The sequence below is a fragment of the Camelus ferus genome, chromosome 6 (genome assembly GCF_009834535.1).
Source record: "Camelus ferus isolate YT-003-E chromosome 6, BCGSAC_Cfer_1.0, whole genome shotgun sequence".
Classification (NCBI taxonomy): domain Eukaryota; kingdom Metazoa; phylum Chordata; class Mammalia; order Artiodactyla; family Camelidae; genus Camelus; species Camelus ferus.
The window spans coordinates 22977402-23043955 of record NC_045701.1 but is presented as its reverse complement, the minus strand read 5'-3'; the positions used below and the strand labels follow the sequence as shown (position 1 = coordinate 23043955).

At 47.8% G+C, this 66554-nt stretch overlaps 3 protein-coding genes and 1 pseudogene across 8 annotated transcripts in view; all 4 read left to right on the top strand.

Moving 5' to 3' along the window:
• DISP2 (dispatched RND transporter family member 2) overlaps positions 1–11068 on the top strand; it is a 14741-nt gene extending 3673 nt beyond the window's left edge. The window contains exons 2-8 of the mRNA XM_032481495.1: positions 1698–2027; positions 2314–2343; positions 2493–2616; positions 2888–3003; positions 3186–3313; positions 3693–3790; positions 5071–11068. Coding sequence (XP_032337386.1) covers positions 1698–2027; positions 2314–2343; positions 2493–2616; positions 2888–3003; positions 3186–3313; positions 3693–3790; positions 5071–8337 — 4093 coding nt within the window. The 3' untranslated portion in view covers positions 8338–11068. The remainder of the gene's footprint in view (positions 1–1697; positions 2028–2313; positions 2344–2492; positions 2617–2887; positions 3004–3185; positions 3314–3692; positions 3791–5070) is intronic.
• A 4544-nt stretch (positions 11069–15612) lies between these two features.
• KNSTRN (kinetochore localized astrin (SPAG5) binding protein) lies at positions 15613–30369 on the top strand. Of its 6 annotated transcripts, XM_032481496.1 has the most exons (9): positions 15613–15821; positions 16014–16108; positions 19571–19697; positions 20497–20544; positions 21396–21501; positions 21714–21807; positions 23008–23063; positions 23818–23892; positions 24738–25429. In XM_032481496.1, the coding sequence occupies exons 1-9, from the start codon at positions 15613–15615 to the stop codon at positions 24867–24869; spliced, it is 942 nt and encodes a 313-aa protein (XP_032337387.1). In that variant the 3' UTR covers positions 24870–25429. The 6 variants fall into 6 exon arrangements, with proteins under 6 accessions (XP_032337387.1, XP_032337388.1, XP_032337392.1 ...); XM_032481497.1 differs by lacking the exon at positions 23818–23892; XM_032481501.1 differs by lacking the exons at positions 23008–23063; positions 23818–23892; positions 24738–25429 and adding an exon at positions 30211–30369.
• A 4916-nt stretch (positions 30370–35285) lies between these two features.
• LOC116664039 lies at positions 35286–36580 on the top strand (annotated as a pseudogene).
• A 7626-nt stretch (positions 36581–44206) lies between these two features.
• Positions 44207–57514, top strand: IVD (isovaleryl-CoA dehydrogenase). The gene is made up of 13 exons (XM_014552263.2): positions 44207–44395; positions 45606–45695; positions 45933–45984; positions 46543–46712; positions 47098–47191; positions 47384–47520; positions 48788–48884; positions 50292–50385; positions 50872–50953; positions 51451–51555; positions 51662–51734; positions 52371–54795; positions 55550–57514. Exons 1-12 carry the CDS (start codon positions 44243–44245, stop codon positions 52502–52504), a joined length of 1281 nt encoding a protein of 426 aa, XP_014407749.2. The 5' UTR covers positions 44207–44242; the 3' UTR covers positions 52505–54795; positions 55550–57514.
• Positions 57515–66554: the final 9040 nt, after the last annotated feature.

The window sequence follows — 66554 nt, the reverse complement described above, 5'->3', positions numbered from 1 at the left end:
ATTATCTTCATACCCTCCCTCAACAGACAAGGATACAAATGCTCCAAGAATTGTGTGTCTTTCCCAAGGCCCTGGAGCTAAAGGATGATGGAGCTAGGAGCCCACCTCCACTGCTCCCCCATTTTAGTCTCAGCATGAGGGTTACCCTCCAGCCCCTGACTGCTCGCCAGCCAGCCTTCCGGGACAAAAAAGTGGAACTTGCCTATTATTTCCAATTCTACTACTTGATCTCTGGGCAGACCCCAGCCTCCATGGGCAATATCCACTTGCCACCATAGCCAGGGCTCTGGCCCACAGTCCCTTCAGCAGTGCAGCAAGCAAGACTGAAAGCCAGAGTTGGCTCGGCATAGAGCTGGCTCTCTCAGGGAAGCTATGCAAGTTCCAGCAGGCCAGGTGAGCCCGGCAGATGGGAGGAAGACTTCCTGGCCAACCCAGAACCCCTCAGGCAATCTATTCTTTGGCCATCTTCTGTCCTATGTCTGGCAATCCTGCCACTGGGGTGATACTCCATCTCCCCCTGCACCCAAGGAGTGGGGCTGGGTCCATGCACACAGAGTGCTGTTCATGAGTAATTTGGAAAGAGGAATCTATTGCTGACTCCTCCCTGGCAAATTCCTCGGGGGTCCCAACTCCCTCTCCCAACTGTGTACACCCTTGCAAAGCAAACCGTCTGCCCCAAGGCCCAGGGTTGGTGGAAGGGCAGTAGTTGCCTCTGCCAAACTTTCCCTGACTCCTCCTCCCCCATCAAGGTTGGACCCTCCTCTGGGCCCCTTCAGCCCTCTGTGACTTTCTCACTCACAGCACTCAACATGCTGAACCTTCCCCATCTCCCACCTACCATGAGTGCCTGGAGGACAAGGACTGGGCCTTATTCGTCCTAGCACCACTCTTAGCAGCCTGTCCAGCACTCAGCATTCATTCAACAAGCATCCCTGGGGCACATTCTGTGTATAAGGCACTGCTCAAGGCACTGAGGACACACAGATGAACAAATGCATCAGGCCCTGGTCTCCCAGAGCTCACATTCCATAGGAGAGACAGGCAGTAAACATGATAATATGTAATATAATGTCCAGTTGTGGCAAATGCTAGGAAGAACTATAAAGCAGGCAGGGGGATAGAGAGCTGGTGGGTGATTATTTAGAGAGAGTAGTCAGGAAGGGCTTCTCTAAGAAGGTAATAGTTGAACTGAGACCAGAATAAAGAGAGGGTGTGAGCCATGCAATTATCTGGGGAGGAGCATCCCAAGTAGAGGGAGGAGAAAGTTCAAAGGCTCCAAGGTGGGAACAAAAGTGCAGCAGATCTGACAAGAGGATGAAGAGACAACTACAGCAGAGAGAGCATAGGATTGCAAGTCAGAACTAGGTTCAAGGCCCAGCTCTCCACGTCTCACTGAACCTCAGTTTTCAAATCTATAGAAGAACAGAAGTACTTCCCCTGGAGAGTTTTTAGAGGAGTAAGTAAGATCATATAACGTGTTTTTGGTGCATGGACAGATGAGTGAATGAGACAATTAACCCCAAGAGGTAGGCTAGGGATGTAGACCCAGAGCCCCCACCCTCCTCACCTCTCCCCAGGACTAGTAACAGAACAACCTGAGCCCCGTCTCCTCGTCGCAGCTTCCTGAGCAATGCTGGGGGGTGGTGTGGACCACCACTGTCCCCCACCCTCATTTTCCCTGTCTCCTCTCTCCCCAGGTCCCAGAGCAAGGCTGTGGCCCCCGAGGCCAGCCCAGAGAAAAGCTGCTCCCTCCACAGCTGCCCCCTTGAGGACCCTTCCATTTCCTCGGGACCCCCACCAGCAACTTCCACCCTCCAGCCTGTGGGCCCGTCCAGCCCCTTGGCCCCCTCCCACTTCACCTATCCCCGGCCACCACAGGAATACCGGGGGGGCAGCTCCCTGCCAGGGCTTGGGGACCGGGCAGCACTGTGTTCCCATGGCTCCAGCCTCAGCCCTTCCCCAGCCCCCTCACAGCGTGATGGGGCCTGGAAGCCGCCGTCTGTGCAGCACCATGTGGTCAGCGTCAGGTAAGGAGGGATCCAGTAGCCTGCCAGCTGCCCTGGAAGGTGGGGCAGGGCTTAAAAGTGGGGCTGACCCCCTGGGCTCCGGACTCCTTTACTAGGAGGCAGCCCAGGATGTCTCCTGCTTCTGCTGGAGGAGGCAGCCTGGATGGAAGAGGAAGGAAGGGTTGGAGCTTGGGAGCAGGAAGGCCTAAAAGGATTAATGCCATCTTCCTCTGTCCCCCACTCTACCCCGACCTCCCACCCTACAAGAGGACTCTGACAAGCAAGTGTCTTTTCTTCTCTTCCACAGACAGGAACGGGCCTTCCAGATTCCAAAGAGGTAAGCCTGGGTCTTCTCTGGATTCCCAGCGGTGACCAGCCTGGTGCCCAGTTTAATGCCACCATCCTTTCTTGGTGGCTTCTAAGCTCACCCACTCCCTGCTACCGCACCCAACACCAGTTCACATGGGATCTCTTCCTCTTTCCCAGCTATTCCCAGCTGATTGCTGAGTGGCCAGTGGCCGTGCTGCTGCTGTGTCTGGCTGTCATCCTCCTCTGCACTCTGGCCGGACTCTTGTGGGGCCAGCTACCCGACTTCTCCAAGCCCTTGATGGTGAGGGGCCAAGGGGAGGGAGAAGGCCCCCTAGCCTTGCCGCTTCAGCTCAGTCTGGGGCAGAAAGGTGGAGTGGCCCAGCTGGGAGTGGAGTGGCAGTGGTGGGCTCTCCAGAGAGACCTGGGGAGCTGGTATAGAGGTGATACTCGTGTCCAACAATCCAGGCAGGTAGGCTGGCCCTCCCTGCTTCAGGGACCTAGAGGGGCAGAGCTGAGAAAGGAGGAGAATTCTCCATCTGCCTCCCTGATCGTTTCTGCCTTCCTCCCTGCAGGGCTTTGAGCCTCGGGACACTGACATCGGGCGCAAGCTAGTGGTCTGGAGAGCGCTGCAGGCCCTCACAGGTCCCAGGAAGCTGCTTTCCCTTTCTCCAGACCATGAGCTGAACAGGTAATGGGGTCCCAACTTTCCACTGTTTGGGAGTGGGGGATGGGGGAAAGGAACAAGGTCTCCAGAGAGAAGCTAAAGGTAGGTCAGAGGGCCTTGCTGGGGCCCCTGCACAGTGATGTCTGGCTTTCTCTGAGCACCCTGCCCCTTGATGGCACCTGGCATAGATTTTCTCTCTACCTCAGCTCAAGCCCCCTCACCACTCGGAGCCCTGCACCCTGGAGCAGTGCCCAGGAGGGCATGGTCCGGCCTCAGAGGATGGTGGAACCCCTGGAGGACAGAGGGCAGGAGAGTTTCTTCTGCGGCCCTCCTGGTAAGCTGCAGCCTGGCCAGTTCCTGGCTTTAATGGTGTTTCCCGCCACTGCCCCCCTCTCCAACTACTAAAACAGGAGGGCCCAGGAGAACAAATGTGGGCAGACAGAATGGGAAGGAGACCAGCTGGTCACATTCAAGCCAAAGAAGTTGGGTTACAGCTGGGAGGACAAGGAAGGTCTCAGGTGTCCTAGCCTGTTAGGGTCAAGCTGGATGGGGGTGGGGCACAGAGGAGAGAGGCAGGCCCAGGATCAGGCCCAAGTTTCAGGCTCCTGAGATTCTGAACTTCATATGGCCCTGGGTAAGCATCTTCCCTTTGGTGGGCCGGGGACCTGGGGCCAAAGGGCTGAGCTCCGGGGGGGGGCGGGGGTGTGTTGCAGAGAAGAGCTATGCACAGCTGGTGTTCATGTCCACCTCAGCGGGCAGCCTGTGGAACCTGCACGCCATTCATTCCATGTGTCGCATGGAACAGGACCAGGTGAGCTGGCTGGGGAGGTGCCAGGGGATGGGGGGGTATCTAGGGGCACAAGGGACCTGATCATAAGGAAACATAGCTGAGCCAGGACTTTCAGGCCAGACTGGGGAAGAGCATTCCCTGCTTAGAAAATTACTGCAACTCTGCTGAGAGGCTCCGGGTTAGGGTGGGGAGAGAAGAGTCAGCTGTTTGCAGAAAAGCCAAGACACAAGTGCTGGAAGACAGACCATGCAGAGCCTGGGGACTTTCAAAAGGTCCTGAAAAGGAGCCTCAGGAGCTGTTGAGGCGGCCCTGGTCCAAGGCCCCCAGCTCCCATCGACCCAAGCAGTGCCAATCCAACCATGCTAGCTGGAGAACCATGTACCATAATATCTGGATAAAGGTTTGCTACTGAAAACAGTGTGAACATCACTGAGTAGCCCAAGCCACTCACCCCACTCAAGGGTATCTGAAGGACAAAAAGACACTGGTTGAGAACATGTGCTCTGAAGTCAGATGCCTGAATTCATGGCCAGCTCTAATATTCCTTAGCTGTGTGACTTCAGGCATGTTTCTTAACCTCTCAGTGCCTCAGTCTTTGTATATATAAAATGGGAATAATAATGGTATGGCCCTCATAGGGATGTTGTGACAATGAAACAAGATAGAATTTGTAAAAATACAGCATAATGACTGGCAATAATAATCACTCAGTAAATGTTACTATTGTCACCATGATCTCAGGCCCAATGCCACATAGCCGGGACAGGGTCTCTGATTCCCAGGCTGGCACTCTCTGTTACTACACGAGATGTTGTGAAGGGTGGGAGAGAAAAACGGGCATGAGTTCTGGAAAGGAAACAGCTCTGTCCTTCAGAAGGTTTAAGCAGACCAGTGGACAGAGGTAGGGGCTAGGGTTTGGCAGTGACCTTTATCCTGGAATGTTTTGGCCTCCACTTTTCTCACCATTTGTTTCCAGTTCCCTGGGCTTTTGGCCCTGTTCCATCTGAGGCTGTCGCTTCCACTCCTACTCCTGGCTCAGGCAGTGCCAAGTTGGGGCATATGACCTGCAGGGGCCCTAAGGGCAAGATCTCTCAGGGCAGCACTCCTGACACTCCTTTGATGTAGTCAAGATGTAGCTGCTGGAACCTGGGCCTGATCAACCAGGTTTTGCTGAGCTGTCAAGATACCTCTCTGTATCTGTCCTGCAGACTGTAAGGAGGTGAGAGGGCCTCAGGCAGCGCTGGGGAAACCTGGGCCCCCACACTGCCCCTGAGCTCTCTCCTGCTGTGTGTGCCCTGCAGATCCGCTCCCATACCCGCTTTGGGGCTCTGTGCCGCCGTACGGCAGCCAACGAGTGCTGCCCCAGCTGGTCCCTGGGCAACTATGTGGCCGTACTCTCTAACCGCTCCTCCTGCCTGGACACTACTCAAGCTGACACAGCCCGCACGCTGGCCCTGCTGCGGGCCTGTGCCCTCTACTACCACCGCGGTGCCCTGGTGCCCTCTTGTCTGGGACCCGGGAAGGACAAGCCCCCACACTGTGCCCAGGTTCCCACCAAGTGCTCCCGGAGCAGTGCTGTCTACCAACTCCTGCACTTTCTGCTGGACAGGGACTTTCTGAGTCCCCAGACTGCTGACTACCAGGTGCCCTCCCTCAAGTACAGCCTGCTCTTCCTGCCCACCCCAAAGGGTGCCTCCATGATGGGCATCTACCTGGATCGCCTGGTTGCTCCCTGGGGGCTCTCTGACAACTACACATCCATCACTGGCATGGACCTGGGCCTTAAGCAGGAGCTGCTGAGGCACTACCTGGCCCAGGATACGGTATACCCCTTGCTAGCCCTGGCTGCCATCTTCCTCAGCATCGCCCTCTACCTGCGCTCCCTCTTCCTCACACTCATGGTGCTGCTCGGGGTGCTGGGCTCCCTGCTGGTTGCCTTTTTTCTTTATCGAGTGGCCTTCCGGATGGCCTACTTCCCCTTTGTCAATCTGGCGGCCCTCGTCCTGCTGAGCAGCGTCTGTGCCAACCACACCCTCATCTTCTTCGACCTGTGGCGCCTCAGCAAGAGCCAGCTGCCCTCCGGGGGGCTGGCGCAGCGCGTGGGCCGCACCATGCACCACTTCGGCTACCTGCTGCTGGTCTCGGGCCTCACCACCGGCGCCGCCTTCTACGCCAGCTACCTGAGCCGCCTCCCGGTCGTGCGCTGCTTCGCCCTCTACATGGGCACGGCTGTGCTGGCGCACCTGGCGCTCACGCTGGCTTGGCTGCCCTCCTCGGCCGTGCTCCACGAGCGCTACCTGGCGCGCGGCTGTGCGTCGGGGGCGCGGGGCCCGTGGGGCGGCAGTGCGCCCCGCCGATTGGCGCTGGCGCTGCACCGGCGGCTCCGCGGCCTGCGGAGGGCGGCCGCCAGCACCTCGAGCCTGCTCTTCCAGCGCCTCCTGCCCTGTGGCGTCATCAAGTTCCGCTACATCTGGATCTGCTGGTTCGCCGCGCTGGCGGCAGGGGGCGCCTACATCGCCGGCGTCAGCCCGCGCCTGCGGCTGCCCACTCTGCCGCCGCCCGGCGGCCAGGTCTTCCGGCCCAGCCACCCCTTCGAGCGCTTCGACGCCGAGTACCGCCAGCAGTTCTTGTTCCAGCAGCTGCCTCAGGGCGAGGGTGGCCACATGCCCGTAGTTTTGGTGTGGGGCATCCTGCCCGTGGACACCGGTGACCCCCTGGACCCTCGCAGCAACAGCTCACTGGTGAGTGACCCGGCCTTCTCGGCCAGCGGTCCTGAGGCCCAGCGCTGGCTGCTGGCACTCTGCCACGGAGCACGGAATCAGAGCTTCTTTGGGGCCCAGCCGGAGGGCTGGTCCACGTTGTGCTTCGTGGAGGCCCTCCAGCACTGGATGGAGAGCCCTAGGTGTGCCCGCATGGGGCCTGGCCTCTGCTGTGGCCACTCAGGCTTCCCCTGGGCCCCCCAGCTTTTCCTACACTGCCTCAAGATGATGGCTCTGGAGCAAGACCCCGAGAGCACCCGTGACCTGGGACTCCGCTTCAACACCCAGGGCAGTCTGGCCGCCTTGGTCCTGCAGTTCCAGACCAACTTCCAGTATAGTCCCGACTACACCCAGGCCCACCACTTCTACACTGAGGTCAGCCACTGGCTGGCAGCAGAGCTGGGCAGGGCACCTCCTGGCCTCCGCCGGGGCTGGTTCACGAGCCATCTGGAGCTGTACAGCCTGCAGCACAGCCTGAGCACCGAGCCTGCTGTGGTGCTGGGCCTGGCTCTGGCGCTGGCCTTTGCCACACTGCTGCTGGGCACCTGGAATGTTCCTCTTAGCCTGTTCTCCGTGGCAGCTGTGGCAGGCACCGTGCTGCTCACTGTGGGGCTCCTGGTTCTGCTCGAGTGGCAGCTCAACACTGCCGAGGCCCTCTTTCTTTCTGCTTCTGTGGGCCTCTCGGTAGACTTCACTGTCAACTACTGCATCTCCTATCACCTGTGCCCACACCCTGACCGCCTGAGCCGCGTGGCCTTCTCACTGCGCCAGACCAGCTGTGCCACGGCAGTGGGGGCTGCAGCTCTGTTCGCAGCCGGTGTGCTCATGCTCCCTGCCACGGTGCTGCTCTATCGCAAGCTGGGCATAGTCCTCATGATGGTCAAGTGTGTCAGCTGCGGCTTTGCCAGCTTCTTCTTTCAATCTCTCTGCTGTTTCTTTGGACCAGAGAAAAACTGTGGGCAGATCCTCTGGCCTTGTGCCCACCTGCCGTGGGACGCTGGAAGTGGGGAACCTGGTCCGGAGAAGGCAGGCCGCCCACGACCAGGGCCAGTGGGAGGGGCACCCGGGTCCTGCTCAGAGCAGTATGAGTTACAGCCCCTGGCACGGCGCCGGAGCCCTAGCTTTGACACCAGTACAGCCACCAGCAAGCTATCCCACCGGCCTTCAGTGCTCTCTGAGGATCTACAGCTGCATGATGGCCCCTGCTGCTCCAGGCCTCCGCTGGCCCCTGCCTCCCCACGGGAGCTGTTCCTGGACCACCAGGCAGTCTTCAGGCAGTGCCCAGCCCTGCAGACCTCCTCACCCTATAAGCAGGTTGGCCCCAGCCCCAAAACCCGGACCAGGCAGGACTCCCAAGGGCAGAAGGCTGAGCCAGTGCAGCCCTTACCAGAAGCCCCAACCCACTCCCCCAAGCCCCAGCCCCAGGTTGTGGAGCCTCCAGATTGTCTCTGCTCCTCAGCCAGCACCCTGGAGGAGCTCAGCGTCTCTGACGAGACCTGCCTAAGCACCTCTGAGCCAAGTGCCCGCGTGCAGGATTCCGTGGGTGCCTCCCCAGAGGATGCAGACGAAACTGAGCCAACAGTACCTGAGCGAGGCCACCTGAATGAGAAGCGGGACACCCTGTGGCTGGCACTGCGGGAGACTGTGTATGATCCATCACTGCCTGCCTCCCACCAGAGCAGCTCGTCCTGGAAGGGCCGTGGGGGGCCAGGGGATGGCAGCCCTGTGGTGCTGCCTAACAGCCAGCCAGATCTGCCAGACGTTTGGCTGCGCAGGCCCAGTACCTACACTTCAGGCTACAGTAGCTGAGGGAGGCTCTGGGAGGCTGGACTGGAGCACAGAGCCTGTCAGGGATGACACTGCAGGGGCAGCACCAGGCTGGAGCCTGCTGGTGTTTCTCCACATCAGCATGAAGAAGGCTCACCCTCCAGCTGTGGATTTCCAGCCTGCCAGATGATCCAGCCTTGGCCTGGGCTGCTGCTTACTCCCCACATCTGGAGGATTCAGTGGGGAAGGTCTTTGGAGTGAAAAGCCAAGCTCTCCTCATGATCTGCTGAGGGCTCATCTGCCCCCACAGTGCCAACCAGGACCCACACTGTGGAAGGGGGAAAACCAGATGTGTACCTCTATGTATTAGGCAAGGCTGACCCAACCCCCATGCCAAGTGGCAAGTTCAGTGAGACTAAGGGACCCAGTCCTTGGGACCCTGCAGGGACACCTCACCAACCAAAAGAGCCCTGGGAAATCTCAGCACCCCCCTGGGCCTCACGCCTTCCAGGGGTTCTTTATCAGGATACTTCTTTCTCTTTGGGGAGCTTCTCTGGGCCAGAATTGGGCTAAGGCCTCTGGCCTGAACTGCCCTGCCCCCCTCACATTCCCCAATCTGACCAGAAATTTGTCAAGGCCAGACAGAAATGGCTGCTGGGAATGAAGCTGGAGGAGGATGGTCAGCCTCAGAGCATCCCTAAATTGCTGGATGGTCCCTCACAGGAAGCTGCTCTGGCACGGAAGAGTCCTCTCCCCTATTAACAAATAGGAATCCTTTATGCCCTGCATTTTTCTTTAACAGAAAACTCTTCCACACCCATTGTTTCCTGGGAATATCACCATTTCAGTATGGGGTAGCCTGCAGTTGGCCCAGTCCTTTTGCCCCCGATTTATAGGTAAAGGTGTTGAGACTAGTAAGGTTAAGTAATTTACACAAAGCCACATAGCTAGTAAATGGCTGAGCAGGTTTCCTGACTCACTCCACCACAGCTGCACTCTCCTCCTGGCTGCCTGCCCCAGGGACATTGGCCTGTGCCTGTCTTGATCTTTCACCTGTGACATTCTCTAGCAACCTGCCTTGCACGTGTTGCTGAGTAAACTCCCCTCCCTCCTCCCTTTGGGCCTCCATCTCCAGAAAGAGCCCCAGTCTGAGCATGCCTGGATTTCCTCCCCAATTCCCCTTTGCTTCCCTCCAGCTCCAGCTGAGATGCCTACTATCCGGGAGGCATTCAGGCTGATCTGATTCCCAGGGTCAGAGTCGGGACATATCCCTTCCAATGGCCACTGTGTGTGGAAAGCCCCTGCCAGGAGAGGCATTGAGGGCAGCAGAGGTTGAGCAGAGTTCAGTAAAGGCAGGAGCTCAGGCCTGCCCTCTTTGGGAGTAAGTCTGAAGCTATTCCCTAGGTCAGGATCCCAGCTTCTAAGGACAGATCTCTCTGGGGGCACTCCACAGACCAAAGGCTGGCTCCCTCTCCCCAAAATAAAGTGTCTCTCTGGAAGGTTTTATCCCACATGAGAGCTCGTGACGCCTGGAGCATCAGCAGTTTCACTGAACACCAACTCTGCAGACAGCACTGCAAGGGGACAGAGCTGCGGAAGGAAAGTTGAACATCTGCCCTTAAGGAGCTCACCGTCTAGCTGAGGAAACAGCTCACACATACATGCAGGCATCAGTGGGTCACTGACGGCACCAGGCCGTGCTCAGGGCCATATGCCTGTCACCATGAGTACTGCTGGAGCTCAGGTACCCAGAACTGGTAACCAGGAAGGCTTCCTAGAGGAGGAATAACTTGAGCTGGGCATCAGAAGTCCAAGTATCTCAGACTGGAAGGGACCTTAACAATCATTTATTTCAGCAGTTTTCAAACTTTGAAGCCCTAGGACCTTTCTTCAAAGAATCCTTATGTGGACACACAGGATATAAAGCAGATAAAAAGCAGCCACTCTGGTGGGCACTGGTGGGGGCAGTACAGAGCCAAGTCAGCCTCACTTTCTACTGCGCCTTTCATGGGGCCCTGGGGACACTTCAGGCTCCTGGCAGCTCCACAGAATGTGGTATGAAAAACACTGATCCAGGTCATTTTATGGTTGAGCATCACAGAGGGGAAGGGGTTTTTCTAGGATCAGTCTGTGGCAGAGCTGGAGGCAAATCGGGGGGTGTTTTTGTTTTGTTTTGTTTTGTTTTGTTTTTCCAATATTGTTGAGACCTACCTCCAACTCCAAGGAGCCCGTGAGAAGTGGGGCAGAAAGCCCAGTGACATGGGAGTTGTGGAAGAGACAGAAGACCACGGGCAGGAGTGACAGTTACGTCAACTCCTTTGCACGATAAGTAAATGAAACCCATCTCACTCCTGATACCAGGAAGGAGAGGCAGTGACTAGCACCTAACCTGGACCATCTCCCTGGAGGTCTGCTGAGACCTCCTTCTCTTCATGTCCGAGTAAAAGTCAGCCTCTCTGTCCTGGCTTCTCTACATCATGGACTGGATCCTTCTGTATTCTCACAGCCAGACTGAGAGAGCGCTAGTCTCAACTGGGACCATCAGCCAGGAGGACAAGGGAGCTCTTCCTCCTGAGCATGAGCAGAAGTCGGGCCTTGACTCAAGACAGTCCAGCATCTTAGTTGCCTCTCAGTGATTCACCATGGCTCTTCTGCCCCATGTTGTGGGAGGGCAGCAGGGCCCTGGACCAAAAGAACCTGCTCCCCCACACTCTCTTTCATTTCTTGCAGGGAGAGACACTGATGTCTGGGACTGAAGCTTCAAAAACTTGGCCCAAACACAACCACTGAAATGTTTGAGAGTATATGAAGGGGTGGGTGGGGTGGGCATCAAGGATCTGGGTACAACCAAGGGCCCTCCTTGGGGATTTCTGGGCTCCATCCGTGCAGGCCATGGCCACACAACCCTTCAGGAAGGCAGATGAGCCAGAGCAGCTGAGGTACCGACTGGATTTGTTCTTTACACAGCCAGGCCCAAAGGACTGGAAGAACCCAGTGGTAATCTAAACCATCACCTCATACCTAGAGTGGCCCAAGCCGACAGCAGGCATCCCACCCACACCAGTGGATCATCTAGCCCTCCTCTCTAGCCCCAAGTTTGGAAAGCAGGATGTGAAGCATTTTCCATTTCCTTTGAGTTTTAGCAGATCTATTTATTATCATTATGGGTGGTTACAGTGAGTGTATGGCCCTCAACACACATATGGGGAGAGGCTTGGACAGATGCTATGAGGCAGGCAGGGGAAACCAGCCAAAACATTCATGCTTGCTCTGGAGCATTCAAGAAATGGCTTCTTAACACTGAGACCCTCCTTTAACACTCTTTTGGGACTTGAGGTCATTTCTCCTATCTGTGCCACAGATTCATGAACTCACACCCAGAGATGAGTGTGTGTGCTGTATGTTTTAAAAATGTAACTTGGTGTAGTTTGTTACTACAGGAAAACTCATCCTTCCATGGCTGTGGCTCTTTGGGGACAAGGTTAGAGACTAATTTGACTGGCAACATCTTAGATTTTACTGGCAGATGGCCTATCCCATACCGTGATATGAGGCAATATCTCAGCTTGAGCCTGATTCTGAAACAGACATCTCACAAGAGATTTATAAGCCAAACATCCTCAGCCCCCTCCAACTCATTCCATCCTCTCCCGGTGCATGACAAGACAGGGAGGCAGGGGAAGGGTATCAGGAAAGAGGACACACTGGGGAGTTTCTGATCTTTTCTTCCATGGTGGGCTTATCTCAGCTTTTGATAATACACGTGGTCAATGACAAGCTCTCTGGCCCCCACGCCATGCATCAAGATCCCCTTTGCTAGGGGGTAGAAACAACAGACATCCCTCACCCTTGTTCACAGGGACGACAGTAACTGAAGGTGTTGGAGGTGTTTACGCTTAAGAGGAGAAATTGTAACTCAAATCACTGGGAAGATGAGAAACAAAAGCCACTGTGTGATATGTAAATGACTGGCTGTCCCAAGCCACCCTGTGCTGAAGAGCCCTGGAAGGACCTTGATAAACTTATCATTATCATCAGGCCTCTGTGTGATTATTCACCTTATACCTCAACATAGGGAAAAGGTCAGCATTTTTATCAAATTCACAAACATCAAACAAGAGTTTCAGGATTGCTAAAGAAAACCACTCAGCTGGGCAGACTGATGTAGATTGGAATTCATGACCACCAGTCTCAACCAGAGCCTCATCCCTGTCTAGCTCGTCTCCATTCTAGTTAATGGTTTCCATTCTTTGCAATGATCATTTCATACTTTCTCTATCTGCCTCAAACATCAGATGCCCTTCACCACCCCATGCCCTCACTTTCAGTAGACGAAAAACTCATTCTTCAAAAAGAAAACTGGAGGCATCAGGTTGAAATTACTTCACCTTCAAGGCATCAAGTCCCCAACTTACCTATCCTGCTCCTGCTGGCTTCTCTCCCCCTCCCTTCTATTACAAAGAAGGAAGCAGTAATGGCCCCATCAATGGCTCCACACACTTTGTATCAGAGGTCTTCAACTAGGGCTTGCATTCCCATAAGGACGTGAACACTTTCTAGAAGGTAGGTGGATATAGATAGTTTTAAGGGAATCAATTTCAAGAGTTTCCTTCATATGTTCACTCTCCACATACTGATCAGCCTAAGAAGGAACCTAAGGTCAGCCAGTTCTCCTTCCCAACTTGCACTTTCCCGGTTGACTCTTCCTTCATTCTGCTTCTACTCTGGCACCTCTCTCTGCAGTATAAAAAAACAAATAAAAGGACACCTCCTTGGCTTGAGGAAGTCCTGGAGAGAGCAAAGCCAAGAACATCAAAATACTATTATAAGTGTATTCCATATGTTCACACATATATTCATATGTGTTCCATATGTTCCACATTATAATTGCATTCCATATGCTAAGTAGAGACTTGGAAAGTATGTATATATATATATATATTTTTTTTTTTTAAATACCCAAATTGAACCTGTAGAGATGAAAACTAAAATTTCTGTGATTAAAAAAAAAGTCATTGGATGGAATCAACAGTTTCAACATTTAAGAACAACAGATTAGTGAACTCAAAGACAAAACAATAGAAATTATCCAAAATGACACACCAAGAGAAAAAAGTTTAGAAATGAATAAAGAGCATATACAACAGTCAGGAAATGTGTCCTTTATACCTATTTAAAATAATGAAATAACTTAGGCATCAACTAAAAATGAAGTGGGTATATTTGAAAAATATATATTTTGTGGGGGTACAGGAACAAGAATTTGAAGATGCTACTCTAGGTACCAGCTTCCTTACCCCTTTCTCTATGACTTTGCTCATTTGGTCATCCCATCTTCCTCCTGAAGCATCCTCTTCTTCCTCTCAGCTGGCTCATTCCATCAGCACATGTATCCACTATTATCTACAGTTACAAAAATCCCTTCCTTGACCCCCACAACCCACCTCCAGTTGCTGCCCAGTTGCCTACTCCATTCACAAACTCTCTTCTGCACCTGCCATCTCTACTACTCCCACATCTCTCGTGTACTCTTCAGCCTGTTCCAACGTGGTTTCATTTCAGTCTCTCCACCAGAATTCCTCACCAATGACTTCTTTGTTGCTAAAATAAATGGATCCTTTTTAGTTCTTATCTTGCTTGCCCTTTCAGTTATTTTCGATAGTTTACCACTCCATTCTTCAGCAGTTTACCATTTCCTCCTTCTCAGTTTCTAGGACACCACCCTTTTATTTTGTTTTCTTCTCACCTCTCTGGCACCTCTTTATCAGGTTTCCTGGCTGGCACCTTCTTATCACTGCACCTTCTAAGTACTGCTTGTCCCTACCATTGGTCTTAAGGCTCTCTGTACACTTCTTCCCGGGGTGATCTCATCCAATAACATAGCTTTAAATACATACATATACCCATGACTCCTAAGAGGAAATCTCCAACCCAGACTTTCCCCTGGGTTCAAAGCTTGCATTTTCACCTGCCTACTTGACAGCGCCACTTCAATGTCTCAAAGACATTTCAGATTTACTGTGTTCAAAACTGAACTCTCAATCTCTTCCCAATACAAAATGATGACTCTAGCCACACAATTATTCAAGCTTGGGAGTCATCCTTAAGCTCTCCCTCCCCGTTATCCCTCCTTCCCCCACATCCAATCTAGAACTGAGTCCTGAGATTCTACTTCCAAAATCTGTCTTAAATATGTCTGCCTCTCTCCAGCTCTACTACCACCACCACCATCATGGTCAAGCCACCATCATCTATCACTTGAATGATTACAGTAGCCTTCCAACTGTCTCTTTAATTCCACTCTTGTTCCCCTTCAATCCATTCTCCATGGATTAGCCAGAATGAGCTTTTTAAAACATAAATTGAATGACACTCTCCTGCTCTAATACTTTAATGACTTCTAATTACTGTTAAGGAAAAAGTCTCTTTACCTTTGGCCTATAAAGACTGTCATTCAACTTCTTATCTCACCAGCGTTATGGGTACCATTCTCCTCTCCTCTTTTAGTCCCTCTAGGAAAAGCCCATTCCTGCCTTGGGACTTTGCATTTCTCCTAGCTCCCCGATTCTTCATCTGATTACCTCCCACTCATCCTTTATTAGTCAAACATCATCTCAGATGTCTTCCCTGACTCTGCACTTTAAACTAGATTTCCCTGCTTTTCTCTCTCACAGCACATTGTACTTTTCCCTCATAGTTTTACTACAGTTAGTAAATATTTTTTCCCCAGCTTAACTGATATATAATTGACGAGTTTGTGTGATTATTTGCTCTTTCCTAGATTGTAAACTCCAGGAGGGCAGAGCCCAGGTCAGTCTTGGTATTTGCTGCTCCCATCTCATCTGCCCACTGAGTAGTGGTCTGGCACAGAGCAGGTGCTCAATAAATATTTACTGGGTGAAATGAATTAGTGCATTTTAAGTGGTGGAGAACTCTGCCCTGTTCGCTAGGAGTAGCTTTGAATCTCAGCTTAAGTTCTGGATTTCAGGTATTTCAGCTCACAGGCACTCTCCAAACTTAAGCTGCCACTCTCCACCCTGTAACGTGTAGTTTTCCGCCCATCCATCCCTGTGCTCCTGGCAATCGGGCATCATGCAATATCCCTCACAAACACAGACCAGATAGAGAAGGATTGTGACATGGACTCTAAACGTGACGGCGTTTGCGTCCCAAGGGCGGAATATGACGCCAGTGGCTCATAGCTCCATCGAGGCTGGCAAAGTGCACCACTCCTCTCCCCCGCCCAGACCTGGGGGGCGCCCACACGGATTGCCAGGAAGCTTAAGCTCGCTCCTCGGCTCGGACCTTCCGTACAGCATGGCAGCCCCCAAAGGCGTCGCCCAAGGCAGTGACTTCCGTACAACATGGCCGCCTACAGAGAGCGCGCCGCACCCGCTCCCGCCCGGCCACCGGAAGTTTCCATTTGAAACCCTGGCGGCAGACGCGGTCGGCGGTACGGCAGTTGCTGCCGAGCATTTTTTGAACCAGAGTGACGAGGCCTGGGGGCCGCAGCGGCAGGCGCCTGGGTTCGGTTCTCCTGCGGGCGTGGGGACTGTGCTGGATGTGGGAGGCCGATGGGGTGGGCTGGGAAGGGAGGATTTTCTCTCCCTCAAGGCCTCCCCCGAGCCGGGGCAGGTCGCGTCGCGCTCTCCTGGGGCCCTTTGCCTGCTCGGGCCCCCTGGCCCAGTCCTGGGTAACGTTCATCTTGTACCTTCCAGAGCCCGACCGTGCCGCCTCGTTACTATGACCAGCGTAGTTAAGACAGTGTACACCCTGCAGCCCCCCTCTGTGCTGAGCAGCGGCCTGCCGCCAGGTGGGTATCCACCCCGCCCCCGCCCCAGGGCACTAGGGACAGGCCGGGGTGGTCAGGCGGGGAGTATGGGGAATCAAACTGGTGGCTGGGAATGGGGGGCGCGGAGAGGGGGGGCATTCCGTCGGCTCTGACAACCTTCCAACTCCCCCTAGAACCGAGCTGTCTAGGCTCATGATGGGAGTTAGGGGACAGGCCATACGGTAGGATTTTAGACCTGCCTTGCACCCCCTACTCCCCCAAACCTAACGGTGCCGGTGCATTCACCAATTAGGTTTAAGTTGCTGATTGTTATACAATATTCCCATTAAGCTAAATATCCCTTTCTAAACATTCACCTGTTTTATTTCCAGACTTGGGCTATCTGGGGGGGACTGGGTTTGCTGTCAGGGAGGAGAGAAGAGTCATTTGAAAAGCAGGATAGTTAGGGAGAAGCACTAGGGCTCACCCCGTGTCTGGTTCACATTTGTAACTGCACAGTGTCTCTTCTATAGTACATTCTCAATAAGCATTTATTGAGTTGAAGTGAGAGAGGGGTCAGGCCTAGCTAGTATGGAGAACCTTAGGAGAAGAGACATGATTAAAAGCAGTGTTTGATTGCTTTGCCATCTTGCTTGGCATTACTTGGCTTGTGGTTGAAGGTCATCTCATAGAGGCTCAGTTGTGGAGCTGCCTAACCTAGAGATGATAGCATAAATAGGCTTCAAACATCGGAACCTGTTGTGGGAGATTTTGAAGCAGCTGTTTAAGATTCCTTCCTGGGTGACTCCATGCAGTTGATTGCTGAGCAGGACTGATTTATGAAGTAAATAGGCTTTTCTCTAAAGGCTTAAAGGATTCTATTTGTCTTACGTTGCTTCAGAACACGTGAATGGCAGTCCTGGCATCAGCAAAGCCTAGGAGTTGCTGGAGGAACTGGAGCCAGGTCTTCCACTGCCTTTCCCCTGGAGAGCAGTGCCCCTTGTTCAGTGGGGAGTGACTGGCTCTCCCCAGCCAAGTTGGAAGTTGGCCATCTCTTTGCTTGCTCTCCCTGTCCTGGCTTTATGATCATGTGTAACCTCAATAGTGTAACGTTTTTCAGCTGCCTCCCAGGTTCTTTTAATTTTGATTTTGGGCATGGGTTAGTTGGTTTTTAGTTTTTTGAATAGATAACATATGCACATGTAAAAAAAAATTCAAAGTTAGGGCATGATATACAATGAAGCTTAAGTCTTCCCCTCCTTAACACTAGCCATCCGGTTTCCTCCTTAGAGTCTCTCATTTTAAGCAGTCTTTGTTAAATCCTGCTAAATTTTTCCTATGATGCAGTCCTTAAGTTTTAACAAATATGGGTTATTGGAACCAATTCCAGTCAATGAAGAGTGTTAATTTTGATCAATTTGCTATTGACATCTTTTTACATGAGATAGATTTCTTAGTGTATAAGTTATTAATACTTGAGAAAGGAGAAGGTAAATTCATTCACCCAAGGTTACTTTTTACTTCTGACAGAGACCTCAGAAAGAATGTTTTTAATACTTGCTTTGTGGGTAAGAGTATGGAAAATAGTGTGTAAATGTCCATTGAGTGTACCTATAAATGAAATAATTTCTAAGCCTAAGAAAGCAGGTTTATTCCAAACTATTGTGCAACTAGAATCATCAAAATAAATCTTTTTTTTAATATTTCTTATTTTATTGAAGTATTATTGATTTACAATGTTTCAGGTGTACAGCAAAGTGATTCAGTTATACATATATATATATTCTTTTTCAGATTCTTTTCCATTATAGGTTATTACAAGATATTGAACGTAGTTCCCTGTGCTATACAGTAGGTTCTTGTTGTTTACCTATATTATATATAGTAGTGTGTATCTGTCAATCCAGAATTCTTAATTTATTCCTGCCCCCCTCTTCCCTTTTGGTAACTATAAGTTTGTTTTTATGTCTGTGAGTCTATTTCTGTTTTGTTAAAAAGTCCATTTGTATCATTTTTTTAAGAGTCCACATATAAGTGATATTATGATACTTGTCTTTCTCTGACTTACTTCACTTAGTATGATAATCTCTAGGTCCATCCATGTTGGTGCAAATGGCACTATTTCATTCTCTTTTATGGCTTAGTAGTTTCCGGTGTGTGTGTGTGCGTGCGCGCGCGCGTGCGTACCACAGCTTTTTTTTATCCAGTTTGATGGACATTTAGGTTACTTCCATGTCTTGGCTATTATAAATAGAGCTGTGAACGTTGGGGTGCATGTATCTTTTTGAATTAAGGGTTTTTGTCTTTTCTGGATATATGCCTGGGATTGCTGGATCATTTGGTAACTCTTTTTTTAGTTTTTTAAGGAATCTCCATTCTGTTCTCCATAGTGGCTGCACCAATTTACATTCCCACCAACAGTGTAGGAGGATTCCTTTTGCTTCACATCCTCTCCAGCATTTATTATTTGTAGACTTTTTGATGATGGCAGAATAAATCTTTATCAAACACAAATGCAAAATTTCCTGATCCCTGTAATCCAGTGCTTTGTACCTCATTTCTTCAACTTGATTTAATTGTTATGGCTCTTAGTTTAAGTCAAGCTTAAAGGAGCCATTTTATGATGAACAAAGTGGAATTTAGCATAAGCTAAAAGAACCTCTGCGTGTGTTTGGCGGGGAGGTGTACCTAACTCTAGAACAAATTACTTGAATTTGCTATGGAATATAAGTGGTAGGATGCTTGTGAGATGGAGGGCTGGCATAAAGGCTTGGAGGCAAATGCTCGCCTCTGGGGAAGAAGAGTGTCACATCAGGGCCACTTCTCTGGCTACCTGGCAATAGCCTAGCACGATCAGAACAGAATGCCAAATAGGAAACCTCTGAAGTTAACGATGGATAAACAAATGAAAAGGGCTGGTGGTAAAGGCAGTCAGCATGGAAGAGGGGAAGGCACACAGAGGAGCTAGCTTAGGGATGGCCTGTGAAACAACCCCTGACACTGTGACGTGTTCCCTTTATTCAATGAGCAGGTTTTGAACTTGTTAGTGTGCCAGACACTGCTTTCCTAGGTTCTGGGGACATAAACACGTCTTTTAGAGTAGTAGTTAGGGAGACAGTCAGGTCACAACAACTAAGCAACAGCTGAAACTCAAAGCAGCTTGAGTGTAGCCTCAGGAGGGCGGGCAGAGTGCTCAGGAGCGTAAAAAAATACGTTCCATTCAGCTGGTGTTTGATGACGACTTCAGCTGTGTTTTGCCTTGCCGACTGCCATGCTGCCTCTCTGACTCTTTGCTTCTATGAATCTCCACTTTCAAATCTATGCCTTCTGGCCATTCAGTTAGATGTATCGTCAAGCTTTCGGCCCTCAAACACACTGCACCGTCATATTTAAAGAGTTTTGGTTTGTGTCCCCAATTAGTCTAGAAGTCTTACTCTTCTGAATTACAGTCGTGGCTGTTGGGTCATGATGCTTGAGGTTTCACCCTCTTGTTTTCCTTTTCAGATGCACAAACTCGAGCGACTTCTAAGAGCCTATTACCTGTTAAGTCCAAAGAAGTTGATGTTTCCAGACTTCATTCAGGAGGTTCAGAGAATGATACAAAAATCATCAAACCGAGACGAGAGAATGGGTGAGAGTCAGAGCATTGGTATCCAATTAGATCATCTTGCTGGAAATTGCTCAGAACCATGAATTAGGAAAGAGGGCTTTTGTGAGCACAAGGTACCTGAAGGATTGGCCTGTAGTCAGTGGGCCCAGCGCTGTGCAGCATTGCTGAGCTGTTTGTTCAGGACCCTCTGCGCTGATCAGTTCTGAAGAGGCACAGCCAGGGTTATGAGAAGAGGTATTCTTTCCTCTCTCAGCACTTGCTCTGAGTGTACAAACAGCAGCCCTGAGGTCAAACACCAGCTCTAAGTGGTCATCATGGCGGATGTGGGCTAGTTGTTAGCCTCTGTTGCTAATCTGAGCACAGTCCAGCTTGGTGTAGGGTGTATATGTGTCCCTTCACCCAGTGCTCAGTTCCCGTGTGAGTGAGGTGGACACGAGGTAGCCACACCATTTGGAGCAGGAGCAGTCTGTCAGGTTGTTGAGGTGGTCAGGAGGGGCGCCCATCCTCTATTCATGAGCCCTTTTCAATAGTCTGAGCTGAAACAAAAGTGCTGGGGCCCTCAGAGCTTCTCAAGCTTGTGCTGTTTGCATTGGATGTAGTCTCTCGTTCTTGCCTTAGGCTCTTTGTTGTGCCTTGTTCACAACATACATAACAGTACCATGATTTTCTGACTGATTTCTTTGTTGTTTTAATTGAGGTATAGTTGACATACAACATTTTATTAGTTTCAGGTATACAACATAATGACTTGATATTTGTATATATTGCAAAATGATCACTGCAGTAAGTCTAGTTAACATCTGATTTCTTTGTTCTCTAGGCAGGTGAAAGCTGCAGAGCCTGCCACCAGGAGGAACATCAGAAAGAGGTGAGCATCAGGGTAAATGAAACTTGGTAACCATTGTAGGGTAGTGGACCTCAGTCCTGGTTGCACATCAGAATTACATATGGGACTTGTTTAATGTATTAGAGTCTGGTGTCACCCCACAAATCTGAATGGAATTTTCAGGGGTGAGGCACAGCCAGATTTGAAAACCACTGTCAGGGCAAGAAGCAGTAATGCTCCCATCTTAGGTACCAGACAAGAGCTTCCTGGGCTCCATGTCAGGACCACTGCTCAAACCTAACTATGGCCCCTCAGCAGGAGTGTGAAGCCCTCAGGATAGGAGAGGCTGCATGCGTGTGGTTAGTGATTTCGAGATGAGGGTTGTGCTGCTGCTGCTGGTGGCAGCGGTGGTGAAATCCTGGAAAAGGATCCATCTTTCTCTGTTTGAGGCTCGCTTGGACATTTTGCAGTCCTGAAAGCAGAAATAATATAAGCTGAAAAGTTTGTGGAAATAGGTTTTAATTCCAGATCTATTATTTGGGCACATCTTAAACATTCTGAAGACAAAATACTATCAAGAAGGACTTTGAGAACTTTGAAAAGATTTAATATTGATGATAATAATGGGTAATATTTATGAAATGTTTACTGTGTGTCAGTAGCTGTGCTAAGAATTGTATATGTATTCTCTCTTAACCCTTCACAATAATAATCAAATGTGGGTATTAATTCTAGAAATGAGGAAACAGCCTCAGAGAAGTTACACAACTTCCTGAAGGTCATATACCACCATGTGGTGACACCAGAATTCAAACCAGCTTGTGTCTGTGTGACTCCATAGCCCATACTCTTAACCCTTCCACCTCTTCACATAAGTACAATTATCATTGCAGCTACAAACCCCTGAGTAAACAGAAATCAGAGGAAGAGCTCAAGGATAAGAACCAGCTCTTAGAGGCCGTCAACAAGCAGTTGCACCAGAAGTTGACTGAAACTCAGGTGAGAGACCCACCAGGCCTCTGCCATCAGCTACACTGGGCGGAAGCCTGAGGGGCGGCCGGTTGGGCAGGAGCAGGCTTGTCGTGCCATGGAGCCCGAGGACAGAAAGGGAAGACACCAGGGTTATGCTGTGGCTGCCCAAGAGCGAGGGCAGGAAAGAGCACACCCAAGGAATGGAACAGGCCTCACCTGTCTGCCTGGCATCCCAACAGGGAGAGCTGAAGGACCTGACTCAAAAAGTGGAGCTGCTAGAGAAGTTCCAGAACAACTGTTTGGCAATCTTGGAGAGCAAGGGCCTCAACCCAGGTAAGAGACAGCACACAGCTGCATTCAAAGCAGTCAGTTTTGGTGCCCTTTCCTGGGTGATTCTGGACTGTGTCAGGAGTCCAGCATGGCATCTGCTGACCCATTCAGTGCAGGGGTTACCTAGCAAAGCCCTAAAGATTTGGGGGAGCTCCTCTTTGTTCTCTAGTGATGCTGACTTTGACCAACAGAATTTCAGATGGTTCTTACTTGAACACTTTATGCCATTTGTTTGGTGCCAACAGGTATGATCTTGCAAATAGATCAGAGATATTTTATTTCTTTCAAGGGATATAGCATACAGGTAACTTACTCAGGTGGAGAGAGAAAGAGGGATGAAAGTGTTGAAAGGGTTCCTAAAGCTGGCTAATCAGTGGAATCACGGGGATTAAAATATGATTTCTTGTTTGAGCCTGTCCCCAGACAGCAGAGTCGGTAGCAAAGAGGAGAGCAGAAGAAGGAATTATCCAAAGACCGAAGGAGAGCCTCACCTGACTTGAGGAGCCTGAGAATGCTCAGGAAGGGGCCCATACTTCTTTGAATTAAGGAATGCTGACTTTTTTAATGTGTGTATGTGTGTGTGTGTCTATACATAACATATCTTTATTGAAGTATAGTCAGTTTACAATGTTGTGTCAATTTCTGGTGTACAGCATAATGTACATACATGTACATACATAAATTCATTGTCATATTCTTTTTCACCATATGTTACTACAAGATATTGAATATAGTTCCCTGTGCTATATATAGTATAGGAATGCTGACTTTGCTACCATAGTAACCTGTGTATTTTAGGATATATTCTTTATAGTCACCATATACGTCTTTGTATGATTTTAACTTAACTATGTGTATGCACTCTTTTTACCAAAAATAAATTTTTTAAAGGCCTGAAAAGCTTTTAAAAATAGTTTTGTATGTTGTAAACAAAACCAAAAAAAATCCAACCTATACATTTCTTTTGGACAAATTTCCTGTAGAGCTGAGGAGAAAGCAGAATGAATTTTTGGCATATCCAAACCTAGAGAGGAAGGGGAGGTGTGGATGACTCTGCCAAGGTGAAAACTCAGGAGAGAGAGTCAGGGACCAGACGCTAAGAGAATTTTCCCTCATGAGTACTCCTATGGAGGGGATTTTATTTTCTTTTGTTTAAGTTGCAGTTCCCTAAACGAGGCTCTTTGTTGTATGTACTTGTTTCAGGCAGTGAGACCCTCACATCACAGCAGATCTCCACCACGGATCACATGGACTCTATGGTGAGGGCACGAGTATGAGTGGGCCCAGTGACCATGGGGCCCTGCAGATCTGAGCGGGTCTCTGCCATTTGCTCGGCAAAGCCCAGGAAGCAGCCTTTGCTCATCCAGGATAGTGGAAGAAAGTGGTGGATGTGTAAATGGCATATTTTACTTGGAAGGCGATTTTGTGCTTACAAATATGAATGAGTCTAAGTTGAAAATGTATTACTTTAAAACACATAGTAGGATGGACCTGTATAGACAGCTTTCTGGTTTCTCTATTCTACACTTTACCATATTTCCCCTCTTATTCCTTTGCTGAGAACTGTGTCTTACCAAGGTCCAGCCTGTATTAAATGTGTCTTCTCTTTGGTTCCTTCCCTGAAGTAGAAGGTAATTGTTTAGGATTAAAGTCTTTTGAGCTTCTATGATCCCGTCCCCAGGAAGATCAGTTGTAGTCTTAGAATGGAAGAATCCTAAGTATGAAAGCCTTCCTCAGCTCCCCCAGGCCATTAGTCACCCCTTCAGTGGCTCTTGCATTTTGTTCATATTGCCTGTGCAGCACAGAGCATGTGGTGGTGGGCTTCTCTGTCCGGCGGACTGAGTTCCTCCAGGGTGCCCACTAGACAGCCCAGTGCATGGGTGGACATTCAGTAAATGAATAAAAGGGATGTTAGCAATCATCTGATTCAACTCATATGAAGAGATTAGTTTATATGAAGAAAGTTTTCACATTTCAATAAAAATTTGTTACCACATTGTACTTTCCTCTTAGTTGCTGTTAGAAACTTTGCAAGATGAGCTGAAGCTTTTTAATGAAACAGCCAAGAAGCAGATGGAGGAGTTACAGGTGAGAGGCAGACATCACCCAGAGGCCAAATTACCACTTCCTACCACAGTAGGTGGATCTATGAAGGACTTTTTCTTACTTATCTGCCTACTCATTTAAAAAACTTTTTTTCTTTTTCAGGGGAGATAATTATGTTTTTATTTATTTTTTAACGGAAGTACTGGGGATTAAACCCAGAACCTTGTGCATGCTAAGCATGTACTTTACCACAATAAACTATTTTATAATCATTTTAGATTATAGAAAAGTTGCAAAAAGATTGCATAATACAGAAAATTCAACTCCCCTAATATTAACATCTTATATTATCATGGCTTATTTGTCAAACCTAAGAAACCAATTTTGATGCATTACTATTAACTAAATTCCAAGACTTTGATTTCACTATTTTTTTCAACTAATTTTCTTTTTCTATCCTGAAGACTCTTAGGAACATTCATACCTACAGGGCATGAGGCATTGTGCAACACGCTAGGTTGCTCCAGGTTAAGGTCTGAAATCCATGCTGTAGAAATTTGATATCTCAAGGAGACCTGTAATAGGAAACCTAGATTCTTGGGTCTGGACTGCTCTGGATTGCTTGGATGAACCATGGGATACTACACTGAATCCTAGAGGATTTCATTGCTCCAGTTTAGATAACAGATTCTGTAGCAGAGAGGGACAGTTCCTAAAACTGGAACAGATAAGCAAATCTAAGATAGAAAATAACAGTGTCTGTCGGTGTTCCAGTGGTCTTCCTCAGTGGAATAGAAGCGTAGTGTTCTAGTCATGGTGTTGTCTTTCCTGTGAGTCAAAGTCGGTGGTGGTTTGTTTTTTGTCTTTTTTAATGTCTTTCCATGCAGGCCCTAAAGGTAAAGTTGAAGATGAAAGAAGAAGAGAGGGCCCAGTTCCTAGAACAACAGACGTTATATAACAGTCAAGTAAACAATTTTACAACAGCCCTTGATGAAATGGAGCAGCTATTAGAAATGTGATAAAAAGCAGGTGGCCAGACGGCTCCCTCTTAGGGACAGACTCTCAGAGGAAGCTGCTTTTAGGACATGTGCTTCTTGGCCATGATCTAGGACTTAACCACCCCCAGAATGAAAACAGTTTCTGCAGTAGGATTAAGGACAGTCTCTGCTGGAATGCCGGTTCCTCCTTTAAGCAAGCGTTCCCAACCTTCAGATTGGTCAGCTCTCCTGAACCTCACAGTACATAATTGAGGCCTACAAGAGAGGGGACCTGGAAGCTTGGATCAACCTCCCAGGCAACAAAGCGGCACAGCATTAGAATCAGGAGACTAAACCAGCCACAGCCAGAGGATCCAAAAGGTCGCATTGAAATGTGCGGAAAGAAACAGTGGAGCACAGGCGCCCCACAGGAGACATCGCTCTCCTAACTTGGAGTACATTCTGTCCCATCCTGGTTGGGCTCTGTAACCTCACTGTAAATTTATGAACTTGAAGTTACTTGAAATGGCTTAGTAAATGGGGTGAAGGTATAGATAGCAGTAACACCTATGAAATAATACACTTGGAGCTTTTAATTTAAATCTCTTCTGTTTTTGGTTTTTTTTTTTGTAAAGTACTACTTTTAAAATAAATATTTCTGTAACTATTCAGACTGCAACACTGACAAATGAAAATAGCCTTTTAACTTAAATATGTCCACCGAATACTAGTGAACTAATCTAGTTAACAAGTCAAGGCTCCTGATTGAACCCAGAATATTTCTCTTCCACTCATTAAGTGCTCTGTGGCAAGTCCCCGACCCCCACCGTCTTCCAGGAGCATTAGCAAGTCTTCTGTGGGTGTTCCCTGTTTGTAGCTGTGGGTGCCAGACTCTGTGTACCAGGTTTGTGTCACTAGCTGCATGTATTCCTAAGCTTGGTTATATGTCTGCCATTTGCTTTCCACAGCCAATCCTGGACCAGGCACCATGAATCCTTAGTCATCTGAAGTCCATGGCAGGCCTCCCCCTGATTTACCAAAGGTACAGCCATGTTCCATTTCTTAGTCAAACTAGGCAGTTGTGGCTTTGGCCATTTCCCTTTTTTCCTGTACCTCTGCCAATTTCTTCACCAACCCCCCTACTCCTCAGCATTGTTGAGGCTGTCCCGAGCCACCCAGTGAAGCCAAAGCAATGCCCCACCCTAATTTACAGGGCTAAAATTCTTTGCCTTCTTGCGTAAACATTCACACAGTTAGTTATGTCCCAAATATTTTGAGAGGGAAACCCAGTTAAGTAATTCTCACCAGTGAGAAGGCCTAATATTTTCTTCTGTCCATTTTCAGGGTGTTTCTAACTTAAAAGATTGTTTACCCAAGTGAATTTGTAATCAGCATTTCTGCCCCCCCCCCCAAATGTTCTACTTCCTTCTTGGAAGGAGAGGGTGGGAAGCTCAGCTGTTAAGATCTTCGCTTCCTTGTCATCTCTCCCTAGTTAACTCCTAGGAATGGAACTATCTCAGTTTTTACCATGACTCATCTTTCCTTGTGTAGCGACCCCTGTTCACTCGAAGTCCTGCCTCCCAAGGGGCCTTCTCATCAGTTTTGCACCACCATTTGAGCACTTTTGCCTTTTCTCTTGTTCCCTCTGACTTCTCCATCTGCCTTTTGTAGACATGGAGGTGTTCTGGGTGCTTACTCTGATCTGGATTCTGAATAAATTCATATATTACGTGAATTCAGTGTGATCTGCACTCTCCATTTTGCTAGATGCTGTAGGGAACTTCAGCATGACATTCTTAGCCTCAAAGATACTTACAGTCTATCTGGTAAAACAGAACACACAGGTGTTAAACTATACAATTTCAATAACAAACACAATCATCTTTTAAGCAGTGGGTTGTGCAATATAGCTGTGTACAATAATAGCTAACTGTGGGCTAGTTTGCTTGGGAAAGGCTTGATGGAGGAGGTAGACTGAGGACTGAAGGAAGAGTAGTATTTGGAGAGGCTAGCTAGAAGGTTGAGGACCTTCCAGGTTGGTGAACACGTGGAGATTTGGGGAGAATAGCACACTCAGGGCATGGAAGCTTCATGCCCTTCCCCTACACCTTGCCCCGTGCATCGCTTCCATCTGGTTGTTCTTGAGTTACATCCTTTTATAATAAACCAGTAATCTAGTAAATAAAATGTTTCTCTGAGTCTGTGAGCCACTCTAGCAAATCAGTCAAACCCAAGGAGTGGATCATTGGAACTTCCAAGGAGAAAATAAAATTATGAGACTGAAAAAAAAAAGTTGAAGGGATATCCAGGTGAGTCTTGGGGAACTGAGTAAGAACACTGATTGGACATGTTCAGAGTGTTCAAGTTGAGATTTAACCGAGCACTTGCAATATGCTGCAGGCGAGGTTTAGGTACATCCCTCCTTACATACACTGATGGAATCCCCATTAGTCACACAAGGTAAGCACTATTACACCTTTTTATAGCTGGTGAAATAGGCTCAGAGGAACTAAGCTGATCTGCCAAAAGTCAAACAAGCAAGTATTGGTGAAAGACTGGAGTGAAGGAACAATGGAGGTGAAAAGTACATGGTGTTACTAAAAGTTTTGAAGAAACTTGAATGGCAGGCTAGGAGGTGTAGATTTTTTTCATCTTAGGCCAAAGGTTTCCAAACTCAGTTCACAATAGTCCCAGTGTCTCAAGTTATGATGTACCAGAAGAAATGCCAAAAATTTCTATTTTTAAGTAGTTAGATCCAAACAAGTAATTATATCCTAACAACTTAGTAGGTATTTGAAAACAAGAAATAACATAAATCTAAAAATATTTTTATTTTAATTTTAAATAACTACAGTTATTTACTAATGGGATGTTGGGCATTGCTTAACTTCTCAAACCTTGGAAACAATTTGGACACTACCGTGTTCCTTCTCTGTTTGACACTGAAAAGAATACAGTGTGATCTAATTGAAACTGACCTACTCCGAGCTAGTAGTTCACATGTAGCCTAACATGTCAGTGTCACTGTGATTCCCCCTAAAATTCTGGAATATCCCTTGGCACCCCTGTGAGCTTGCTGCCCAGGGGTACCTTGGCTCACAATCTGGGAACCATGAATCTAGGAAGTAAGGAATCACACATTTTGAGCAGGCAATCACCATAATGAATGTTTTAGAAAAATGAATCTAGCATTGTGTGAAAAATGGATGGCAGGATTAAGAGAATGGAGTCAAAGACAGGAAAACACAGGAATCAAATGTGTTAAGGAGCATGACAACACAAGTATAAAGATTTGAAACACAAGAAAACTACATATACTCATTGATGGCATAAGGGTGTGAAGGAGAGGAATCTACAAATGTAGAGGTTTTGAGCAAGGGTGACAATAAGAATTGGTTATAAAATTAGGCTGTTAAAACTTCAGCTTGCAGCCGAATCCCAGCCTACCCACTAAAAACTGGTCTTTGGCAAATTACTTCTCTCAGTCTAATTTCTTACCTGTAAAATGCCTGTCTTGCTGGGTTATTGTAAGAGAGGATTATGCCTGGCAACTAACCCAGTGTCTGGCCCAGTTACTCAAAATTCAGAATGTCTCTTGGTAAATGATCGTCTTAATCTTGCCATTTGGGCTGTAGGGTTTGTTCTCTTCTGTCTCTTCCTGTCCTCTGCCTCTGCCTATGTCCTTAGTGCCCTGTTTTTACTGTTGCTTGCAGTGGCAAGCTTTCCATACTCAACTTCCCTCTTTGGGAAAACTCTCAAATTACAACCACCTTAAAAAACAAAGCACACACTTTCATCCCCTCTAGCTACCATTCACCTTCTGTATACAGTCAAAATTCTCAAGAAGCCTTTTTTTTTCTCACTGTTCTCTTCCCCTACCAATCTGGCTTAAAAAGAAAAACAATGAATATAAGGTACCTAGAGTAGGCAAATTCAGAAAGAGTAAAAATTACCACGGACAAGGAGGAGGAAGGAAGGGGGAGTTATTATTTAACATGTACAGAGTTTCCGTTTGGTGTGATGAAAAGGTTCTGGAAATAGTAGTGATGGTTCACAACATTGTGAATGCACTTAATGCCACTGCATTGTACACTTAAATATGGTTAAAATGGCAAAATTTATGTATATTTTATTAGAATTTTAAAATAAAATGTCTTGGGGCATAATGAAGTGTACTAACCTTAAGTGTACAGGTCAATAAACTACTGCTCTTCCTTCCAGGGATGGGCATCATTCTGACAGAAAATCACTATCTATGGGTATTTTATCTTTTTTTTTTTTCACTTTTTAGACGCCTTTATTATGGTATGATTCCTGTGCAGTAAACCCCACGTATTTCAGATGTACAATTTGATGAATTTTGATAGATGTAGACACAGATGAAACTACCACCAGAGTACTGTCTTTTCTTGAACTTCATATAAATTGTCCATCTCATCATTGTCAAGTGGATTAGCATGAGTTGCTCAAAATATCCTCTTACTATCTTTTTTTTAATCTATAGGATCTGAAAGTTGCCCTCTTTTTCACTCTTGATGCCAGTAATTTGCAGTTTCTCTTTTCTTGATCAGTCTTGTTAGTGGTTTATCAGTTTTATGTTGACTTTCCCTGTTATACATCTCCCCCCATTTCATAATTTCTATTATTTTTCATTTCCGTCTATACTTGGGGTTTTAATTCACTGTTCTTTTTCTAATTTCTTAAAATAGAAGAGTAGATCATTTCATTTCATTTCAAATTCTCTTTCCTAGTACACACATTGACAACTATAAATTTCCCTCTAAGGGTCACGTAGCTGCATTCCACAAGTTTTGCTATGTCCTATTTTCATTATTTGCCCTTCTCTTCAAAATATGTTCTAATTTCCATTGTGATTTCTTCTTTCACCTATAGTCTTCTTGTCTCATTATTGCCTCATCATTCTACAGTTTTTGATGAAGTTGTGTGAAATAAAATTCACATTTTATAAAGGTAAGACAAGAAAAATTTAAACATAAAAAGTTCTTTTCTTCCCTTTGGTCTCCTCTCTCCCCACTGGGCATGGTGTGTCTGCATTATGCATCTACCAAACCTCCCCCATTGGTAGAAATATCTGCTCAACCATAAAGAGCAACATTCTCCCAGCATCAATGAGATAACTCCTTAAAGATAACAATCCTTCTTGATCTTGTAAGGGGCCATGATGACCTATCACTTTGTACTTGCAGGTCTGGAATGTGTATACTATCAGTAACATGTCATCTAAGGTACAGCTGTCTCAAAAAACTTATAACTGTGTTTTGACTTCTAACAGGTGGAACAGTTCTTAGAGCTTTCTGAGGGGCTGTTCCTGGGCTATAATCCACAAATTCGGCTTGAATAAAATTTTCCATTTCTTTCATAGATTGACTACTGATTAATTTTCATCGACATATGCTTGGCATAGTCAACAGGATATCAGAGACACCCACCAGAGGACACCTGGAAGATGCCTCAACCAGCACTCAATACCAGCAGAAGGCTCTTTGAGCCTCACTGGCTTCTCAGGATCCTTCAGGTGTTCCGGTGAGTTCTCCTGATATCTGGATCTTACTGTTTGGATAATCCTGAAAATTTTATTTGAGCTGGTTTTTACTTAAGACTTGGGGTCTTAAGGGGCACTGGTGCATTTCCTGGGCAGGGTTCTAGGGGGATCTGGACAGGAAGTCCAGGGAAAGCATAGATGGCTGGGTTTTGTTAAACTTGGCTTAACTTAAGGGGAAAAAAAGGGTAAACAAATATGGTCTGAACAAAATTTCTGTTAGTGAAATGAGAAACTGGTTATTCAGCTCCAATGAATAAAGGGACATTTTGCTCCTTCTGGCCACAAGGCATCCTCAGGCAACTGAGGACCTAGCAGAAGTGTCTAAGGACCAATCCTCATGATGTGTAGCAGTCCTACAGGGGAACCCCAGTAATGACCATTAAGTAAATACTGCTCGCCTCAGGGGGTGCAACCTATGGTGGTTTTAGACTGTTGCAGGGAGAAACTAAGACACATAACAGAGTCAAACTGACTCAAGGGTAACTCTTTGGGGAGCTAGACTCAGAAGCAGCACATGTGCAATCAACCACACTGTCCTCAGAAAACTGAGATCATATTTCATACCTTAATCAGACTACCAAATTAATAATGAGAAATGGTGTCTCAAGGGCCAAGCAGCTCCCAGATGGACAGTCACCCATAGGAACCCCAGCTGGATTTATGTATAAATGTAAAGTTTCCTAAGAAACTGATAGGAAGGTCTGACCAAAGACAGTTTGTCCCTGAAATGGCCAGAAAAGGGCACTTTCAATTTACCTAAGTTGGTTTATTTATACACTACATTAGAAAAAGCCAGCTATAAGATCTAACAGCTAGAATGGGAGACACATTTTGATTGGTACCTGGAAGCCTCAAAATGAGGTTTCTTCCCAAAGAAAATAAATTGGGCAAAAATCTGTCATTGCAAACAAAGGCCAGGAGAGACTATTTTTGATGATTTTGAAAGGTTTGAAAAGGTATTCAAGCACCACTCTGGCATGGATCTGGAGAGTTTCCTAAACTATCAATGTGATTCAATATTAAATTCTATTTTCCTAGAAGGAATTGATGAAGAATTGGCACAACTGGTTAAAAGACACGAACCTGACTGGGCCACTATGCACATTAGAACACTTGCCACTATTACTGACAAGCTTCCTAAACCTTACAGAAAAGAGAAAAAGAAAGGGCCGCCAAGATTATAAATGTGCAGCTACAACGGCTCAGTGGCCCACCAAGACCACCTGGCCCAAGTCTTAGTAAGTCTTGAAACAACCGTACCTGCTTTTATTGCAGAAAACCTGGGCATTTTAAGAGACTGCCATGAGTTTAAACGAAATTTAGGACACGGCAAGGTCAACAAGGACTAGGGATCCTCTGAGAATTATGAGAGGACATTCTCTCTCCTCCTCACTAATACCTTAGGGGAAATTGAGATAACGATAGAAAAGGAAGCATCTAAGACCCTCGTTGACAAGGTGTTGCCAAAACACGGCCTCTGTACCCTGCTGGTCGAATTGAGACTCGAGGACAGACTTTTGGATGGAGTAGAAAAGGCAGCTTTATTTCTTTGCCAGGCAAAGGAGGTCACAGTGGGCTAATGCCTCTAAGACTGTGAGCCTGCTGGGGAGAGAAGGCAGGGGATTTTATAGTAAAAGTTCAAGAGTTCAAGGGTTGGAGCTAGTTTCCATAGAGATTGCATATAGGGCAACAAATTGTTGCAAGTTGTTCTTGTTTTTGCAGATGCAGAGGTCCCCTTCTGTCTACTGGGTATGAAGTTCACCTCTGGCTTTGGGACTCTCTTAAGATCCTTGTACCTAGAACAAAGGATGCATAGGAAGGTGCTCCATGGAAAAGAGCTCTAGCAAAAAGCTTGTACATTTTAAAGTCAGGTTGATAAATGCTTTTAGCCTTTTAAGCAGTCTGAGGCCTGCAGCTTGAACAACAGGATACAAGGAAACAACAGAGGGTCAAGAGGAGGGCCCTGGGGGCAAGGGCAGGCACCAAGCATGATCCCTGCACACAGCACCACAAGGAGGTTGGGTGGACCACCCAAGCCTCCCTCCTCTGCAGCCCAACCCTGGTCAGCAAGAGCATGAGAAAAACCCTTTAAACCATTATACAGCTAAGCAGGTGCAAACACCACTACAGATATCAGTTGGTCACCAGTGATGACAATAGAGTCCTGCTCGGTTACAAAGTGACTACCTTATTTGTTTCTAACCCTATCCCCATTGCATTTCCCTCTCCCTTGGAGTAAACAGTCCATTCAAATGGTATGGATTTCTAATTTACCTCTGTGAGTTTTAAATTTCCAACCAACAACCTTTCAGCCAAGAACTATCATAGGGAGACATGTGTTCCTTTTGGTGAAGTATGCTCCAATTCATCTGATGGGACGAGATCTTTTAGAGACATACAATGCCCATTATTGCCTTTCCACCTAAGGGTGAAATAATTTTAGATTTGGAGAATTTAGATGCAGACCAGAGCTTAATTACCAAGAAACTGATGGTTGTGAAAAAACAAGAGTTCAGACAGATCTAGGGGAGGTTAACAGTCTGCTGTTGCAAATGTCTGAGGAATTATGGTCATCCTCCTCCTCAGACATTGGGAAAATCAAGTCAGCTACTCCCATAAAAGTAATTTGATAATTCCAAGCCTCTACCCAATATTCAACAATATCCACTTAGTCCAGAAGCATTAAATGAAGTAAGACCTATTATACGGGGATTCATTGATAAGGGACTTATAATCCCTTGTACTAGCCTTTGTAACACCCTGATTTTGCCAGTAAAAAAGCCAAATGTAAAAGACTGGAGGTTTGTTCATGACCTAAGAGCTATAAATACTACCGTGCTCCCTCACCACCCTGTGGTTCCTAATCCTCAGCCATTCCAGCAGACACCTGTTACTTCTCAGCAATAGACCTATGTAGTGCATTCTTTAACAATCCAGAAGAGGAAGAAAGCCAGCACCTCTTTTTTTTTTTTTTTTTAATGTGGGAAGATCGTCAGTATACCTAGACAATTATGCCACAAGGCTATACTGAAAGCCCCACTTATTTTTCTGTAATACTTAAAGCTTACTTGGTTGATGTTCACTTTCCTAATGGCTGTGTCCTAATCCAGTATGTAGGAGATTTACTTTTGTGCTCTAGAAGAGAATAGGACTCTCAAAAAGACACTACCCCTCTGTTACAACAATTAGCTTCCAGGGGGCATAAGGTGTCCAAGAACAAGCACCAATTCTGTTTACCAATTGTGAAATATTTGGGACAGTTGTATCTAAGGAAGGATTGTTAATTAGTTCTGAAAGAATTAAGGCAATCCTGGCTTCCTCAAAACAAAAAAACAGCTGAGAGGTCTTCTAGGTCTGACTCATTATTATTGGAATTGGTTACCTAATTTTTCCCTTATTGCCTAATGCATCTATATGTTACATCTTACCAACCAGACCCAACTGAATGTACAATGGAAGGAGAAAAGATTGTAGACACCTTAAAATCTTCATTGACTCAGGCATTAGGCCATCCTAATTATAAATTCCCATTTTTCTCTTTGTGCATGAAGATAAAGGAAACCCTAGGCCTGTTAACCCAGAGGCACGAAAACCAGCATCCACCTGTGGGATATTACAGCCAGCAGCTAGATTCTGCTGTATGAGAGGAGTTTCAGCAACAGCTCTCTTGTGCAAAGCTACTGAAGAGCTCAGAATGGGATCTCCTTGGACTGTCTATGTTCCCCACTCAGTCAAATCTCTCTAATATTCTCATCCTCAGCACTTTTCTGTAAGCTGACTCACCTCTTATGAGATATTACTGTTCTCTTTGCCTAATATTACTTTGGCTAGATGCAACGATCTTTGCCCTGCAACTCTCCTTGCAGCACCACGGGAAGAAAACAACTACGACTGCATTCTACTATCTGATTATCTTCTTACTTCTGGGAGTGATTTACAAGAGACCCTTATTGATAATGCTGATTTAATTTGGTTTACAGATGGATCTTACTTAGAGGATGAACGGGGACATTATTTAGCTGGATGTGCAGTTACATCCACTGTGGACATAATTGAGAGTTCTTATTTACCAGAAGCAAAGTTCACACAACAAGCTGAACAACTAGTTCTAATCAGGGCTTGCCAGCTAGTCAAAGGTAACATAGAAAATATTTACACCAATAGCTGCTGTGATTTTGGAGTGGCTCATGACTTTGGAATGCTCTGAGGCAAAGAGGATTTCTTACATCCTTGGGTCAACCCATAAAGAATGGGAAACTAGTCTCAGATCTATTACTTTACACAGTTTCCTAAGCAATTGACCGTTATCAAAATACCTGGACATTCCAAGTCTGGTTCAATAGAGGCCAAAGGGAATCAGTTCGCCTACTCAGCAGCAAAACAAGCTGCTTTAAGCCCTGTTCCTGCCCAGCTCTGAGAATGTCACCACTTAAACCTAAGCCTAGTGGAACTCCTAAGAAATTTCTCCTACAGGCTAAAGAATCAGCCCCAGAAGATGAAAAACAAAAATGAAAGAAGAAAAGATGATTCTTTGATCCTACTGCTCATGTCTGGTTTAGACCAAATAAGAGACCATAGTGCCTGTAGGGGCTCAATTACCCTTACTTCAGCAGGTACGTTCCATGACCCATTGGCTTCTGAGAAAATGATTTTATGACAAAAACAGTATATTTGGAAGCCTTCCCCTAGGGTAGCCCACCAGGCATATGCTCAAGGAACTATTTGTCCTAAATACGTCTGAAAAAACCACTCCATGGGTCACAGAGTCATTCTCTCCTCTTTAAGGAACCCTTGGACTCTTCATCCAAATGCTAGCACCTCACAGTTATAAATATATCTTGGTAATGGTGTGTATGTTCTCACATTGGGTTGAAGCCTTTCCCAGCAGAAGAGCAATGGCTTTAACAGTAGGTAAACTGTTACTGGAAAGAATAATTCTAGTTTGGGGAATCCCTCCCGAGTAGCATAGTGACCGAGGGACGGACTTTACAGGACAAATCATTAAATCCATTTGTGATATTTGGCCAATAATGCAGCATTTCCACTGTGCTTACCATCCCCAATCTTCAAGATTGGTAGACAGAAACACATGGTACTATTAAAACCCATTCGGCAGTTTCCTCTTTTGCCAAAATTGCAAAGAAAGTAGCCTGGGTCAACATCGAGAAGTACTACGTTCACCAGGGCAACGACTTCCACACCAACAAGCACGTGTGCGTGGAGATGGCCATTCTTCCAGCAAGAAGCTCCACAAGAAGACAGCAAGTTATGTCAATTCTGATGAAGCAGATTCAGAGAGGCCAGGTGAGAGGTATGTCCTTCAAACTGCAGGAGGAAGAGAGATAATTATGTTCCTGAGGTCTCAGCCCTGGATCAGGAGACCATTGAAAGTAGATCCTGACACTAAGGAAGTGCTGAAGGTCTTGGACTTTGGCTGTCTGTCCAACCCACAGGTCCTCAGCCTTCAGTTGGGATGAATTTCAAAACACCACGTGGAGCCCTTTGAATCTTTCTGCTGTGCTGTAATATTTTCAGTAATGCTCAGACAACAATAACAAAAAAATAACCCAATTGGCAAAACTCTCAGAGTCTTTTGATCTTACATGGCCAAAAGCTCTCCCACTGGTGCTTCTAAACCTTAGGTCTATTCCTTTTGGTAAATATCAACCATCTCATAAATAAATAAACAACTCTCCTTTTAAAATAATCACTGGGTAACGTCTGTGCTTAGAAGCAGCACATATGTGAGAACACACTGTCCCCAGAAGGTTTTTCAGATCTTATCTCTCAGATCTGAATTAGACTATAAAATTAATATTAGGAAATGATGCCTCAAAAGCCAAACAGAGCCTATGCAAACAGCCACCTATGGGAATATCAGCTGGATTTATATATGCTTGCAAGTATTTGACTGGGAACTAAAGGAAACTTGGCCCTGAAATGGCCAAGATGGGGTTCTTTTGGTGCTCCAAAACTGAATTTTGAGGGAGGTAGAGATTAAAAAAAAACAAAACAAAACCAAAAACCTGACATTTGAATGCACAGTTAAAGCTGGCAGTCTTCTGTGCCTGCAGGGTACTGGAAACAACAGTGGTGTTTTTCTCTTTTCTAAAACTAGATTAGCAGGGAAAATATGTATAGGGCTAGCTCTGTGAATCCTTCAAGTTGGAGAAACATCTAAATTGTTGAAATTTTAGAGATCTCTAAAACTATGCACCTATCTTAATTGGTATGCGGAAGTCCCCAAAGTCTTCAAAATTCCAAAATAGCCTCATTGAAAGATTTGTTGTAGAAGGCTAATGAAAGATAAATGATCTAAAAGGTAACTAAAACTTGATTGCTCCTATTTATCCTCCGTTGAGTACCTATTCTAGTTATCTTCTGTCTGAATTTCCTTTCCACTCTGAAGACACTATTAAAGACTACCTTTAGAAATGGGAACACCTGAAGCTCTAGGCGAGCCTCTTCAGATCAAAGATCAAACCGTAGTAAAAGAATTCCTTAAACCCAGGGAGAATCCTCAAAAGTGTTTGGAAATGGATTATCAACCTGAGAGGCCAATGACAGTCTGACTGAACTGACCATAGCTGATATTCAGAGCCTGACAAGAATGCTTTGGGGGGGCCTCCTCCCCTAGGCTAAATAAAGGAAAGTAAAACATTCCAACATAGGTGAATGAGTATGTCAGTCCTTTGATATCTTTGAGGCAGCCACCCAATTCTTTGAGGTAAAACAACTGTCCTTGTTTTACAAATCTAGGTTTCTTGTCTTAAGAGATTTGTAAGTACAGAGGAAAAAAAATTTTTTCTGGCCTTAAAGGAACAAAGTTCCTAGAAGGAACTTGACTTTCTCCTCCTATGTCTTTGAGATGCAATTGTTCTACCTAACCTTCTCCTGGAAACCTTATCTCTGCCATAGTTTTAAAATGCAAATTTCAGAAAAGGGGTTAGGTAATTTGGAGCTTGATTGGTCAAGGACAAATAGAATTCCTAACTGTCTTCTCCAAAATATTAGTAAAAAGAGTTTAACCATCTAGACAGGTAACCTTGATTTCTGGCATCTGCCAGAAACCCAATTTGAATCCAACCTCTTTTGTAGCAGCTGCCAGAAACCCAGTTTGAATCCAACCTCTTTTGTAACTGATGGGCTCTATATCATTGCATCTGATTCCTGGCTGAAATTTTGGAATGGGAACTATGAGGTCCCTGTGTGTTTGTGCCTATCTATGTGTGTTGTAGATGTGTGGTATTGCCAAAATTAATTTGTAAAAGAGTTCTACTTAACTGGCTTAAGGGAAATTAAGCACTTACATAAATACACAGAAATATAAAAGAAACTGGCCAGAATGAATTCTGGGTTCATGTGATCTAGGAAATATTCAGTATTGAATTAATATATGGTACTAAAATTAGCTTAAGTTTGGTGGTTTGATTAATACAGACATGTCTTCAGAGTCATCAACGTTAAGTAAAATACTTCTATTGTACCTAGGTTTACTAGAACTCAAATAAGACCTTATTATTCCTGCTACAAAGTTTGTCAGCAAGAAAAATGATGAAAATTTGAGTAACTAAAATAGAGATAAATAAGATAAGAGATTTTTAGGTAAACTCTTTAGGAATAATTATGTCTTAGGAATGTCTACTTAAGAATAGTCTTTCCAGACTTTCTTGCTGAGTCAAGTCAAATGATGGGATTTTGTTGACTATCCCAGGTCGTTTAAAATAGGATAAAATATTGGAACATTAATTGCTGGGTGGGTCTAATTTTACCTACCTTTTCCTTCTTCAGAGAGGAAGACTAAAGCATAAGTTTTCCAATCAGGAAGTGCTGGTATGGCAAATAGTTCACAACCACTTATGTCTTGGTTTTTGCTGGAGATTAAGGTATTAACATTAAAAATTGTGATATATGTAATTAAAGCTACTATTTTAAAATATAATAAGGGAAACATTTCAGTATGCAAGGAAAGTGGGAGGCACATTTTCAGTGGAAAAGGGTATAAGAAATAGAAATGCATTTTGTTAAAGGAAAAAAGGTGGCTTTGTCCTAGAGCTGGTTGTTTCTGAATGGAAAAGAAAACAAGAGACAGATTAACATGGATACAGAAAGTTGTGGAAGGTTTGGGGAGGAGAAACACTGAGAGAGTTTTGTGTATGGTCAGGGTTGGCTAAGATTGAATTTAATTAAGAAAATAAATTTCAAAGGTAAAGTGATACAAAAACTTGAATTTAGTTTTTCTAAGAGGACAAAGTTTTCTTAAAATATTGAACTGCTTTTGGTAATAGATTGTGTGAGTTTCTCTTTATGTTTAATGATTTATTATAATCTTTGAGATCTTTTATTATCATTTTGGTTAAGTGAATGGGTATAATTTCACAGTAATCTGTGATTCTATTTGACCAGGTGTTCTGAAACTTTTTTGATATTTTGACAAACTTCCTGAACATCAAACTCTAAATAAAGTTTGTTTGACTTCTGGCTAACTTTGAGGTTTTCCAAAGGGTCCCTGGAACACTTCAAAATATTTTCTTTCTCTCCACCTCAGAGATCAACATTCACCTAATTAGGCTTAACTGATATATAAAATTACATGGGAAGCATTGTTTAAATGAGTGATGATAGAACTTCTAGGGTTGTATCATATGGAAAAATGTTATTAATATTCTAGAAATTATATGGAATTCCAAAAAAAAAAAAATCTGGTATGTCCTGGTAAAATGTTATCAGTCATAATTTTAGTAATTATCTTAAATTGTTGTATGTTGCAGCAGTAACCAAATTTCTTTTCAATTGCATTGTAATCAGATCTTTAACTTTGCGTTTTAAAGTCTTTTTTACATTTTAGACAGTTATTGTCATATTCTGATGCTTTTGCAAAAATGCTTCCACTTCAAGAAGATTCATAGAAAGGACTTTTTGACAAGTCCAAGTTTCTGACAACTTTCAGATCATACCACTGAACTGGGTAAGAAATTAAAGAATTCTAATGAAAAACCTGAAGGCTTCATAAAACTGTTAACAGAAGATTAAGATCAAGGATTAGTCATAGGACTAATAGGACATAGAACTGAGTGAACTTATGAATATGGTAATAATTTTTGGTTTTTGCCTGAAATGTTACTGGTTTTTCATCTGTGTTTTCCAGATAAAGAGAAACCTGTCCACTCAAGCTATGACTTACAGCAGTTTGGTAAATTACACTTCTAAGTAGAATTGAAACATTTATCTTTTCCCTTTACCTGATCCCTCCAGAATTTGGAAAGTCTTAGGTTCCCAGAAGCTTTCTCAAGTATCTGTGGAAGGCTACCCCCTAACAGGTGCAGAGATTTCAAGGTATTTTGGTGACCTTAAGAGCAGAGGAATTCAACCACATCTACTAGATATCACAGGTGGAATCTGTGATATGTCCTTGGCATGGCTTTCCTGGCCTTGAGGTTTTTAAAAATTCAATCTGACATTCCTTATGAAAAGTTCCAGCACAGCCAATTTAAAATAGCCTATGTGTCAGTTAACCAGACTTATTTTGCAAACAAATTAGTCTTAATTTGGCTATATTTGGTAGAAATAAAGGTAATTTTAGAGAGATAAAGATTATGTTTCAGTGACTGTTAATTTCTAGTTTTGTTAATTGAGATCCATATTTACTATGTAAGACTCACTTTCCAGATAGCTCCTTATAATGTTTAGCCATTAAAAGGACATTAAGTTTGTTAAATTTATAACCATAATCTAACTCTGGGTGAGGATCGGATTTGCCAAGATCCACAACAAGGCGATTATGCATACTGGAAAAGACGTCAGATAGAGGACACTTTACGGCCACGTTAGAAAGGACCATATCAGACATCTTCTGAAAGAATTGCAATTTCTGTTTCTGACACTCAACTTCAACTAAGACTGGCACTACCAGACCAGGATGAGAAGAAAACATCTGAAGTAGACAGATGACTAAAGATGCTGGACCACGCCTGTGTATGGATTACTTTGACAGTTACTCACACTTTTACTTATCAACCAAATGAGCTCAATCATTTGGAAGTTTCAAAAATCAATCCAATTCCTGAGCTTGTGGCCAATTACCTATGTCCAATACTCCCAGATTTCCTTGGTGGTTTTCTCCTCCCCAAGATTCTAGTTGGATGACCCTTAGAAATTTTTATTTTAAAAGAAAGAAACTCAAGTACCATGTAAGCTATTGTTATTACCACTATCACAGAGTGAGACTCATTTACCTGGCCAATTAATGATGCCTGTTCTGAACCTGTCCATAATGGTCCTTTTCATTAGAGGTTAAATATTGGGCAGCTCCTGAAAGGACCCAGTGAATTATGGAACCAGTTTATAACCTTGGCTCTCCCCAGGTTGGTTAGGGAGATGCACAATTGGTTTGGCCCAAGTTCACTTACAGGCAGTCTTGGAAACAGCCCCTGCCAACCTGTCAATCTACCTTTAATGCATGCACTCTGGTTTCTATCAGTTTTCCAATGGTATGACCATTTGGCCATGATATTTGTTAACTCATGACCCATGAAGAGTCAAATTCCTGCTTTGAACAATCCTCTTCCCAGTTTAGGGGAAATACTAGAAAAATGGTTTGGTTCAGGGGGATCTTGGCTTAAGTATTTGTTAATGACATTGTTGCTCCTACCAGAATTTAAATTACAGTTTGTGGAACTTATAAGCTGAAAGTTTCTTGCCTTTCATGCTGTGTGTCATTTATTTATACTAAGATAATAGTTGTGGGGCACACAACATGGCCCGTTGGTAAGCTAGTGACACACGGGCTGGTAAAAGAATTTACCAGAGATAAAGTATGGGAACAGAAAGGAGTGTATTAGGGTACACCGTCATTGACCACAGCAAGCCAAACAGGCAAGGGGTGCCTGTGTGAGCACTGAGGGCTGGTTGTTGTGGTATTTTATAAGGTAGGGTCACAAGATGGCTTATCGGCTCGTGCACAAGTCTCTGATTGGTTGTAGGTGAGGTAAGAGGTTTAGGGTCCATGAAGGGCAACGGAGTTTGATTCTGATAAGGTAGGCATTACCTGGGGCTATTAGTTTGTTAGGGGAAACACGCTCAGTAAAGAATGTCAGACATCTGAGAGCCTAGGAATGGAGGTCATTGGACTTTGAAGGACATCAGTTGGCCCAACAATAATGACATCTGAATGACTTGAATCTAGATCATGTCTATAGTTCTCTATAAAATAATGGACATATATAATGCACATGCAAGGAAAATAGGCTTAAGTCTTCCTGGGCAACTTGGAGTTGACTGTAGGTCCTTGCCAAATATCCTGCTAATATAACCCCCAAAAAGTGAGAACTGGGCTATTAGGACCGGGCCTCAAGGGACATAATAGATGTCAGGGCAGGCAAGCAACCACCCTGGCATCCAGGGACAAAATATTTGATCATCTAATGCCATCTATCAAAAGATTAATGCTCAAAAGAGGGAAATTGTGAAATAAAATAAACATTTTATGGCAAGATAAGAAATATTTAAACATAAAAAACTTTCTCTGCCCTTTGGCCTCCTCTTTCCCCACTGTGCATTGTGTATCTGCATTATGCATCAACCAAACCTCTTCCATTGGCAGAAATGCCTGCTCAACCATTAAGAGCAATGTTTTTCTAACATCAACAAGATATGTCCTTAAAAGATGACATTTCTTCTTGATCTTGTAAGAGGCCACAATGACACTTAGATCTGGATTGTGTAAGCTGTCAATATGTCATTTAATGTACAGCCCTCTGTCTCAAAAAAAAAAACTTATATAACTGTGCCTTGACTTTTAATGGGCAAAACAGTTCCCAGTGCTTTCTGAGATACTGTTCTCAAGTTATAATCTTCAAATTTGGCTTGAATAAAATTTTCCACTTCTTTCCTAGATTGACTGATTAATTTTTCAACAACCTGAATCCCCAGTGGCTTCCAGGAAAGGGTTCTTAAAGGCAACATTTGGGGTAAGGGCTGCAAGGTGCATGACTTTCTTTTGATTGGTGTGTAGTGAAGTAACAGAGTGATGTTTCAGTAATTTTAATCATCTAGGGTCTAGTGTTTGTGATCACTAACCTCCACCTGTGTGTGGGATGTCTTAGTTTCTGCATAATAACTCAGATATATGACAGATAGGTTCATATATCCCTTGAGGAGGAACTAGGACTCTGTTTTATTGCTGCACTATTGTTTCTTGACTGCTTTTCCTTTGTTTCTTCATTCCCTTGCTTCCCTAGTTAGTAACTGCTCGAGTCTGTTCTTTGGAACTCAGGGAAGGCCTAGGAGACTAAAGTCTTTTTCTACAAACAAGAAACAGGGACACAGAGGGGCTTTTGTACCTGTGAGGGCCCCACAAGTTCCTGCTCAGTTTCGAGGTCACCAACGACTTGCCTGTAGGTAAATCCAGTGGACTTTTTTAGTCTTCATTTTGGCCTTTAAGCAGCTAGGGGCACTACCACCCTCCTTGAAGTTTGGGCTCTTGGTTCTCACCGTGTTGAGCTCTCCTAGGGGTAGTACAGAGTCTTGGAGAAAAACATTCTACCCCAATGGCCCTTGAAAATAGGGTAATGTGGGAGTCAAGACCGTGCTTGGGGTCTAGGAGAACCTCTATTTGCAGTTTACAGGGGAACCCTCTTCTCCAACTAGGGGACCCTTGATATGAAGAAGAAAGTATTTTGGTCTGGACAAGCTGACAGAGCCCGACTTTCGTCTTAGGTCTATTTGAGACCTTGGACTAATGGGGCACTGTAAGAAGGAATAAAAATCTTTGTCATTGGGAGGATATTGCTCAGCGGTAGAATGCTGTGCTTAGCATGCATGAGGTCCTGGGTTAAATCCCCAGTACCTCCATTAAAAATAATAAATAAACCTAGTTATCTCCCTCACTCCCCCACCAAAAAAAAGCTTTGTCATCAAATATGTAAATCTCCTTTACTCCTCCTAACAGCCTTGCAATGGTTGGTGGTGTTTTCATTTTATAGATATTTTACAGATGATGAATTAGTCTGAAAAGATCCAAGAAACTTGTCCAAAGCCCCACAGCTAGGTGGCAGGACTGCAAGGCTGTTCCCACACTCAGGGCCTGATCTACCTGAGACTAATTGTTCAAGGGCACTGACCCGTTCCCGCCCCTACTCCCACAGGGGAGGAAAACAGCAAGGGCGGAGGAAGACAGAGGCTGAACTTCACCAGCTCTCCTCTTTCCCCTCACACAACTCTTCCTTTCCTGTCTCCCCATCCACCCAACCCCGTTAAAAGTAAGTCCTGACTGCCGTTTTTCTGTGCATCAAATAATTTGGAAGACAGCAACTCCTTAGCAACCCCCTTCCCACAAAACTCGAATCAAAACCAAAAACCCTTTTGCATAACAAAGCAAATTTTACTGAGTTATAGTCACCGTGCACACTAGAGCGAGCGCTCCTTTCTGAGTTTTAGCTATCCCAGATTTGTTTTAACAATGTATTGCCAAGCATGGGACAATCAGTGGGCTTTTCCGTTTGCTATTGTAACACTTGCTTTCCCACAGAAATAGACACCTGCGGTTAGGGATTACTATTTCGTCGTAGGGGAGATACTATATCATCTTTTCAAAAAGAAGACACTTTTCTTGCTCCTCAACTTAAAAAAGACCCAACTGGGGATGACGCCAACAGGTCCCACACCGGAGCAAGCACAGCGGCCCCTTGTCTGTCCGCGGACGGTCACCGCTGAGAGTAGCGCGGAAGGTGATTGGCTGCTGGATACCCACCCCTCCTCGCCGATTGGGTGGCGGCAGCGAAGCCGGTTATTGGTGGAACGAGCAGGGCTGGCTTGCAGCTGCTACTGCTCCCGCTCTCAGCACAAAGAAGAGATGGCGACTGCAGCTTGGTTACTGGGGCGGCGCGTGGCGAACTGGAGGCTGCAGCCGCTACTGCAGCCGCTCGCCGGCTTGATTACCCAGCGGGCCAACTCTCTGTTGCCTGTGGACGACGCGATCAATGGGTTAAGCGAGGAGCAGAAGCTGGTAGGGAGCCTGACCCCTTTCCCGGCCCCATCTCCCTGCCCGTGGTCGCACTCCTGCCTGGCGTTCATCCAGCCGCGGCGTGTGATCGGGCGGGGACTGTAGGAGCTCCAGCGCGGGGTGGCTGCGAGCCTCAGCCTCTACTGTGTGAAGGCAGCAAGGCCCGGCTGCTGGAGTTAGACTAGAAATAGTCAAGGACAGAAACATTCCCGGAAGACAGGGTGTTTTGGTGGAGGACTGGCAGAGCTACTCGCGTGTGGAGAAAGGGCCCTCTGGCTGGCTGAACTCTTCTTACATCTCAACACTGTCTAAGGCCATGGTTCTCAAACCTGGTTAATAACCACCACTGGGATCTTTTTCGAATACACACCTCAGGGTCGGGGGTGGGGGGGTTGAAATTCACAGTGTAGTCTACTATCATTCTTCAGCCTATCCGATCAAAGCACAAAGTTGAACAGACACTTGAAAGATGTCCTTACTAATGAGACTAAACCAGAGCCTTTCGTGGAGGAAGGAGACTGTTCACTTGGATGCTGACTTGAAGTTCCCGGGTGATTCTCCTTTGGCTCTAAGCAAGTGCCTGAGCTTGCCCAGAACTCCAGTCACCATCTGCATCTGCAGACAGAACTTTGAATCACGTCAGGCAGAAAGTGTTCAATTCTAGTTTTCAGGCTTTCCTGATAAGAGGAGTTTTTAGGAGTGGGTGGCTGGGTGGGTGTAGCTCAATGGTAGAGTGCATTCTTAGCTTGCAGAAGGTCCGAGGTCCTGGGTTCAATCCCCAGTATCTCCATTAAAAAGAGAGAGAGTTTCTAATCTCTTTAGTAAAGGTTCAGGGGCAGAAAAGAGCCTGACACTGCAGAGTATGTGGCTGGAGCACAGTGAATGGGGAGGAAGGTACTGGGGAAGGGCCTAATGGAGTCGCCTTACCCAGGGCCTTCCAGTCCTGGATAAGGAGTTTGTCTTTTAAGTACAATGGAAAGCCGTGGAAGATTTATGCAGGGGAGTGACATTTTAGAAATAATCTTCAGAAAGGGAGGTGAAGATCACCTCTGAGGAAGCATAAACTGGTGGGACCTCTAAGTTTCAGTTTGATGCTGTTTGCTGAGGTTACTTGTGGCCTGTTTTCCTGAAGGTGTGCTCAGTAGTGGAGACGCTGTCCTCAAGGGCAATAATGTACTGTTTCAGTGGTGTCCGTCCCCCTCTCTCCCTCTAGCTTCGTCAGACCATTTCTAAGTTTCTTCAGGAGCACCTAGCCCCCCAGGCCCAGGAGATTGATCGAAGCAATGAATTCAAGAACCTGCGAGTGAGTCATGAGGCCCACACTGAGCGGGGAGGGGGACAGTCTGGGAGCTGGGCTGGGGGAGGCTGGGACTTGCACTGCTGCTTGGAAGGACTCACACAGTCTTCTGGTAAATGACAGCTCCCTAACAATGCGGCCCCTTTCTGTGAGGTGCTTGGGTCTCGTTGTCCCAGGTGTGCCAGGCACCTGTGACTGGCTGCCTTCTCACAACCCACTGCACTCACTCCATTCTGTTGGCAGGAGTTTTGGAAGCAGCTGGGGAACCTTGGAGTCTTGGGCATCACAGCCCCTGGTGAGTCTAGTTTCTTTCCCTACAGAGAACTTCTCCTGCATGTCCTTTAACACCATTCTCAAAAGAAGCAGGAAAGTTGGGGAAAGAGTATACTCAAAGAAATCCAGAACCTTCTCCCTCTTGGACCTGAGAAACGCCCATTAACTGTCAGCCCAGAGAAGATTAAGCTCTTCCCTTTCTTAAGCAGTGATATCAAGAAGACAACAGGATTAGGTCAGTGTGGTTCACTTGGATCACCTTAAACTCCCCATGTTTCATAAGTTCCTAGGTGATTTGGGGAGTTCGGAAAACTCCAGATCAAGCAGTGGTCTTAGCACTGACTGTCTTGTGAACCACACCTCAGCTGACCTGAGGCAGTAGGCAAAATCAGTTCTGTGAGTTAATAAGCTGGCTCCATAGCATTGGCCTGTTAACGTTGGTAACCTTACTAGAGGGAACTTAGAATAAATATGTACTGCCGGGGTGTTTCTCTGCCACAAGTAAATGTAAGATTCCTATCAGCGTCCTGACTTTCCCTGGGCTGCCTTTTCCATTCCCACCTGCCCCCACCCCCCCCAGTTCAGTATGGCGGCTCCGGCCTGGGCTACCTGGAGCACGTGCTGGTGATGGAGGAGGTGTCCCGAGCCTCTGGAGCAGTGGGCCTCAGTTATGGTGCCCACTCCAACCTCTGCCTCAACCAGATTGTGCGTAACGGGAATGAGGCCCAGAAGGAGAAGTACCTCCCCAAGGTGAGGAAGTGCACACGCTGATCTCATGTTGCACGCGGCTCCTTTCCCACTGGGGAGACTTGCTGTCTGTCACATGCCACCCTGAACCTGCGAGGGTTAGGAAGAGGTCAGGGACTTGCTTTAAAATACTTCAGTCAAAAAAATTTAAATTAGGGCCAGAACACCTGGGTTGGTCACTGGACAATATCTGCAGAGCATTTTGAGAAACAGAAGATGGGACCAGCTTCCCTCGCAAGGGGAATGGGAAAAGAAGAGAGACCTTACCTATACCTGGTCTGAGAGAAGTTTGAAGGGGTGTCATGTGAACAGGCAAGAAGCAGTATTGGTGAGCCCCTACAGGGTACTTCTGAAGTCATAACTAGGCCCTTTGGGGTTTTCCTTGCAGCTAATCAGCGGTGAATACATCGGAGCCCTGGCCATGAGTGAGCCCAATGCTGGCTCTGATGTTGTCTCCATGAAGCTAAAAGCAGAAAAGAAAGGTGAGGCTTCTCTTGATGTGGGAGCTGAAATGAGTAGACCTTCGGGGTGAGGGAGCAGTGATTGGGGATGGCCTCTGCTGGGTTTCCAGAAGTGTTTCCCAGCTGGGCAGCTTGCTCAGCGGGAGGTCTGTGGACCGGCTGGCTCAGACCGGCCAGCACAGTTTGCACAAGTAGCCAACTCCCTGTTCTTAGGAGATCACTACATCTTGAATGGCAACAAATTCTGGGTCACCAATGGCCCCGATGCTGACGTCTTTGTTATCTACGCCAAGACAGATCTGGCTGTTGTGCCAGCTTCTCAGGGCATCACAGCCTTCATTGTGGAGAAGGTGAGTGTAGGGGAGTGTATAGTGGGAGGCTTCTGTTTCCTGAAAGTGGCACCAAAGATGAGCTCCTTGCAGTGATAGCAAAGACAGTGCTGCATGCTCTGCCGAGGCTCCCTCCTGGGGTGGGCTGAGGTAGGAGAGGAGACTGAAAGGAGAATGACCAAAAAGTGGAGTCCAGGGAGGATGGATCAAGTCTGAAGACAGTGAAGCCATCCACGGAGCCAGGCCATACGGAGGTCCAGGAAGATGAGAACTAAAAGGAGGCCACCAGCTTTAACAATGAGGGTGTCACTGGTGGACTTGGATGTGGTAGCTGTGGGAGACCAAGGTGTGAGTGAGGATGCCGGTGGAGACTGAAGACTTCCAAATCTTGTTAGTAAAAGCAAGAGGGAGGCAGAGCAGGAGTTAGAATGGAATGTTGGGAGTTTGAGTTTGCTTTTAAGAATGGGAGTGAACTGAGCAAATTTTTTGGTAAGGAGAAAGGAAAATTGGAGAGGGAGAAAGTGAGCTGTGTAGGAGCTAGTGAGCAAAGCACAATGATGAGTTAAGGGAGAAGAGGCAAAGGTGATGGTGAAGGAACCATCTGCCTGGTGACCGAGGGGGAGAGGGAGGGCGGGGGAGTTGGTAGAGAGGTTCCTGAATGAGTGCATGAAGGTTTGCAGTGCCCTCTGCAGGGACCTGGGGAGAGTAGCTGACTGGGACTGGAGGACAAGAAAAGTGAGTAACCTAAAGGGTGTGGCTGAAATGGAAACTCTCTAGGTTGAGTCGGGTGCTCTTATCTTCTGGAGGAAGGAAGCAACACCCGGTGGCACTCTGCTGGGCACCTGCCAACACATACTGCGTCCCATTAGTACAGGCCAAAGCATCAGGTGCTTGATTTGATCCCGAGCGGGACTCAGGTACAGGTGGCAGAGGAACAAGGTGGCAAAGGAACTAAGTGGGCTGGTGAGAGTGTCTTGAAAGTGATTTCCCCTGAGGAAAGGAAACAAAGCCAGGAAGTGTCAGGAGGGCCTCGGGGATCTGGCATTTCATTGGGAAAGAACTGGTCCGGTGATAACTGGGGGGAACGGAAACAGCAGCGGGGGAGGCTGCGGTCGGGTACGGGTGCTAGGGCTGGTGCTTCTGGAGTAGGGGCATGGGGAGTAGAACGCAGGTGTGCCAGGCAAGGACGGGGACTTGATGGAAAGATGGGTACTTCCCAGGGGTCTTCCCTCTCCTTGGCCCCTTGGGAGGTGCTCTGTAACGAGGGCCACCTTTTGTTCCCGTAAAGGGGATGCCTGGCTTCAGCACCTCCAAGAAGCTGGACAAGCTGGGGATGAGAGGCTCTAACACCTGTGAGCTAATCTTCGAGGACTGCAAGGTTCCTGGTGAGTCCCTGAGAATGTCCTGACCCTGTCACAGGTTGAGAAAGCCCATCTCTGGGTTGGAGAGCCTCACCATTGTTCGCTCACCAATGGCATGTGGCCAGATGGTGGGCCTGCCACTGGGTGCTGGCCCACTGGCCTGTAGGTGTAGGACTCGGGCTGGACAGCTGTCCTTCCTGGCCTGAGCCACTGCAGCTGTATGCCCGCCTGTGGCTGCAGGAAAGGGTAGTGTTTCCTATGTGAATAACATACTGGGCCTGGGGCTGGTTTTCTGGTATCCAGATTAGAAAGGTAAGATCTGCCCTTACCCACCCGTGTCCATCAGGCTTCCTTGTATGTACATTTGCCTGTACAGCCTGTGTGAGGTATTCATTAATGATGCTAAAAACCATCTCAATAAACTGATGGAAGTCAGAATTGGTGAAGGGAATGCAGTTCAGTTTGAGTATTTTCTGAAGTGTAATCAAAAGTGCTCCAGATCATGAGAGCCAGCATTCCCACAGTGTGCTACCAAGACTGAGGGCACAGATCAGATCACCAGTTAGGTTTGCTGTGTGCCTCAGCCATAGACTATCCGTCTCCCCCACAGTCTGCCACCCAGGAAAAGTTTGCTGTGGTTACAAGGAGTATCTAGGGAGGGGCGGTCGGTGCAGAGCCTTCTTGATCAGCAGGAAAAACTCTGCCAGCACTGACTCTGCCAGCATGTCAGTGGTGCCAGCTTTTTACACTCAGCTTCCTGCCCACACCTCCCCAGGCCATCCAGTGTCCTGGCTTCTGGGATGGGGAGATACCCAGCAATGTCTGTCACCAGCACTAAATGGCCCATCTCCTGGACAGACTCTTCCATGGACCACCTTGGGGAGGGTGGTGGGTGATATTGACCAGAGCAGACTCAACCTAGGGGATAGAGTAATTCTCTGGTTCCTTTATGAGCACAGGTGTAAAAACAAAAACAAAAACGCTAGGGAGAGGTTGGATGACTTCTAGACAAAACTAGCTTTTCTTTGTTCCTATCCAAGGCAGCTCAAGAAGAGAAGGGGAGGGGGAGGGTATAGCTCAGTGGCAGAGTATGTGTTTAGCATGCACGAGGTCCTGGGTTCAATCCCTGGTACCTCCACTAAAAATAAATAAGCCTAATTACCTAGAGAGAGAGAGAGAAGGGGAAGATCTAAAGATTGGGCCTTTGTGTCTGGTCTTGTGGCAGGGGGCGGGTGTCCCCTCTAGCAAGCTCCATTTCTGATGGGAAGTGGTAAACTTTTCTTCCTTTTCCTCACCTGGAACTCTAGTTGAAGGTCAGGTGACATATTTCCATGCCTTGGAAGAGAGCCATGTTACCAAACCGAGTAGCTTGCATAAAAGTGAGGCAGCTGTGATAGCCCTTTTCCCTCTGACCAGCACTTTTCCCGGCAGCTGCCAACATCCTGGGTCATCCAAATAAGGGCGTCTACGTGCTGATGAGTGGGCTGGACCTGGAGCGGCTGGTGCTGGCTGGTGGGCCCCTTGGGTGAGTGCGAGGCTGCGGGGGGTGGTTGGGGCTGGGCTTTTGCAGCCTCCTTGGCAAGTGGTACCTTCCACTTGGGGGCTGATGGGAGCCACCTCCCTACCGATAAGCATTCTCTCCTGGAGACAAAAAAGAACCTTTCCTCTCATGTTTACTTTCTTTGCACTGAAGGCAAATATCATTCAGCGGCGGACAGTAGGCCTGAGGAACCATTCTGTTCAGTTACTCAGAACATGAAGCAGGGTGCCTGGGCTCTAACCGTCTACGCAGGGGTCCCGCCACTCCACCTGGTCTCAGGAAGGAGCAGTCAGTGCAGTGACTGAGCAGGGGTGACGAGTCCTCATGCTCCTTTTCTTCTCACTGGGTCACCAGCTCCTCGCCTCCCCTTGCCTTGCTGTCCCTCAGGCCTCTCTGCCCTAGCATTTTGCCACCCCAGCCGGCAGTGGGCGACAGTGAGGCCCGTTCCCAGCGTTTCCCGCCTTAACACAGGCTCATGCAGGCCGTCCTCGACCACACCATTCCCTACCTGCACATGAGGGAGGCCTTTGGCCAGAAGATCGGCCACTTCCAGGTGAGTGGGATGTTTTGGCTGCGATGCACTATTCGCTGGGTTCAGGTTTTCTCTAACAGACAAGCCAGTAGGGCATGTGCTGTGGGCATTTACTGTCCTTCACCTGCAAGGCCTTCATAATGCCACCTGGCTTTGTAAGTTGTCGGGAATTTCATCTCCTGTCACCGCCCTTCCTGTTTGAGATGAATAAACAGGACGCTGGAAGCTGCAGGCAGCAGCATTTCTAGTCCTGCTTCCTGGGCGAGGCCACTGCGGAACAGTAGTAAGGGTGGTGTGGGTGGGGGGCTGGTTCAGGGCACGGTGTCCACAGGGCCACGGCATTTTGACTCCAGACCTGCTACCATCTCTGTCATCCTAGGCAAGTCCCATCTCTCTGTGCCCTGGGGTCCCCATCCCCAGCTGTCAGACTGCTACTGCTGACCTGCTTTTGGTAACCAGGGAGTGAGCATGAGAGGACCGTGTCTCCACACTGACCTGTGACCTCCCTTTGTGCACAGCTGATGCAGGGGAAGATGGCAGACATGTACACCCGCCTCATGGCCTGTCGGCAGTACGTCTACAATGTCGCCAAGGCCTGTGATGAGGGCCACTGCACCGCCAAGGTCAGGGCCGGACCCAGGAGAGGGCAGGCCAGGGCCAGGGTGGCTGCTGGGCCCCTTCTGTGTGACCCCGGCCGGCTCCTCCCTGATCCAGAGCCTCCTCCCGCAGGACTGCGCCGGTGTGATTCTTTACTCAGCCGAGTGCGCCACACAGGTGGCCCTGGACGGCATTCAGTGTTTGGGTGAGTGGCCCCCACTGCCCACTTCTGGAGCCTGTGGCTGCCTCCAAGGAGAGGCTCCACTTCTCACCCTGGGCTGCGGCTGAGCTGCACCTTCAGGCTTCTCCTGCCCCACTTACTGGGAGGGCATAGAAAAGCAAATGGGGAAAGTGCCAGAGGCTGCACGTTGCTACTGCCTTCCCCAGTGCCCCCCTCACCCTCCCTACCTGGTCCTGTGGATGCTGGGAAGTAGGGAACAGCCTCGTTTCAATGCTGCACCATGGTTAAGAGCACTGACTCAAGCCAGACAGCCTGGGTTCGAGTCACGACCCTACTGCTTTGTGACCTGTGCAAATTGCTTCACCTCTCTGGGCCTGGCAGTGCTGTGCAGTATAGCTGCTTATCCCCTTCTCCATGTCTACTGATGATTCTCCCCACCTTCGCCTGGTATCCTCAGCACTTCCAGCCCCTTGTCCACCTTCCCCCAGCTAGGCATTTCCCACACTCTCCCTCTCACCACCTTTTGCTTCTTCTCTTCTATCAGTCTCTCCTCCTGGCCCATTTCTATACACTTGGCCTTCTGTTTACATGACTTGCTTTGCCTCACTGCCCATTACTTTTGCCGTTGTTCTTCCTTCTCTGCCCAAACCCTGGCTGCAGGTGGCAATGGCTACATCAATGACTTTCCCATGGGCCGCTTTCTGCGAGACGCCAAGCTATATGAGATTGGGGCTGGGACCAGTGAGGTGAGGCGGCTAATCATCGGCAGAGCCTTCAACGCAGACTTCCACTAACCCCAAGACCTTTCGCCCCACTTCCCAGCACCTAGAGGCCTTTCTCTGGAAGGAGAGATGCGGCCGCTCTCCTCCAGGCAGGCCCCGCTGCTCGACGGCCGCCGAGCGCCATGGGCCTCAGATCGGGGCCAGTCCACCAGCCCAGGAAAAGCAGGCAGTGGCTTAAAATGGACTCGCTGGGAAGCATGCTGGCTCTTCTGGGGCTCTCTGGGAGGGCTTTGGTGACTCTCTGCCCTTGCTGTCTAACTTCTGAGCCCTCTGACACCCCTCCACCTCCCAGGATAGGCACCTTTCTCTTGGTTGAGGCTCTGCCAGGAAACCCTCTCCTCAAGGACACCAGAAGCATTGCCCCTCTCCATTTATTTGAACTTGTAGCCTCTTTTCTTTCTGGGGAAAAGTACTCCTAAACCTAGACTTTGCTTCTGCCAATTTCTAGAGGCCTCGGCTCCCGGCAGCTTGTGAGTAGGCGCTTGCTCTGCAGCAGGCCCTCGATCCCTTTCTTCAGGGCTGAAACCCTACCACGCTGGGGTGGAGCTCTGGGGATGGGCATCTCAGAACACCTGTGCCACCCAGAATCCACGGTGGGGCAGAGGTCAGCATGCTCATGAAGGACGGGCTCAATGCCTCCAGCACTGGGCGGCCACTGCCACCATCCAGTCCTGGCCATGTGACAGCCCACAGCTGACTGGGCAGTAGTCCTGGGTTGGCTGGCTCAACTCCAACCGAGGCCGCCTGCGTACATTTCTCTGGATACCCTGTGGCTAATTTCGTTACAACTGCACAGTGGCTGCTGCCATTTCAAATTAAACATATTATGAAGCAAACCCATCTGCTTCTAAACTGGTGTTGGGGAGAAGCAATCTACTTGCTACTGCCTTCTGTCTGGCTCAGCCCTGTGTCCTTGGAGAGTGGCTGGTCCAGGTCCTGCTCCTGCCCTCCAGCCTGCTCACTGGTGATGGGGGACACAGAGGTGCAATCAGCCCTTAGGATAGAGGAGTTCTCAACCTTTCTCTCCCATATCTAGAGATTTTTAAAGAAAAGAGGGAGCCCAGTGGGGTAAGAGTCTCAGAGCTAGAAGGAAGCTTGTAAATTTCTGGAGCCCATCCCTATGTTTTATAAACAATCAAGACGATTTGATTTTCCCAAGGTCAGAACTGGAGCGAGACTCCAAATCAGCAGAAACAGGGTTCTGAGAATACCTGCCTGGGGCCCCACTACATAGCTGCCTAGAGTGGAACAGGTTTGGGTTGTCCCATCCCATCTAAGTCCCTAAAAGAGAACTGGTTTCCTTGGCTTTCAACCCAGTGGCACCTGTTCTGACTTTTAGTCCTGGCCTATAGCCAAGTACTGTTCCCACCCTAATGCTTGGGACAGATGGGGTTCGCGCCTTACCTACCCCAGCCCAGTCCTATCCTGAGGGCCTTATGGCCCTGTCCCTTCACTTGCCCACCCTGCTCCCTACTATGTTGGATGAATGTGGCTAAAATGGTGGTTTTGCTGGGTTCAGAGTGTAGCTGGAATGACCAGCCCAGAGATGTTCAAAATATGACAGAATAGGATATTGCATCCAGTCGGTGTGGATCACGGAGCCCTGCCACCAACGTAGGGAGAATGAAATGTTTAAAGCCAAGAAAAACTGTAGCCTAAGTCATGAATGATGAAAGAGCAGGGCTTACGTGGTCCTATAGGAGTTTGGGGTGATTGTCAGGCATTGTGCAGCTCTACAGCTGCCAACACCACTCCTTCCTGGGGCTGCCTCATTCCACTCCAACTTTATGCAGATCTCTTATCAGCCCAGCCCTCCTGTTGACTACCATCCCACTCTTTTATTTCCTTCTGTTTGCCCCTTAGGATGGCAAAAGACGCAAAGGGAATGGTTTTCCAAGTGTGGTTTGGGTACACCCTTTATCAGAATTTGGCAACCTATAAAAAATGCAGATTCCTGGATGGGTCCCAGGCCTAATCACAACTCCAGGGGTAATTCTGAAGCACAGGCAACGTTTTAGCACAGCACAGCTGATCTGGGGCCTAGAGGATACTTGCTCAGAAGCCTGAGTCCTAATTCTAAACCTATATAACCTGGTAATGATAATCCCTTACCGATGTAGACCTCTCAAACCTCGTTTTGACGTATTAGCTCCTTGACTGCAGCAACCCGATGCAGGAGACACGGTTGCGCAGGGTCCCCTTCCAGAAGACCGGTGAGTTGCCCACGGTACCTACCGAACACACGGCAGGTAAACCAGCCACACCCAGACGCCTGGTGGAGCCAGAACTGGTGTCAACTAGAGGTAGGGGCCGGTGGGGGGGGGGGGCGTCCTTTTCTTGATTTGGGGGCGGGCGCCCAGCCCATGCCCCACCCGGAAGAGCCGGGACCCAGGCCCCTTAGCCGCCACTCCCGGCCTAAGGCAGGTCCAGGGTGCTCCGTCTGCCCCGCTCCCCGAGGCGCGAGGCGCCGCGCGCTACTGAGCGCGGCTCAGGCTCGCGGGCTCGGGCTCGGGCGCGGGCGCGGCTTGGCGGGCCCTGCGTGGAGCTCGCCTGACCCCTGCTGGCCACCTGCGGCAAAGGCAGGATGCTCTGGACTGGCGGCTCCCAGACCGGAATTTCTGCATGCACAGGGTTCCACGACACCGTTTTGTTTTGCCAAATGAAGACATTAAGGGGGGAAGGGGGTAGCTGGCTGTCCTCTGTCTTCTATCATTTCATACAAGAAAGACCGCTTTTAGCAATTAAAAGTAGAGAGGACAAATTCGCAACAAAGGCCAGTTTGGGGTGGGGGGGTTGTATGTTTTATGTGCATGGGGTTTAAACTATGAGAGTTTAAAGTCTTGTTTTAAAAAAAAACACTAACCCTCCCCTGCCCACCCCCACCATGGCCCCCGTTCCAAGATGAAACCCCTTTTGAATCTTTAAGGACTTCTGTTGGTAATTCACTTCATGCCTTTCAGTGGTACGCCTACTTATTGATTTAATTGCAGATAGATAGTTCCTTAAAGTGCATACATTTGATTTATAAGGAGCTCATTACATGCCTCATTTCCTCAGGCCAGTCCTGTCCACAGGCCACCATTTGGGGGCCCTGGGATCAGAGGATACAGAGCCCCATCCACGTTCCTGTCTCTGTCTACACTCCTCACACCCAGAGCCAAGAGCCACACCAGTTCCAGGTGGAAGCCCTGTGTGTTGCACTGGTCACTCCGGCAGGGAGCTGTTTGTGAAGCTGGCCTCTCCTCCACCCATCACCCACCCACTCTCAGACAGAACTAGCCTGTTGAAATAGTTCTTGGATCCACAAAAACCTGACAACTTGCCTGCCTTCTTCCATTGCACACTCCTCAGCCCTTCCTCTATATTGAGTCAGAGTAAGCTATGGAGTTCCCCTAAATCCTTCAGTGGCACCCAGCACTATAATTTCTAAGGTTTCACAAGGCAAATATGACTCTGATCTGTCTCGGCCTTCCCCGCCGGCTGCTCCTCTCCCCATCCCCACTGAGAACTTGTGTACCAGCTGTAAACAGTCCTCAAGACACAGTTTCTGATCCCTGTGCCTTTGGCCCAGCTGGTCCCTCTGTGGAGGATGTCCTAGCCCTTCACCTTTGCTCTTGCTTCCTCATCCCAAAGTCCTCAGTTCTGGGGCTGTCTCTTTCAGGAAGGCCACCCTTCTTCGACCCTTCCCACTCCTCTGTCCTCAATTCACCCCCTCTTAGCGGGCCCCTTCCTGCTCCTCCCTGGGCATATCCATATCAGTGGGCTTTCCCCACTCTTGTATTTATCTCATTTGTGTCTGTTTCCCAGGCATTAGATTAAGAATTTAAGGATCAGGATTGTGATTGATCTGCCTTTATACACTCACTGTCCAGCACAGTTCCTGGCACATAATAGGTGCTCAGCAAATGTTTACTGAAAGTGTAGATGGGCAGTCATGTGACCCTTAGCTCACAACTTGCTGGTACCAGAGTTATTTGTATATGTGATTACCTCTGTGTACTGTACAGCTCTTTGAGGTCAAAGACCATTTCTCACTTATCTGAACCCTCCCAACAGCACCCAGTGCTCACAGTAAGCACTCAATGGTTATGTTCATGCTGAATGAGTGAAACAACAGGTGGGCCAGAGCCCTGGCCTAATCCCCAGAGTTGGCAGAAACAGCAGAGCCAGCCGGCCTGGCCTGGCGCTGCTTCCCCCCGGCCTTCCCGCTCCCGAGTAGCAGAGCCCAGCTGCAGAGGGGAGGCCCTCACCTCCCATAGTCCTACGACCCACTCGAAAACAGAAAGAAACTGTGATGAGGGACCCTGGTCTCCCTTCTGCCAGCTGAGAACAACAAGGGGATTGGAAAGAAAGAGGGCAGAGTCAGGACACACACCGTCCCTTTTTTTAACTTGTGTAAAACATATTGTATATACAGAAGAGTCTGTAACATGCATATATGTAGTGTGAAAAGCAATAATAAACTCCTTTGTACCCAGCACCCAGGCCAATGAAGAGAACACTTCAAGTAACTCTGAAGCCTGTGTGCCCCTCTCTGACACGTTCTCCCTAGAGGAACCATTCTCCCTAGAGGATCCTGAATTTAGCAACAATCCTCTTCTCACTTTTCTTTACGGTTTCCTACCTATCTGTGTGCCCGTAAACAATATTTCGATTGCCTGTTTTTAAGCTTTGGAACATGAGACTCATACTAAATATATTCTTCTATGTCTTGCTCCTTTGGCTCAGTATAGTTTTCAAAGATCCCTTCACATTAATGAGTGGAACTTTAAGTTGGTCATTTGGTCTTCATTTTTCTTACATACATTTCTTGTATAGTATTCCATTGTGTGAAAATACTACAGTTTAATTATTCATCCTAGTGTTGATGGACATTTGTATTGTTTCCAGTTTGGGGCTACTCTAAAGCATTCTGTGTCTTCTGGTTTCTGTGTGCAAGAGTCTCCCAGGAATTGAGTTTCTGTGCTGTAGGATATACATGATCAACTTTACTAAGTAATTAATTCCAGTTGTTTTCCAAAATTGTTGTGTGCCTCTGTTTTTTTAGAGGGATCACCAGAGGTGACCCAAGATAGAGGTGGCCCACCAGCCCTAGGGCCAACTCCATGAGCTTATTTTCAGCAAAGGAGGAAAAGTCAGATAACAAAGGAGTGTGCATCACCACTTCCCTGTCCAGGCCCACAAACCACACAGTCAACAAACCTTTGTAGACAAGCAGAGAACCATGCAGTAGGCCAGGGGCTGGGAGACAGCACCGAGTTAGCACAGGCAGACTCAGGGAGGGATAGTTAAATTTCCACTTACTCTGCCAGGCAGTCCAACACAGCTTTGCCCTGGAAGACACAGGAGAGTAAGGGCAGGATAGTTAAGTGGGAGTTTTCTTAAAGACAGGAACGATATTCCGGGTCCAGGGACATCTCAGTACAGGCGGTATCTTCCCTCCTCAGAGGAGGATGGGGATGAGTGAAGGAAGTACAGAGGGCTGCCCTTGCCAACAGCAGACAGAGGGAAGAAAGAAAACTACGACTATGCCCAGAACCACAGAGACAGGCTCGCCTCCGTCCAAACACATCTGTGCCCATCAGGCAAACACGGGTGCACACACACAGACACACACACCAAGAGACAGGCTGTTAGACACGCCGCAAGAGCAGAGGCATGGAGCGTGAGCTCACAGCTGCCCGAGGGAGATAAGCCCAGCACTGGGGGCCACCTGCCTGGCCTGCCTTGAGAGTCCCCTTGGCGCATCCGCCTGGGCTTCCACAGGCAGCCTCTGTGAAGCTGAGTTACTTTCAGGACAACCTGGGACCCACCCTAAATGCTTGTTTTACTTATGGGAACAGGGTAGCAAAGTCTCTTAGTACCTGAGCCCTGCCTGATGCTGTCAGGTTGGACAAGGTTGGGTGTACGGGAGGTGCCTTTACTTGCTGAAGTAAAATTGCTTAGTTAAATTTATTATAAGATGAATTAAGATTTAAAATGGAGGGGGAGAAGGAATCTGAACTAAGAAGAGACTAAGGAGGTGAGACTCGGTGTCTTCACACTGGCCTGCAGCCTACCCAGACCTTCCTTTCTTTCCAGAACCCTGCCGTTGGCCCAGAGCGGAAGGGTGGGGTCAGGGCCACTGCAAGGCAGTCAATTAAGACTGGAGGTATGTGGATTTTGTACAACTGTGGTTGCCTAGGAGAGCGGGGACCTATCCCTTGATGCTGAGACTACTTCCAGTGCCCAGAGCTGGCAATAGTTCAGGCTAAAGAATATTCAGATATTCAGACCCAGCAAGTGCCAGCCCTTCTTACTACCTCTCTCCCTGCTCCCACCTTCCAGGTGCCCCTGGGCAGAGTACGCCTGGTGGTAGGTCCTGCAAGGCTGAGAAGAGTGGGGAATGGGAAGCAAGTTGGCCATTGGTGTCTCCATCTCCCCCAGGTACCCTCCTTTCCTGGGAGGTTGTCTGGCTCCAGAGTGAAGGAAGGTCCTCACCTGCAGGCAAATGGGGCCCTCCTTTGTCGTCTGGTGTGGGATGCCCGGGTGCTTAGAACCCTGCCGCACACACATCCCTAATCCCCATTCACTGACCTGAGCCTTTGAGAGAGATTCATGCTGCTGTCTTTCTGCTCTCCCTACCTGATCACCCAAACCTCCAGGTAGGCTGGAGCCTCAAGTCTTGGATTCCGGAGCCCTGGAGAGGCCGTAGGGGTGGGGCAGAGCCCTGGAAGTGCCTCAGAGTAAAAAGCCTGCTGTCTATAGGCAACAGGACATCTGTAACTGAGGCTGTTAGCTATCCCCCAAAGAAGGCTCAGAGAAACACAGGCTCCCCAGTGTTAGCTCTGAGGCATTCCCCTCACTAATGGGTACACTTCCCTACTTCCCCTTCCTATATTCTGCATATTCCACATTCCCCACTGCCCCAGGATGGGAGCCCCAGGTGGCCCCACTCCTGTGGGCTCAGCCACCTTATGCTTCCCTACAAAGTTCTCTGATCTGCCCCTTCCCTCCACTCCCCCCAATCCCAGCCACCCAACTCATTTCCCTGCTGCCTCATGGAAACCATCACTCTGTCTATACCTTAGAGAGTCTACAAGGGTCTCCTGGGGCCCACCACCCAGTCCCACCAACAGTCCCTAGATGGACCTGCTTATCCAGCCTCTGGCCCCCAAGCCAGGGCACCCCAGGCTCAGCCCACTTGAGTGATCCGCACCTCCATCCCTCCCAGTTCGGTAAAGAACAACCAGCATGTACAGAGTAGCCACTCTGTGCCAGGCCTCAAAGGTGAGGAACAGTTATGGGGTCAGAGGAGCTTACAGTTTAGTTGGGGAGATAGACGTGAAACAGTGATAGACATTTCATTCACACCAATCTGTTCCAGTGTTATCCATTCTTTATGACCCTGCATGAGCACCGATTGCCCAGATCCTACCTGTCTTAGGTTTGCTGCTGTATCCCCAGCAGTAAGCCTGGTTCAAAGGAGGTACCCCCATTAAATATCCGCATAATGAATGCCTGTGCTGGGGGCTGCAGTAGGGGACCACCTCTCTTGCTGTTACCCTCCACCAAGTTTATTTCAATGAAATCAGATATAACTAAAATACCAAGGGCAGATTTGCAGGGAGAGGGGCAGAAGAGGGCAGAGGGAAATCCTGAGGCTTTGCCTTGAACTAAATTCTCTGATCTTTTTAGTAGCAGCTACAAAGAGCAGGGTTCTGGGGCCACAGACTCTGGCTTCTTGGAGAATCCATCTGGACTGCCAAAGCCAGCACCGTAAGTTTTATGTCTCCAGATTTCAGAGTCTGCCCTGTCCAACTCATGACTATTGTAATCCAGTCACTGAATTAATCAAGTCAGAAAATTTTATGGTTAAAATATACACAAATCACAAAACCCACACACGTTGCAGACTCAGAGGCCAAGGTAACATCACAATTACTCCTGAAAACAGGCAAACTGGGCTGGGAGGAGTGAATCTAAAGGCAGGAGGCAGGGCCGGGCATGCAGTGTGGCTACAGGAGGTGGTTTTCTAAGCTGATATGAAAGTCCATCGCTGTGACCCCCTGGCAAAGGAGTCAGACTGCAGAGCCGCTGCGGCACAGGCAAAGGCTTGCTTTCTCCACTGGTCATTCACTTATTCATTCATCATTCAGTAACTGCTATTGAGAACTACCATGTGAGGTACCCGGCCAAGCTGTGGGGAAACAGTAGGACCCAGTGCAGACCAGTCCTCACTCTGGTCTCTGGAGACAGGTCTTACCCTTGCTGGGCTGGGAGGGAGGGAGCAATGCTGGTTCAGGTATGTGATTGGAAGGGAGATGAGGGTAAGGATCAGGGAGCCTCCCAGCTGGGGCAGCCTCAGTTTTCGGTTCCAGATTCAGATTTTTATCCTGACAGCCAGACATAGAAGGATTTAAGCAAGAGAGGAGTACCATGCGATCTGTTTTGGAAAGAGCCCTCTGCCTGCTTCGTAGAAAACAGGCTGAGGGGTTGGGGTGGGGCAAAGCAGACTTGGGAGGTCAGGGCTGCCAGATGCTGGGGTGGGGAGAAGGTGCCAGGAGTGGAAGTAAGTACCATTAGGCTGTGGTGATGGATTAGATGTGGGTGGTGGCTGGGGAAGGAGAGGGAGGTAAGGATGCCTTGCAGGTCCTTGGCTTTGGATACTGGGTGGGAGGTGGTGCCTTTACCCCAAAATCGAAACACTGGGAGAGCACTGGTTTTGCCTGTAGTTGGAAGTTGGCTGAAGTGTATCTGATGTCCCTAAAAGACCACATTGTTCTTTCAGTGTCAAAATGAGTGCAGAGGGCAAGGAAAGGGTATTTTGGATGAGGCTTTGCTAAAGGAATATTCTTTTTATAAAGAAATAGGATAATACACTCACAACATTTTGCCCCCAATCTAATAGTAAGATGCATTCTGCTCACAGCAACTTCATGTGTAAAATCCAAATGAGTAGCTAACAGACATTTGGAAAACACAAGAACAGAGAATTGTTTGGGGAAGCTCATTTAGAAACAAATGATGGAGGAACAATGAAAAGTGGCAAGTCTGGTATCCAAACCATGGCTCTGCTATTTATTAGCTGTGTGACTCTGGGCAAGTTGTCAAACCTCTCTATGCCTTGGTTTCCTCATCAGTAAAATGGGAATAATAACAGTACCTATTTCACAAGATGAGAAAGAAGATGAGAAGAGAACGTATAAAGAACTTAACTAGTGCCTAGCTCATGGAGTCGCTCCAGGAATGTTACCTATCACTACAGAATACACTCCAACAGAGAGAAACAAATGAAAAAGGCAACTGCTGACTTCCTCATATGCATTTCAGTAAAGAAGAGTTGCCCACACAACCAATCATGATTTTTGCAAATCCTCTTACAAGATTTATTTTTAATTAGAATATTCACAAATCAGAGGGAAGTTTGTCAGACCTCATGCCTGAGTCTTGGCATCACCTGCCCAGCTATTTATCATCTGGCTCAGTCTTGCTTGGGTCATATACTCTTGGCTTTGTTCTTCAGTTTCAGAGGGTCTCTCTTCTGCTGGGCGGAGTGGAGGCTGTCCAAGGCAGACAGGGGTAATAGGCATCACCTTCCTGGTCTCACTGGTGCCTGAACAGTGCGAGTGCTGCTGTGGTTGGTGAGCATACCACCTGGGGCCCAGACTTTAGCTTGGGGACCTCTCCAGGGGGTGTCTCTGCTGGGAAGGGCTGATCCTGGCTCTTGTGGGTTCATTGAGGTTGCAGAAAGATGGCAAAAGAGCCACAGGTGACTCTGCCTCTGCTCTTGGTTTCAGAAGACTAGGGAGGTCCGTGGACGTAGCTAGGAGCCTGTAGGAGATGGAGCCACTACACCTTGGGGAATGTGATTAGATGTCTCTGAAAATCTTTCCAAATACAGAGGAAGATGGCTGGGGTCATGGAGACTGCCCTAGTGTTGGGAGGGTGACATGGGAAAGCCATGGTGAGAGAGGCTGGCCCCTCCTTCAGACACAGCAAAGAGAGGCATCCAGCCTGACTGAGGCCAGAGTGGGACATACTGCAGTTAGGTGGACAGAATACAGCCATGGGCACCACATGGTAGGGGCTCCTGATGGGAGACAGGGGTGCAAACGGGAGTTGCCTGACTGGATTCCAATACTAATATGGAGACAGGGCAGACTGCAGGCATGGCCGGGTGGGGGAATGATGGAGTAGATTCATAATTACTAATGCTTTGGGGGCATTAGCTATGAGCTAGTCACTGTTCTAAGTACTTTGCATGTTTTAAGAAGCTGTAGAGCCAGGACTCCCACTCAGGCTAAAGAGTTTGTATTCTTTAACTACTATAGTATGTGAAATGTGAAAAAAAGAGTGTAATGGTTTTAGACCTACAAAGGGTTAGACCTTGGTTAACCCTTTATGCTAAGTGCCATTAAAAAAAAAAAAAAAGTTAGGAACCACACCAAGCCTGTGTGATCTTGAGCAGTTACTTACACTCTCCAGGTCTCGGTGTCCTTATTCATTTGTAAATTTGTGACTAATATTTACTTAAAAGGGTTACTGAGTGCCTGTCCATGCCTTCTATAAGACCCCTGGCTTTGGAAGACACTGTCCATTCCAGATCTGGGTTTCCTCATTGTCCTAGGAGTCTGCAGGTCTGGGTTCAAAGAATCACAGTGGGTGCACTCCTGGATTTCCAGTCCACAGCCTCCTGGGGTCCTCAAACATACTCAAACATACATAAGGGGTTACCCCTTAACATACTCCCATTTGATATCTGAGCAGACAAGTGTCCAGTAGCAGTGACCCCCAACGAAGCTGATGTCTCAAGCAACCCACATCCAGACCATCGCAGATGTGTCATGCTTCTTGGAACCATCCTCCCCTCTCCATTAATGTATTTATTCAGTTGCTCTTTACAAATCATTTACTCTTCAGCATTATTGGGCACCTACTGTTTGCAAAACATTATGCCATGTTCTTGGGAGTAGTCACCCTGAGGAGCCCACACACTCTGGATCACATTTAATTTCCCTTTTAGGGGGTGAGGGTATAGCTCAGTGGTAGAGTGCATGCTTAGCATGCACAAGGTCCTGGGTTCAATCCCCAGTGCCTCCATTGAAAAGAAAATTAATAAATAAGTCTGATTACCCCCCAAAAAAAGTTAAAATTAATTTCCCTTTTCATCTCCAGTCTGGGTCCATGGATCTTGGAGTGTGGTCAGTAAAGGGCTATGAGAAATAGGCTGTGAGAACATAATGAGGCTCTACAGGTAGGGCCAAGGGAGGCAGACACTCCAAAGGCCTGGACCACGACACCCATCCGTGTCTCTGTGGCCACAATGCAACAATCACAAACCTGAAGACCTTTATGGGTCAGGCAGGCATAAATGCCCAAAGAGGGCAAGGTGGCACCATGACACACCGGAGCATGCCGGCCCCATGTAAAGATGGCATTTGCTACTCGGCACCAGCCTACTGTTGCAAGTGGAAATATGGGCCAAAGGTAGCCAGATCTGATTTTTCAAGAGAAACTGGAAATCTAGATTTTTATTTTAAATCTCCAGACATTTCAGCATTGGCTCCTAATTTTAATCTTTTTGAAAGCCCAGCAAGAAAAAAAAACTTGTCAAATGGAACTTGTTTGCCTGCTGAATTCTGCTCAAAGTTTGCCAGGTTGGGACCCCTGAGTGGATCTGTGGAAGGGAAGAGGTAAAAGGCTGCGTGTCCTGGGGCCAGGTTCTGAGGGACCTAGAATGCTATCTTTCCTTGTGCTAGACACATAGGAAACCATAAAGAGGAAGTTGAAGCCATAGTCCTGCCTTCCAGGGGCTTATAGTCTCATCACAGAGACCTAGGCAAAGCAGTAGATGGTCAGGAAGGCATAGCAGGAGACAAGCGTAGAGCCCCTGGGAATCCAGGGTATCAGAGAGCAAGATGGACCTGAGGTTTGGGAGACCTTCATTTGAGCTTTGGGAATCCTTTGCAGGAAATCAGGCTTGAGAGTGTGAGGATTGAGGATTTCAGAGGCAGAGAACCCAGGGAGCTCCAGGAACAAACATGAATGGGTAAGACCTATGCTAGAGACCTCAAAGCAAAGACCTGGAGAGTTTGCTTCCAGATGTCATGGGAAAGGGCTCACTGCAAACAGCAGGGCTATAGTATGAAGCTTTGCTGATACCCTCCCACCCTGTACTCTACCTGGCAATCCCGGCAGTGGTTGTGGTCAGAAGGGGCACACAGTGGGGCATGTCCAGAAAGAAGTGCTGCAGGCTAGGGCCAGGGGATCCAACCCTGACTTGAAAGTCAGGCAAGCCAGGATCTAAGTCTCACCTGTGTGATTTGAGGCAGGCATTAATTGCTCTAAGCCTCAGGTTCCTAATCTGTGAAATGGCCACAGGGATCGTGCCTGCCTCCTGGGACTGGGATGAGGACAAACCCAGCTCTACACGGTTTTTATCATCAAAGTCCACTGCCTGAGAATTCTAGTCCCAGGTGGGGCAGGGAAAGAGCACCTGGAGGGCAAAGCTGGTCCCCATGTTTGCCAGCTTATTTCCTATCCTTGCTCCAGGAAATGGCAGGAGTGCTCAGAAGGGGCAAATGAGGATTTGGAAGCATTGGACCCTCCCCACCCCTTCCCGGGAGAGAGAAGGCGGAGTCCCTGTTTGGCGGTGGGAGTCACGCTGAGGAAGGACTCTTTCCCAAGGATGGACCCTTGCCGCCCAACCTACGAGAAGGGAGGGCTGAGACCCCAGGTGAAACATCCCTCTGAGAAGCCAGCGCTGGGTGGAAACCGAGGAGCAACATTCCCTGGCATGAGCCACACCCCACTGCTCCCCCAACCCGCCTCCCCAGATTTCTTGTCAGACACAGATCTGACAAGACCTTTCTTCCCTTAAAATCCGCCGGTACCCGACGCCTTGGGATGAAGCTCCTCGGCAGGGCTTACTCACCCAGTCACTTCTCCAGCCTCAACTCCCGCCTCACCCCCTCTTTCAAAGCTCGATGCCTTTGCTAAAGCCAGGACCCCTGCCTGGGGCGTCCTCAGCTTTGCCCCTACCGATGGCAGGTCTGCGGGAATACCTGCTCCTTCATGAAGACTGCTCACAGCTCAGCCCTTCTCGAACATTCTCGCACCTCAACCCAGCTCCACACCAGGGGCAGAACCTGGCACCCTTCCTTTGGCTTCCTCGGTAGCTACTGCGTGTTCCTATCAAGAAGTTATGTTTATCACGCTGTTTTCTGTATACTTGTCCCTCTACTCCGAGCACATCCCAGCCCCCGACTGGAAGCTTCTTGAGAGCAAGAAAACTGGTTCCTCGTGGTAACCCATGTGTTGGCCCTTTTGCCGGGGCATTCTGTCCTCTCCAGAATCCCTCGAGAGATGGACAGTTGGGCGGGGTCAAGGGCGAATGGGCGGCTGTGGATGGAAGAACTAGAGCGGCGGATGGGGCCAATTTTTTAGAGCCAGCGGGGGTGGGGGTGGGGTGGGGTGAGGTTAGCCCGTCACCCTATGCAGTCGGCTCCCGCCGAACCCAGCCCACCCCATCCCACTCCGGCTCCCGCACCAGGGGCCGGTGCCCACCGGGCCAGGTGATCTCGAACCTTCTCCCTCTCACACCCCAACAACAAACAACCCTCGCGCTCTCCCTCCGGAGAAAGGAGGTGGAGCCTGACCTCAGCCGGAGGCTGCAGCAGCTGCGGGAGGTGCGGGGGGAGGGCTCGCAGCTCCGGTCCTGGGGTGGGGGGGGCCTCTCCTCCAGGGAGTGGCAGGGGTGGGGGCCTTGGCGAGTTCCCAAGCGCCCGGGAAGCCCTCCGGCGGCAGCCTCGACCCTCCACGGGCGAAGGGAGGAGGGGCAGAAGGGGTGGCTTCAGTGAGAGCCTGCTTCCGACTCTCCTCTGTCTGGAGTGCCCTCGGACCCCCCTTCCCCACTCCACACCCACTATCCTCGAACCCTGCGGCTCTAAGGGCAGGGTGGGACTAGGTGCCGAGTAAGCTGGAGGGAGAGGATGCAGCTTTGCTGGGCTCCCGGGAGCCGAGGTGGCCCATCCCCCACCCCCCTGGCTGGGAGCGGGGTGGATGGCGCAGAGGGGGTGAG

What these genes read in the sequence shown, in the direction of transcription:
- KNSTRN (XM_032481496.1), top strand. Translation starts at nt 15,613, where the DNA reads ATGGCAGCCCCCAAAGGCGTCGCCCAAGGCAGTGACTTCCGTACAACA. An exon ending in GAGCAGCGGCCTGCCGCCAG is followed by an intron (nt 16,109 to 19,570) that starts GTGGGTATCCAC and finishes TTTCCTTTTCAG; the next exon opens with ATGCACAAACTCGAGCGACT. An exon ending in CGGATCACATGGACTCTATG is followed by an intron (nt 23,064 to 23,817) that starts GTGAGGGCACGA and finishes CTTTCCTCTTAG; the next exon opens with TTGCTGTTAGAAACTTTGCA.
- IVD (XM_014552263.2), top strand. Translation starts at nt 44,243, where the DNA reads ATGGCGACTGCAGCTTGGTTACTGGGGCGGCGCGTGGCGAACTGGAGG. An exon ending in GCTAAAAGCAGAAAAGAAAG is followed by an intron (nt 47,192 to 47,383) that starts GTGAGGCTTCTC and finishes CCCTGTTCTTAG; the next exon opens with GAGATCACTACATCTTGAAT. An exon ending in CTGGCTGGTGGGCCCCTTGG is followed by an intron (nt 50,386 to 50,871) that starts GTGAGTGCGAGG and finishes GCCTTAACACAG; the next exon opens with GCTCATGCAGGCCGTCCTCG.